This window comes from Triturus cristatus, chromosome 6, assembly GCF_964204655.1.
Source record: "Triturus cristatus chromosome 6, aTriCri1.1, whole genome shotgun sequence".
Taxonomy (NCBI): Eukaryota; Metazoa; Chordata; class Amphibia; order Caudata; family Salamandridae; genus Triturus; species Triturus cristatus.
Window position 1 is genome coordinate 536,059,129 of NC_140589.1, and position 72,089 is coordinate 536,131,217.

Consider the following 72,089-nt stretch of genomic DNA (forward strand, 5'->3'; position numbering starts at 1 on the left):
CTTCCCCCAAAAAATCGCTCCCCCTTTTTCCTACTAATGCAACTGTGAAATCACCAGAGAAAAACGCAATAAATCTCTGCCTGTAATTCCTATTTCCACACAGAGTCATGTTTTCACATTAGTCCCAAAACGAAATTTCTTTGCCAATTTGAAAGCACACTTACTGCTCTTTTTTTTTGGCAAGTGAAAATCACTTTTACAGACTGACACATTATGAATCCACTTTTTTGATTTTTTTAAATGCACATGTCCAAACTGCTTTTTCAGACCACCACCATGTGTAACCTGGGTGGCTGCCTACATTCCAGCAAGGGCAACCAGCCTTAGTGATGCTGAATGTATTTGCATTACAGACTGAAACCTGAAAACCCCACTCGCTTGTAAATACTGTGCATGATTATACATGGCAAGCAGCTGGGTGTGTGCTAAGAGTCTGCTTCTGCACCAAAAAATCGCTCCCCCTTTTTCCTACTAATGCAACTGTGAAATCACCAGAGCAAAACGCAATAAATCTCTGCCTGTAATTCCTATTTCCACACAGAGTCATGTTTTCACATTAGTCCCAAAACGAAATTTCTTTGCCAATTTGAATGCACACTTACTGCTCTTTTTTTTTGGCAAGTTAAAATCACTTTTACAGACTGACACATTATGAAACCACTTTTCAGTTTTTTTAAAAAGCCCATGTCCAAACTGCTTTTTCAGACCACCACCATGTGTAACCTGGGTGGCTGCCTACATTCCAGCAAGGGCAACCAGCCTTAGTGATGCTGAATGTATTTGCATTACAGACTGAAACCTGAAAACCCCACTCGCTTGTAAATACTGTGCATGATTATACATGGCAAGCAGCTGGGTGTGTGCTAAGAGTCTGCTTCTTCCCCCCAAAAATCGCTCCCCCTTTTTCCTACTAATGCAACTGTGAAATCACCAGAGAAAAACGCAATAAATCTCTGCCTGTAATTCCTATTTCCACACAGAGTCATGTTTTCACATTAGTCCCAAAACGAATTTTCTTTGCCAATTTGAAAGCACACTTACTGCTCTTTTTTTTTGGCAAGTGAAAATCACTTTTACAGACTGATACATTATGAATCCACTTTTTTGATTTTTTTAAATGCACATGTCCAAACTGCTTTTTCAGACCACCACCATGTGTAACCTGGGTGGCTGCCTACATTCCAGCAAGGGCAACCAGCCTTAGTGATGCTGAATGTATTTGCATTACAGACTGAAACCTGAAAACCCCACTCGCTTGTAAATACTGTGCATGATTATACATGGCAAGCAGCTGGGTGTGTGCTAAGAGTCTGCTTCTGCACCAAAAAATCGCTCCCCCTTTTTCCTACTAATGCAACTGTGAAATCGCCAGAGCAAAACGCAATAAATCTCTGCCTGTAATTCCTATTTCCACACAGAGTCATGTTTTCACATTAGTCCCAAAACGAAATTTCTTTGCCAATTTGAATGCACACTTACTGCTCTGTTTTTTTGGCAAGTTAAAATCACTTTTACAGACTGACACATTATGAAACCACTTTTCAGTTTTTTTAAAAAGCCCATGTCCAAACTGCTTTTTCAGACCACCACCATGTGTAACCTGGGTGGCTGCCTACATTCCAGCAAGGGCAACCAGCCTTAGTGATGCTGAATGTATTTGCATTACAGACTGAAACCTGAAAACCCCACTCGCTTGTAAATACTGTGCATGATTATACATGGCAAGCAGCTGGGTGTGTGCTAAGAGTCTGCTTCTTCCCCCAAAAAATCGCTCCCCCTTTTTCCTACTAATGCAACTGTGAAATCACCAGAGAAAAACGCAATAAATCTCTGCCTGTAATTCCTATTTCCACACAGAGTCATGTTTTCACATTAGTCCCAAAACGAAATTTCTTTGCCAATTTGAAAGCACACTTACTGCTCTTTTTTTTTGGCAAGTGAAAATCACTTTTACAGACTGACACATTATGAATCCACTTTTTTGATTTTTTTAAATGCACATGTCCAAACTGCTTTTTCAGACCACCACCATGTGTAACCTGGGTGGTTGCCTACATTCCAGCAAGGGCAACCAGCCTTAGTGATGCTGAATGTATTTGCATTACAGACTGAAACCTGAAAACCCCACTCGCTTGTAAATACTGTGCATGATTATACATTGCAAGCAGCTGGGTGTGTGCTAAGAGTCTGCTTCTGCACCAAAAAATCGCTCCCCCTTTTTCCTACTAATGCAACTGTGAAATCACCAGAGCAAAACGCAATAAATCTCTGCCTGTAATTCCTATTTCCACACAGAGTCATGTTTTCACATTAGTCCCAAAACAAAATTTCTTTGCCAATTTGAATGCACACTTACTGCTCTTTTTTTTTGGCAAGTTAAAATCACTTTTACAGACTGACACATTATGAAACCACTTTTCAGTTTTTTTAAAAAGCCCATGTCCAAACTGCTTTTTCAGACCACCACCATGTGTAACCTGGGTGGCTGCCTACATTCCAGCAAGGGCAACCAGCCTTAGTGATGCTGAATGTATTTGCATTACAGACTGAAACCTGAAAACCCCACTCGCTTGTAAATACTGTGCATGATTATACATGGCAAGCAGCTGGGTGTGTGCTAAGAGTCTGCTTCTTCCCCCAAAAAATCGCTCCCCCTTTTTCCTACTAATGCAACTGTGAAATCACCAGAGAAAAACGCAATACATCTCTGCCTGTAATTCCTATTTCCACACAGAGTCATGTTTTCACATTAGTCCCAAAACGAAATTTCTTTGCCAATTTGAAAGCACACTTACTGCTCTTTTTTTTTGGCAAGTGAAAATCACTTTTACAGACTGACACATTATGAATCCACTTTTTTGATTTTTTTAAATGCACATGTCCAAACTGCTTTTTCAGACCACCACCATGTGTAACCTGGGTGGCTGCCTACATTCCAGCAAGGGCAACCAGCCTTAGTGATGCTGAATGTATTTGCATTACAGACTGAAACCTGAAAACCCCACTCGCTTGTAAATACTGTGCATGATTATACATGGCAAGCAGCTGGGTGTGTGCTAAGAGTCTGCTTCTTCCCCCCAAAAATCGCTCCCCCTTTTTCCTACTAATGCAACTGTGAAATCACCAGAGAAAAACGCAATAAATCTCTGCCTGTAATTCCTATTTCCACACAGAGTCATGTTTTCACATTAGTCCCAAAACGAAATTTCTTTGCCAATTTGAAAGCACACTTACTGCTCTTTTTTTTGGCAAGTGAAAATCACTTTTACAGACTGACACATTATGAATCCACTTTTTTGATTTTTTTAAATGCACATGTCCAAACTGCTTTTTCAGACCACCACCATGTGTAACCTGGGTGGCTGCCTACATTCCAGCAAGGGCAACCAGCCTTAGTGATGCTGAATGTATTTGCATTACAGACTGAAACCTGAAAACCCCACTCGCTTGTAAATACTGTGCATGATTATACATGGCAAGCAGCTGGGTGTGTGCTAAGAGTCTGCTTCTGCACCAAAAAATCGCTCCCCCTTTTTCCTACTAATGCAACTGTGAAATCACCAGAGCAAAACGCAATAAATCTCTGCCTGTAATTCCTATTTCCACACAGAGTCATGTTTTCACATTAGTCCCAAAACGAAATTTCTTTGCCAATTTGAATGCACACTTACTGCTCTTTTTTTTTGGCAAGTTAAAATCACTTTTACAGACTGACACATTATGAAACCACTTTTCAGTTTTTTTAAAAAGCCCATGTCCAAACTGCTTTTTCAGACCACCACCATGTGTAACCTGGGTGGCTGCCTACATTCCAGCAAGGGCAACCAGCCTTAGTGATGCTGAATGTATTTGCATTACAGACTGAAACCTGAAAACCCCACTCGCTTGTAAATACTGTGCATGATTATACATGGCAAGCAGCTGGGTGTGTGCTAAGAGTCTGCTTCTTCCCCCAAAAAATCGCTCCCCCTTTTTCCTACTAATGCAACTGTGAAATCACCAGAGAAAAACGCAATAAATCTATGCCTGTAATTCCTATTTCCACACAGAGTCATGTTTTCACATTAGTCCCAAAACGAATTTTCTTTGCCAATTTGAAAGCACACTTACTGCTCTTTTTTTTTGGCAAGTGAAAATCACTTTTACAGACTGACACATTATGAATCCACTTTTTTGATTTTTTTAAATGCACATGTCCAAACTGCTTTTTCAGACCACCACCATGTGTAACCTGGGTGGCTGCCTACATTCCAGCAAGGGCAACCAGCCTTAGTGATGCTGAATGTATTTGCATTACAGACTGAAACCTGAAAACCCCACTCGCTTGTAAATACTGTGCATGATTATACATGGCAAGCAGCTGGGTGTGTGCTAAGAGTCTGCTTCTTCCCCCAAAAAATCGCTCCCCCTTTTTCCTACTAATGCAACTGTGAAATCACCAGAGAAAAACGCAATAAATCTCTGCCTGTAATTCCTATTTCCACACAGAGTCATGTTTTCACATTAGTCCCAAAACGAAATTTCTTTGCCAATTTGAAAGCACACTTACTGCTCTTTTTTTTTGGCAAGTGAAAATCACTTTTACAGACTGACACATTATGAATCCACTTTTTTGATTTTTTTAAATGCACATGTCCAAACTGCTTTTTCAGACCACCACCATGTGTAACCTGGGTGGCTGCCTACATTCCAGCAAGGGCAACCAGCCTTAGTGATGCTGAATGTATTTGCATTACAGACTGAAACCTGAAAACCCCACTCGCTTGTAAATACTGTGCATGATTATACATGGCAAGCAGCTGGGTGTGTGCTAAGAGTCTGCTTCTGCACCAAAAAATCGCTCCCCCTTTTTCCTACTAATGCAACTGTGAAATCACCAGAGCAAAACGCAATAAATCTCTGCCTGTAATTCCTATTTCCACACAGAGTCATGTTTTCACATTAGTCCCAAAACGAAATTTCTTTGCCAATTTGAATGCACACTTACTGCTCTTTTTTTTTGGCAAGTTAAAATCACTTTTACAGACTGACACATTATGAAACCACTTTCAGTTTTTTTAAAAAGCCCATGTCCAAACTGCTTTTTCAGACCACCACCATGTGTAACCTGGGTGGCTGCCTACATTCCAGCAAGGGCAACCAGCCTTAGTGATGCTGAATGTATTTGCATTACAGACTGAAACCTGAAAACCCCACTCGCTTGTAAATACTGTGCATGATTATACATGGCAAGCAGCTGGGTGTGTGCTAAGAGTCTGCTTCTTCCCCCAAAAAATCGCTCCCCCTTTTTCCTACTAATGCAACTGTGAAATCACCAGAGAAAAACGCAATAAATCTCTGCCTGTAATTCCTATTTCCACACAGAGTCATGTTTTCACATTAGTCCCAAAACGAAATTTCTTTGCCAATTTGAAAGCACACTTACTGCTCTTTTTTTTTGGCAAGTGAAAATCACTTTTACAGACTGACACATTATGAATCCACTTTTTTGATTTTTTTAAATGCACATGTCCAAACTGCTTTTTCAGACCACCACCATGTGTAACCTGGGTGGCTGCCTACATTCCAGCAAGGGCAACCAGCCTTAGTGATGCTGAATGTATTTGCATTACAGACTGAAACCTGAAAACCCCACTCGCTTGTAAATACTGTGCATGATTATACATGGCAAGCAGCTGGGTGTGTGCTAAGAGTCTGCTTCTGCACCAAAAAATCGCTCCCCCTTTTTCCTACTAATGCAACTGTGAAATCACCAGAGCAAAACGCAATAAATCTCTGCCTGTAATTCCTATTTCCACACAGAGTCATGTTTTCACATTAGTCCCAAAACGAAATTTCTTTGCCAATTTGAATGCACACTTACTGCTCTTTTTTTTTGGCAAGTTAAAATCACTTTTACAGACTGACACATTATGAAACCACTTTTCAGTTTTTTTAAAAAGCCCATGTCCAAACTGCTTTTTCAAACCACCACCATGTGTAACCTGGGTGGCTGCCTACATTCCAGCAAGGGCAACCAGCCTTAGTGATGCTGAATGTATTTGCATTACAGACTGAAACCTGAAAACCCCACTCGCTTGTAAATACTGTGCATGATTATACATGGCAAGCAGCTGGGTGTGTGCTAAGAGTCTGCTTCTTCCCCCAAAAAATCGCTCCCCCTTTTTCCTACTAATGCAACTGTGAAATCACCAGAGAAAAACGCAATACATCTCTGCCTGTAATTCCTATTTCCACACAGAGTCATGTTTTCACATTAGTCCCAAAACGAAATTTCTTTGCCAATTTGAAAGCACACTTACTGCTCTTTTTTTTGGCAAGTGAAAATCACTTTTACAGACTGACACATTATAAATCCACTTTTTTGATTTTTTTAAATGCACATGTCCAAACTGCTTTTTCAGACCACCACCATGTGTAACCTGGGTGGCTGCCTACATTCCAGCAAGGGCAACCAGCCTTAGTGATGCTGAATGTATTTGCATTACAGACTGAAACCTGAAAACCCCACTCGCTTGTAAATACTGTGCATGATTATACATGGCAAGCAGCTGGGTGTGTGCTAAGAGTCTGCTTCTTCCCCCAAAAAATCGCTCCCCCTTTTTCCTACTAATGCAACTGTGAAATCACCAGAGAAAAACGCAATAAATCTCTGCCTGTAATTCCTATTTCCACACAGAGTCATGTTTTCACATTAGTCCCAAAACGAAATTTCTTTGCCAATTTGAAAGCACACTTACTGCTCTTTTTTTTTGGCAAGTGAAAATCACTTTTACAGACTGACACATTATGAATCCACTTTTTTGATTTTTTTAAATGCACATGTCCAAACTGCTTTTTCAGACCACCACCATGTGTAACCTGGGTGGCTGCCTACATTCCAGCAAGGGCAACCAGCCTTAGTGATGCTGAATGTATTTGCATTACAGACTGAAACCTGAAAACCCCACTCGCTTGTAAATACTGTGCATGATTATACATGGCAAGCAGCTGGGTGTGTGCTAAGAGTCTGCTTCTGCACCAAAAAATCGCTCCCCCTTTTTCCTACTAATGCAACTGTGAAATCACCAGAGCAAAACGCAATAAATCTCTGCCTGTAATTCATATTTCCACACAGAGTCATGTTTTCACATTAGTCCCAAAACAAAATTTCTTTGCCAATTTGAATGCACACTTACTGCTCTTTTTTTTTGGCAAGTTAAAATCACTTTTACAGACTGACACATTATGAAACCACTTTTCAGTTTTTTTAAAAAGCCCATGTCCAAACTGCTTTTTCAGACCACCACCATGTGTAACCTGGGTGGCTGCCTACATTCCAGCAAGGGCAACCAGCCTTAGTGATGCTGAATGTATTTGCATTACAGACTGAAACCTGAAAACCCCACTCGCTTGTAAATACTGTGCATGATTATACATGGCAAGCAGCTGGGTGTGTGCTAAGAGTCTGCTTCTTCCCCCAAAAAATCGCTTCCCCTTTTTCCTACTAATGCAACTGTGAAATCACCAGAGAAAAACGCAATAAATCTCTGCCTGTAATTCCTATTTCCACACAGAGTCATGTTTTCACATTAGTCCCAAAACGAAATTTCTTTGCCAATTTGAAAGCACACTTACTGCTCTTTTTTTTTGGCAAGTGAAAATCACTTTTACAGACTGACACATTATGAATCCACTTTTTTGATTTTTTTAAATGCACATGTCCAAACTGCTTTTTCAGACCACCACCATGTGTAACCTGGGTGGCTGCCTACATTCCAGCAAGGGCAACCAGCCTTAGTGATGCTGAATGTATTTGCATTACAGACTGAAACCTGAAAACCCCACTCGCTTGTAAATACTGTGCATGATTATACATGGCAAGCAGCTGGGTGTGTGCTAAGAGTCTGCTTCTGCACCAAAAAATCGCTCCCCCTTTTTCCTACTAATGCAACTGTGAAATCACCAGAGCAAAACGCAATAAATCTCTGCCTGTAATTCCTATTTCCACACAGAGTCATGTTTTCACATTAGTCCCAAAACGAAATTTCTTTGCCAATTTGAATGCACACTTACTGCTCTTTTTTTTTGGCAAGTTAAAATCACTTTTACAGACTGACACATTATGAAACCACTTTTCAGTTTTTTTAAAAAGCCCATGTCCAAACTGCTTTTTCAAACCACCACCATGTGTAACCTGGGTGGCTGCCTACATTCCAGCAAGGGCAACCAGCCTTAGTGATGCTGAATGTATTTGCATTACAGACTGAAACCTGAAAACCCCACTCGCTTGTAAATACTGTGCATGATTATACATGGCAAGCAGCTGGGTGTGTGCTAAGAGTCTGCTTCTTCCCCCAAAAAATCGCTCCCCCTTTTTCCTACTAATGCAACTGTGAAATCACCAGAGAAAAACGCAATACATCTCTACCTGTAATTCCTATTTCCACACAGAGTCATGTTTTCACATTAGTCCCAAAACGAAATTTCTTTGCCAGTTTGAAAGCACACTTACTGCTCTTTTTTTTGGCAAGTGAAAATCACTTTTACAGACTGACACATTATGAATCCACTTTTTTGATTTTTTTAAATGCACATGTCCAAACTGCTTTTTCAGACCACCACCATGTGTAACCTGGGTGGCTGCCTACATTCCAGCAAGGGCAACCAGCCTTAGTGATGCTGAATGTATTTGCATTACAGACTGAAACCTGAAAACCCCACTCGCTTGTAAATACTGTGCATGATTATACATTGCAAGCAGCTGGGTGTTTGCTAAGAGTCTGCTTCTGCACCAAAAAATCGCTCCCCCTTTTTCCTACTAATGCAACTGTGAAATCACCAGAGCAAAACGCAATAAATCTCTGCCTGTAATTCCTATTTCCACACAGAGTCATGTTTTCACATTAGTCCCAAAACGAAATTTCTTTGCCAATTTGAATGCACACTTACTGCTCTTTTTTTTTGGCAAGTTAAAATCACTTTTACAGACTGACACATTATGAAACCACTTTTCAGTTTTTTTAAAAAGCCCATGTCCAAACTGCTTTTTCAAACCACCACCATGTGTAACCTGGGTGGCTGCCTACATTCCAGCAAGGGCAACCAGCCTTAGTGATGCTGAATGTATTTGCATTACAGACTGAAACCTGAAAACCCCACTCGCTTGTAAATACTGTGCATGATTATACATGGCAAGCAGCTGGGTGTGTGCTAAGAGTCTGCTTCTGCACCAAAAAATCGCTCCCCCTTTTTCCTACTAATGCAACTGTGAAATCACCAGAGCAAAACGCAATAAATCTCTGCCTGTAATTCCTATTTCCACACAGAGTCATGTTTTCACATTAGTCCCAAAACGAAATTTCTTTGCCAATTTGAATGCACACTTACTGCTCTTTTTTTTTGGCAAGTTAAAATCACTTTTACAGACTGACACATTATGAAACCACTTTTCAGTTTTTTTAAAAAGCCCATGTCCAAACTGCTTTTTCAGACCACCACCATGTGTAACCTGGGTGGCTGCCTACATTCCAGCAAGGGCAACCAGCCTTAGTGATGCTGAATGTATTTGCATTACAGACTGAAACCTGAAAACCCCACTCGCTTGTAAATACTGTGCATGATTATACATGGCAAGCAGCTGGGTGTGTGCTAAGAGTCTGCTTCTTCCCCCAAAAAATCGCTCCCCCTTTTTCCTACTAATGCAACTGTGAAATCACCAGAGAAAAACGCAATACATCTCTGCCTGTAATTCCTATTTCCACACAGAGTCATGTTTTCACATTAGTCCCAAAACGAAATTTCTTTGCCAATTTGAAAGCACACTTACTGCTCTTTTTTTTTGGCAAGTGAAAATCACTTTTACAGACTGACACATTATGAATCCACTTTTTTGATTTTTTTAAATGCACATGTCCAAACTGCTTTTTCAGACCACCACCATGTGTAACCTGGGTGGCTGCCTACATTCCAGCAAGGGCAACCAGCCTTAGTGATGCTGAATGTATTTGCATTACAGACTGAAACCTGAAAACCCCACTCGCTTGTAAATACTGTGCATGATTATACATGGCAAGCAGCTGGGTGTGTGCTAAGAGTCTGCTTCTGCACCAAAAAATCGCTCCCCCTTTTTCCTACTAATGCAACTGTGAAATCACCAGAGCAATACGCAATAAATCTCTGCCTGTAATTCCTATTTCCACACAGAGTCATGTTTTCACATTAGTCCCAAAACGAAATTTCTTTGCCAATTTGAAAGCACACTTACTGCTCTTTTTTTTTGGCAAGTGAAAATCACTTTTACAGACTGACACATTATGAATCCACTTTTCAGATTTTTTTAAATGCACATGTCCAAACTGCTTTTTCAGACCACCACCATGTGTAACCTGGGTGGCTGCCTACATTCCAGCAAGGGCAACCAGCCTTAGTGATGCTGAATGTATTTGCATTACAGACTGAAACCTGAAAACCCCACTCGCTTGTAAATACTGTGCATGATTATACATGGCAAGCAGCTGGGTGTGTGCTAAGAGTCTGCTTCTGCACCAAAAAATCGCTCCCCCTTTTTCCTACTAATGCAACTGTGAAATCACCAGAGCAAAACGCAATAAATCTCTGCCTGTAATTCCTATTTCCACACAGAGTCATGTTTTCACATTAGTCCCAAAACGAAATTTCTTTGCCAATTTGAATGCACACTTACTGCTCTTTTTTTTTGGCAAGTTAAAATCACTTTTACAGACTGACACATTATGAAACCACTTTTCATTTTTTTTAAAAAGCCCATGTCCAAACTGCTTTTTCAGACCACCACCATGTGTAACCTGGGTGGCTGCCTACATTCCAGCAAGGGCAACCAGCCTTAGTGATGCTGAATGTATTTGCATTACAGACTGAAACCTGAAAACCCCACTCGCTTGTAAATACTGTGCATGATTATACATGGCAAGCAGCTGGGTGTGTGCTAAGAGTCTGCTTCTTCCCCCAAAAAATCGCTCCCCCTTTTTCCTACTAATGCAACTGTGAAATCACCAGAGAAAAACGCAATAAATCTCTGCCTGTAATTCCTATTTCCACACAGAGTCATGTTTTCACATTAGTCCCAAAACGAAATTTCTTTGCCAATTTGAAAGCACACTTACTGCTCTTTTTTTTTGGCAAGTGAAAATCACTTTTACAGACTGACACATTATGAATCCACTTTTTTGATTTTTTTAAATGCACATGTCCAAACTGCTTTTTCAGACCACCACCATGTGTAACCTGGGTGGCTGCCTACATTCCAGCAAGGGCAACCAGCCTTAGTGATGCTGAATGTATTTGCATTACAGACTGAAACCTGAAAACCCCACTCGCTTGTAAATACTGTGCATGATTATACATGGCAAGCAGCTGGGTGTGTGCTAAGAGTCTGCTTCTGCACCAAAAAATCGCTCCCCCTTTTTCCTACTAATGCAACTGTGAAATCACCAGAGCAAAACGCAATAAATCTCTGCCTGTAATTCCTATTTCCACACAGAGTCATGTTTTCACATTAGTCCCAAAACGAAATTTCTTTGCCAATTTGAATGCACACTTACTGCTCTTTTTTTTTAGCAAGTTAAAATCACTTTTACAGACTGACACATTATGAAACCACTTTTCAGTTTTTTTAAAAAGCCCATGTCCAAACTGCTTTTTCAGACCACCACCATGTGTAACCTGGGTGGCTGCCTACATTCCAGCAAGGGCAACCAGCCTTAGTGATGCTGAATGTATTTGCATTACAGACTGAAACCTGAAAACCCCACTCGCTTGTAAATACTGTGCATGATTATACATGGCAAGCAGCTGGGTGTGTGCTAAGAGTCTGCTTCTTCCCCCAAAAAATCGCTCCCCCTTTTTCCTACTAATGCAACTGTGAAATCACCAGAGAAAAACGCAATAAATCTCTGCCTGTAATTCCTATTTCCACACAGAGTCATGTTTTCACATTAGTCCCAAAACGAAATTTCTTTGCCAATTTGAAAGCACACTTACTGCTCTTTTTTTTTGGCAAGTGGAAATCACTTTTACAGACTGACACATTATGAATCCACTTTTTTGATTTTTTTAAATGCACATGTCCAAACTGCTTTTTCAGACCACCACCATGTGTAACCTGGGTGGCTGCCTACATTCCAGCAAGGGCAACCAGCCTTAGTGATGCTGAATGTATTTGCATTACAGACTGAAACCTGAAAACCCCACTCGCTTGTAAATACTGTGCATGATTATACATGGCAAGCAGCTGGGTGTGTGCTAAGAGTCTGCTTCTGCACCAAAAAATCGCTCCCCCTTTTTCCTACTAATGCAACTGTGAAATCACCAGAGCAAAACGCAATAAATCTCTGCCTGTAATTCCTATTTCCACACAGAGTCATGTTTTCACATTAGTCCCAAAACAAAATTTCTTTGCCAATTTGAATGCACACTTACTGCTCTTTTTTTTTGGCAAGTTAAAATCACTTTTACAGACTGACACATTATGAAACCACTTTTCAGTTTTTTTAAAAAGCCCATGTCCAAACTGCTTTTTCAGACCACCACCATGTGTAACCTGGGTGGCTGCCTACATTCCAGCAAGGGCAACCAGCCTTAGTGATGCTGAATGTATTTGCATTACAGACTGAAACCTGAAAACCCCACTCGCTTGTAAATACTGTGCATGATTATACATGGCAAGCAGCTGGGTGTGTGCTAAGAGTCTGCTTCTTCCCCCAAAAAATCGCTCCCCCTTTTTCCTACTAATGCAACTGTGAAATCACCAGAGAAAAACGCAATAAATCTCTGCCTGTAATTCCTATTTCCACACAGAGTCATGTTTTCACATTAGTCCCAAAACGAAATTTCTTTGCCAATTTGAAAGCACACTTACTGCTCTTTTTTTTTGGCAAGTGAAAATCACTTTTACAGACTGACACATTATGAATCCACTTTTTTGATTTTTTTAAATGCACATGTCCAAACTGCTTTTTCAGACCACCACCATGTGTAACCTGGGTGGCTGCCTACATTCCAGCAAGGGCAACCAGCCTTAGTGATGCTGAATGTATTTGCATTACAGACTGAAACCTGAAAACCCCACTCGCTTGTAAATACTGTGCATGATTATACATGGCAAGCAGCTGGGTGTGTGCTAAGAGTCTGCTTCTGCACCAAAAAATCGCTCCCCCTTTTTCCTACTAATGCAACTGTGAAATCACCAGAGCAAAACGCAATAAATCTCTGCCTGTAATTCCTATTTCCACACAGAGTCATGTTTTCACATTAGTCCCAAAACGAAATTTCTTTGCCAATTTGAATGCACACTTACTGCTCTTTTTTTTTAGCAAGTTAAAATCACTTTTACAGACTGACACATTATGAAACCACTTTTCAGTTTTTTTAAAAAGCCCATGTCCAAACTGCTTTTTCAGACCACCACCATGTGTAACCTGGGTGGCTGCCTACATTCCAGCAAGGGCAACCAGCCTTAGTGATGCTGAATGTATTTGCATTACAGACTGAAACCTGAAAACCCCACTCGCTTGTAAATACTGTGCATGATTATACATGGCAAGCAGCTGGGTGTGTGCTAAGAGTCTGCTTCTTCCCCCAAAAAATCGCTCCCCCTTTTTCCTACTAATGCAACTGTGAAATCACCAGAGAAAAACGCAATAAATCTCTGCCTGTAATTCCTATTTCCACACAGAGTCATGTTTTCACATTAGTCCCAAAACGAAATTTCTTTGCCAATTTGAAAGCACACTTACTGCTCTTTTTTTTTGGCAAGTGGAAATCACTTTTACAGACTGACACATTATGAATCCACTTTTTTGATTTTTTTAAATGCACATGTCCAAACTGCTTTTTCAGACCACCACCATGTGTAACCTGGGTGGCTGCCTACATTCCAGCAAGGGCAACCAGCCTTAGTGATGCTGAATGTATTTGCATTACAGACTGAAACCTGAAAACCCCACTCGCTTGTAAATACTGTGCATGATTATACATGGCAAGCAGCTGGGTGTGTGCTAAGAGTCTGCTTCTGCACCAAAAAATCGCTCCCCCTTTTTCCTACTAATGCAACTGTGAAATCACCAGAGCAAAACGCAATAAATCTCTGCCTGTAATTCCTATTTCCACACAGAGTCATGTTTTCACATTAGTCCCAAAACAAAATTTCTTTGCCAATTTGAATGCACACTTACTGCTCTTTTTTTTTGGCAAGTTAAAATCACTTTTACAGACTGACACATTATGAAACCACTTTTCAGTTTTTTTAAAAAGCCCATGTCCAAACTGCTTTTTCAGACCACCACCATGTGTAACCTGGGTGGCTGCCTACATTCCAGCAAGGGCAACCAGCCTTAGTGATGCTGAATGTATTTGCATTACAGACTGAAACCTGAAAACCCCACTCGCTTGTAAATACTGTGCATGATTATACATGGCAAGCAGCTGGGTGTGTGCTAAGAGTCTGCTTCTTCCCCCAAAAAATCGCTCCCCCTTTTTCCTACTAATGCAACTGTGAAATCACCAGAGAAAAACGCAATAAATCTCTGCCTGTAATTCCTATTTCCACACAGAGTCATGTTTTCACATTAGTCCCAAAACGAAATTTCTTTGCCAATTTGAAAGCACACTTACTGCTCTTTTTTTTTGGCAAGTGAAAATCACTTTTACAGACTGACACATTATGAATCCACTTTTTTGATTTTTTTAAATGCACATGTCCAAACTGCTTTTTCAGACCACCACCATGTGTAACCTGGGTGGCTGCCTACATTCCAGCAAGGGCAACCAGCCTTAGTGATGCTGAATGTATTTGCATTACAGACTGAAACCTGAAAACCCCACTCGCTTGTAAATACTGTGCATGATTATACATGGCAAGCAGCTGGGTGTGTGCTAAGAGTCTGCTTCTGCACCAAAAAATCGCTCCCCCTTTTTCCTACTAATGCAACTGTGAAATCACCAGAGCAAAACGCAATAAATCTCTGCCTGTAATTCCTATTTCCACACAGAGTCATGTTTTCACATTAGTCCCAAAACGAAATTTCTTTGCCAATTTGAATGCACACTTACTGCTCTTTTTTTTTAGCAAGTTAAAATCACTTTTACAGACTGACACATTATGAAACCACTTTTCAGTTTTTTTAAAAAGCCCATGTCCAAACTGCTTTTTCAGACCACCACCATGTGTAACCTGGGTGGCTGCCTACATTCCAGCAAGGGCAACCAGCCTTAGTGATGCTGAATGTATTTGCATTACAGACTGAAACCTGAAAACCCCACTCGCTTGTAAATACTGTGCATGATTATACATGGCAAGCAGCTGGGTGTGTGCTAAGAGTCTGCTTCTTCCCCCAAAAAATCGCTCCCCCTTTTTCCTACTAATGCAACTGTGAAATCACCAGAGAAAAACGCAATAAATCTCTGCCTGTAATTCCTATTTCCACACAGAGTCATGTTTTCACATTAGTCCCAAAACGAAATTTCTTTGCCAATTTGAAAGCACACTTACTGCTCTTTTTTTTTGGCAAGTGGAAATCACTTTTACAGACTGACACATTATGAATCCACTTTTTTGATTTTTTTAAATGCACATGTCCAAACTGCTTTTTCAGACCACCACCATGTGTAACCTGGGTGGCTGCCTACATTCCAGCAAGGGCAACCAGCCTTAGTGATGCTGAATGTATTTGCATTACAGACTGAAACCTGAAAACCCCACTCGCTTGTAAATACTGTGCATGATTATACATGGCAAGCAGCTGGGTGTGTGCTAAGAGTCTGCTTCTGCACCAAAAAATCGCTCCCCCTTTTTCCTACTAATGCAACTGTGAAATCACCAGAGCAAAACGCAATAAATCTCTGCCTGTAATTCCTATTTCCACACAGAGTCATGTTTTCACATTAGTCCCAAAACAAAATTTCTTTGCCAATTTGAATGCACACTTACTGCTCTTTTTTTTTGGCAAGTTAAAATCACTTTTACAGACTGACACATTATGAAACCACTTTTCAGTTTTTTTAAAAAGCCCATGTCCAAACTGCTTTTTCAGACCACCACCATGTGTAACCTGGGTGGCTGCCTACATTCCAGCAAGGGCAACCAGCCTTAGTGATGCTGAATGTATTTGCATTACAGACTGAAACCTGAAAACCCCACTCGCTTGTAAATACTGTGCATGATTATACATGGCAAGCAGCTGGGTGTGTGCTAAGAGTCTGCTTCTTCCCCCAAAAAATCGCTCCCCCTTTTTCCTACTAATGCAACTGTGAAATCACCAGAGAAAAACGCAATAAATCTCTGCCTGTAATTCCTATTTCCACACAGAGTCATGTTTTCACATTAGTCCCAAAACGAAATTTCTTTGCCAATTTGAAAGCACACTTACTGCTCTTTTTTTTTGGCAAGTGAAAATCACTTTTACAGACTGACACATTATGAATCCACTTTTTTGATTTTTTTAAATGCACATGTCCAAACTGCTTTTTCAGACCACCACCATGTGTAACCTGGGTGGCTGCCTACATTCCAGCAAGGGCAACCAGCCTTAGTGATGCTGAATGTATTTGCATTACAGACTGAAACCTGAAAACCCCACTCGCTTGTAAATACTGTGCATGATTATACATGGCAAGCAGCTGGGTGTGTGCTAAGAGTCTGCTTCTGCACCAAAAAATCGCTCCCCCTTTTTCCTACTAATGCAACTGTGAAATCACCAGAGCAAAACGCAATAAATCTCTGCCTGTAATTCCTATTTCCACACAGAGTCATGTTTTCACATTAGTCCCAAAACGAAATTTCTTTGCCAATTTGAATGCACACTTACTGCTCTTTTTTTTTGGCAAGTTAAAATCACTTTTACAGACTGACACATTATGAAACCACTTTTCAGTTTTTTTAAAAAGCCCATGTCCAAACTGCTTTTTCAAACCACCACCATGTGTAACCTGGGTGGCTGCCTACATTCCAGCAAGGGCAACCAGCCTTAGTGATGCTGAATGTATTTGCATTACAGACTGAAACCTGAAAACCCCACTCGCTTGTAAATACTGTGCATGATTATACATGGCAAGCAGCTGGGTGTGTGCTAAGAGTCTGCTTCTTCCCCAAAAAAATCGCTCCCCCTTTTTCCTACTAATGCAACTGTGAAATCACCAGAGAAAAACGCAATACATCTCTGCCTGTAATTCCTATTTCCACACAGAGTCATGTTTTCACATTAGTCCCAAAACGAAATTTCTTTGCCAATTTGAAAGCACACTTACTGCTCTTTTTTTTTGGCAAGTGAAAATCACTTTTACAGACTGACACATTATGAATCCACTTTTTTGATTTTTTTAAATGCACATGTCCAAACTGCTTTTTCAGACCACCACCATGTGTAACCTGGGTGGCTGCCTACATTCCAGCAAGGGCAACCAGCCTTAGTGATGCTGAATGTATTTGCATTACAGACTGAAACCTGAAAACCCCACTCGCTTGTAAATACTGTGCATGATTATACATTGCAAGCAGCTGGGTGTGTGCTAAGAGTCTGCTTCTGCACCAAAAAATCGCTCCCCCTTTTTCCTACTAATGCAACTGTGAAATCACCAGAGCAAAACGCAATAAATCTCTGCCTGTAATTCCTATTTCCACACAGAGTCATGTTTTCACATAAGTCCCAAAACGAAATTTCTTTGCCAATTTGAATGCACACTTACTGCTCTTTTTTTTTGGCAAGTTAAAATCACTTTTACAGACTGACACATTATGAAACCACTTTTCAGTTTTTTTAAAAAGCCCATGTCCAAACTGCTTTTTCAGACCACCACCATGTGTAACCTGGGTGGCTGCCTACATTCCAGCAAGGGCAACCAGCCTTAGTGATGCTGAATGTATTTGCATTACAGACTGAAACCTGAAAACCCCACTCGCTTGTAAATACTGTGCATGATTATACATGGCAAGCAGCTGGGTGTGTGCTAAGAGTCTGCTTCTTCCCCCAAAAAATCGCTCCCCCTTTTTCCTACTAATGCAACTGTGAAATCACCAGAGAAAAACGCAATAAATCTCTGCCTGTAATTCCTATTTTCACACAGAGTCATGTTTTCACATTAGTCCCAAAACGAAATTTCTTTGCCAATTTGAAAGCACACTTACTGCTCTTTTTTTTTGGCAAGTGAAAATCACTTTTACAGACTGACACATTATGAATCCACTTTTTTGATTTTTTTAAATGCACATGTCCAAACTGCTTTTTCAGACCACCACCATGTGTAACCTGGGTGGCTGCCTACATTCCAGCAAGGGCAACCAGCCTTAGTGATGCTGAATGTATTTGCATTACAGACTGAAACCTGAAAACCCCACTCGCTTGTAAATACTGTGCATGATTATACATGGCAAGCAGCTGGGTGTGTGCTAAGAGTCTGCTTCTGCACCAAAAAATCGCTCCCCCTTTTTCCTACTAATGCAACTGTGAAATCACCAGAGCAAAACGCAATAAATCTCTGCCTGTAATTCCTATTTCCACACAGAGTCATGTTTTCACATTAGTCCCAAAACGAAATTTCTTTGCCAATTTGAATGCACACTTACTGCTCTTTTTTTTGGCAAGTTAAAATCACTTTTACAGACTGACACATTATGAAACCACTTTTCAGTTTTTTTAAAAAGCCCATGTCCAAACTGCTTTTTCAGACCACCACCATGTGTAACCTGGGTGGCTGCCTACATTCCAGCAAGGGCAACCAGCCTTAGTGATGCTGAATGTATTTGCATTACAGACTGAAACCTGAAAACCCCACTCGCTTGTAAATACTGTGCATGATTATACATGGCAAGCAGCTGGGTGTGTGCTAAGAGTCTGCTTCTGCACCAAAAAATCGCTCCCCCTTTTTCCTACTAATGCAACTGTGAAATCACCAGAGCAAAACGCAATAAATCTCTGCCTGTAATTCCTATTTCCACACAGAGTCATGTTTTCACATTAGTCCCAAAACGAAATTTCTTTGCCAATTTGAATGCACACTTACTGCTCTTTTTTTTTGGCAAGTTAAAATCACTTTTACAGACTGACACATTATGAAACCACTTTTCAGTTTTTTTAAAAAGCCCATGTCCAAACTGCTTTTTCAGACCACCACCATGTGTAACCTGGGTGGCTGCCTACATTCCAGCAAGGGCAACCAGCCTTAGTGATGCTGAATGTATTTGCATTACAGACTGAAACCTGAAAACCCCACTCGCTTGTAAATACTGTGCATGATTATACATGGCAAGCAGCTGGGTGTGTGCTAAGAGTCTGCTTCTTCCCCCAAAAAATCGCTCCCCCTTTTTCCTACTAATGCAACTGTGAAATCACCAGAGAAAAACGCAATAAATCTCTGCCTGTAATTCCTATTTCCACACAGAGTCATGTTTTCACATTAGTCCCAAAACGAAATTTCTTTGCCAATTTGAAAGCACACTTACTGCTCTTTTTTTTTGGCAAGTGAAAATCACTTTTACAGACTGACACATTATGAATCCACTTTTTTGATTTTTTTAAATGCACATGTCCAAACTGCTTTTTCAGACCACCACCATGTGTAACCTGGGTGGCTGCCTACATTCCAGCAAGGGCAACCAGCCTTAGTGATGCTGAATGTATTTGCATTACAGACTGAAACCTGAAAACCCCACTCGCTTGTAAATACTGTGCATGATTATACATGGCAAGCAGCTGGGTGTGTGCTAAGAGTCTGCTTCTGCACCAAAAAATCGCTCCCCCTTTTTCCTACTAATGCAACTGTGAAATCACCAGAGCAAAACGCAATAAATCTCTGCCTGTAATTCCTATTTCCACACAGAGTCATGTTTTCACATTAGTCCCAAAACGAAATTTCTTTGCCAATTTGAATGCACACTTACTGCTCTTTTTTTTTGGCAAGTTAAAATCACTTTTACAGACTGACACATTATGAAACCACTTTTCAGTTTTTTTAAAAAGCCCATGTCCAAACTGCTTTTTCAAACCACCACCATGTGTAACCTGGGTGGCTGCCTACATTCCAGCAAGGGCAACCAGCCTTAGTGATGCTGAATGTATTTGCATTACAGACTGAAACCTGAAAACCCCACTCGCTTGTAAATACTGTGCATGATTATACATGGCAAGCAGCTGGGTGTGTGCTAAGAGTCTGCTTCTTCCCCAAAAAAATCGCTCCCCCTTTTTCCTACTAATGCAACTGTGAAATCACCAGAGAAAAACGCAATACATCTCTGCCTGTAATTCCTATTTCCACACAGAGTCATGTTTTCACATTAGTCCCAAAACGAAATTTCTTTGCCAATTTGAAAGCACACTTACTGCTCTTTTTTTTTGGCAAGTGAAAATCACTTTTACAGACTGACACATTATGAATCCACTTTTTTGATTTTTTTAAATGCACATGTCCAAACTGCTTTTTCAGACCACCACCATGTGTAACCTGGGTGGCTGCCTACATTCCAGCAAGGGCAACCAGCCTTAGGGATGCTGAATGTATTTGCATTACAGACTGAAACCTGAAAACCCCACTCGCTTGTAAATACTGTGCATGATTATACATTGCAAGCAGCTGGGTGTGTGCTAAGAGTCTGCTTCTGCACCAAAAAATCGCTCCCCCTTTTTCCTACTAATGCAACTGTGAAATCACCAGAGCAAAACGCAATAAATCTCTGCCTGTAATTCCTATTTCCACACAGAGTCATGTTTTCACATTAGTCCCAAAACGAAATTTCTTTGCCAATTTGAATGCACACTTACTGCTCTTTTTTTTGGCAAGTTAAAATCACTTTTACAGACTGACACATTATGAAACCACTTTTCAGTTTTTTTAAAAAGCCCATGTCCAAACTGCTTTTTCAAACCACCACCATGTGTAACCTGGGTGGCTGCCTACATTCCAGCAAGGGCAACCAGCCTTAGTGATGCGGAATGTATTTGCATTACAGACTGAAACCTGAAAACCCCACTCGCTTGTAAATACTGTGCATGATTATACATGGCAAGCAGCTGGGTGTGTGCTAAGAGTCTGCTTCTTCCCCCAAAAAATCGCTCCCCCTTTTTCCTACTAATGCAACTGTGAAATCACCAGAGAAAAACGCAATAAATCTCTGCCTGTAATTCCTATTTCCACACAGAGTCATGTTTTCACATTAGTCCCAAAACGAAATTTCTTTGCCAATTTGAAAGCACACTTACTGCTCTTTTTTTTTGGCAAGTGAAAATCACTTTTACAGACTGACACATTATGAATCCACTTTTTTGATTTTTTTAAATGCACATGTCCAAACTGCTTTTTCAGACCACCACCATGTGTAACCTGGGTGGTTGCCTACATTCCAGCAAGGGCAACCAGCCTTAGTGATGCTGAATGTATTTGCATTACAGACTGAAACCTGAAAACCCCACTCGCTTGTAAATACTGTGCATGATTATACATGGCAAGCAGCTGGGTGTGTGCTAAGAGTCTGCTTCTGCACCAAAAAATCGCTCCCCCTTTTTCCTACTAATGCAACTGTGAAATCACCAGAGCAAAACGCAATAAATCTCTGCCTGTAATTCCTATTTCCACACAGAGTCATGTTTTCACATTAGTCCCAAAACGAAATTTCTTTGCCAATTTGAATGCACACTTACTGCTCTTTTTTTTTGGCAAGTTAAAATCACTTTTACAGACTGACACATTATGAAACCACTTTTCAGTTTTTTTAAAAAGCCCATGTCCAAACTGCTTTTTCAGACCACCACCATGTGTAACCTGGGTGGCTGCCTACATTCCAGCAAGGGCAACCAGCCTTAGTGATGCTGAATGTATTTGCATTACAGACTGAAACCTGAAAACCCCACTCGCTTGTAAATACTGTGCATGATTATACATGGCAAGCAGCTGGGTGTGTGCTAAGAGTCTGCTTCTTCCCCCAAAAAATCGCTCCCCCTTTTTCCTACTAATGCAACTGTGAAATCACCAGAGAAAAACGCAATAAATCTCTGCCTGTAATTCCTATTTCCACACAGAGTCATGTTTTCACATTAGTCCCAAAACGAAATTTCTTTGCCAATTTGAAAGCACACTTACTGCTCTTTTTTTTTGGCAAGTGAAAATCACTTTTACAGACTGACACATTATGAATCCACTTTTTTGATTTTTTTAAATGCACATGTCCAAACTGCTTTTTCAGACCACCACCATGTGTAACCTGGGTGGCTGCCTACATTCCAGCAAGGGCAACCAGCCTTAGTGATGCTGAATGTATTTGCATTACTGAGTCCAACCTCAAACCCTTAAACTATTCTTTTTTTTTCCAGTACACCTTAATTTATCATGAAAACATAGTCCATATTATTTTACATGTTCCTCACATTTAAATTTCTCCCAAAACAGAAAATGATAAACGCAACTTCAACAAAAGGATTTCCATTTCTATTATTCATTTCTTAATTTACCATATACATCTCCTCTCAAACTCTAACCTCACCTTTAAAATTAGTTAGTTGTGAAAGAAATGTGGCACTCAAACAGCAGATTAGCAGAGCCAGGATCTCAGAGCTGTACACCTCTCTCCTCTCAGCAGAACCAGATAATGGCAAACTTTCCCTCTATTTTTCCACACATATACATGTAAGTTTCAAATCTCAGTGCTTCCCCCTTTTTTTCAAATGTAATAACACATTTCTATTGGTTGAAAACCAACCCTTTTCCAAAAGTACCCTGCCCCCAACTTGACTTCTGCCTAGTACCCTTCCCCCAACTTGACTTCTGCCTGCTACCATAGCAACAGCTCATGGAACACTGCTGTGTGGAGTTAGGTCAGAAGTTCGCCACACAATGTTTCAATTCCACAGAGCAAGAGTGCTTGACTTTTCAAACCTAACAGCAAATCCATAGTACTGTTCTTTGGTAACACATTTTTTTGTACCAATACAAAACATGCTTCTATTAATTTACACATACAGCCTAGTTTTTATTCTAGAATGGTATGAAACAGCCAATCAGTTCTTTTTGTTTTGAAAAAAATATGTATGCCTCCATTTCCAAACTGTCTTTCTTTTCATATTGCCATTCTACTGAAAGACACCTCCTGAGTGCATCCAGTTCTCCTTTGAAGATGTTCACAGTGTGGATTGTAGGGCACAGCTATGTCTTCTGGAGTGAAAAGTTTGCAGAGAAAACAGGTATGGTGAGAGACCTTGCTTTGCCAAATGTAGACATTAAATGGATTGGTCAGAGAGGGTTAAAGTGGCACCAATTGATGCCATTGGTGAAATCCTTCATGCAAATCCAACACCCTGACCTCATAATAGTGCACTGTGGTGGCAATGACCTAGGCACTTTGACTGGGGTAGGTCTGGAAATGCTTATGAAGGACACCTTTGCACAACTGTTTTCACTTTTCCCTAAAACTGCCTTTGTGTTTTCCAACATATGCCAAAAGCAAAAATGGAACTGGTCCAATCATTTCTGTCCGCAGATTGACAAAGCAAGAAAGCACGTCAACAAATCTGTTTCTGCTTTCCTCCGTGACTATGGTATGGGTGCCATTTACCACAACAACTTGCGTTATGACATGCAAGACATTTATAGAGGAGATGGTGTGCACTTCAATGATGAAGGGAACAGAGTCTTCCTCTTGAACCTTAGACTCTGCATCGGTACTTACTTATAGGTACCACTAAAAAAATGACTTCATAAACACAACGGCTCTTTTTAGAGCTCCCTAATATCTAAACTCTTAAATCTGCATTTCATTTCTTTTTTAATTTCTTTTTTCTTCCGTACGCTTACCGTAAGCTTACCGTACGCGTACCCCGTGATTTTTTTAAAAATCAATAAATGTTTTCTTTGACCCCCTCACAAATGTAAGGGGGTCTGTAACTCTCCTCCTTGCCCCCTTTTCTTGTTTTCACTCTTTTTTTTTCTGAGTGAAACACACAAAATGGCGGCCGCCGCTTCCTGGTTTCGGCCGATTCGAATGTTTACTAAGATCTAACAGCCAATCAGAATTGCGCTCGCGCACGCCACCGTACGCGTACGGTAAGCTTACGGTACGCGTACCGTAAGCTGGCTCAGATATATATATTGATTTAAAGGCTATTTTCTCAGAATCTACTGAACAGATTTACACCAAACCTACAAAAGGCACTTCCTTGACCTAGGGACTACCTCTCTACCAAATTTCTAGTAATTCTGTTCAGCCGTTCGGGCTGTAGCCCTGTCTAAAAGTCCTATGGAAAAATGCATGGGAAAAACGCGTTTTGGGACCCCCCTTTTATCTCAGCCCCCGCTTGACGAATCCCCCCGAGACTTTCAGGGTAGGAGCGGAGCGTAGCGCCCCACCTATTTTGAGAAATTCGCGAGGATTCATCGACAGGCGCCAAAGTTATTCAAAATAGAATGTTGCGGATTTCCTATGGAAAAGGGTTCCTAACTATAACTACCTACTGGCGACCGCCAGTAGGTAATATATATATATATATATGAAACAATCCCAGAGGCCCGTTTCTGGAGACAAGCTGCTTTATTCCAGGGCTGTGCCCACCTGTGAGAGGCCGCCCTGAAGGGTCGTGGGTTCCTTGCTCGGAGGTTGTGTTATGGGCTTTAATTAAGGAGCATGACCCACTCGCTGTAGTTCCTGACCTATTCAAGGTCATGCTAATCAGCAAGCAGTTGCAGCGGCTGTGGAAGGGATTTGGTGAGGATGACTTCCTGCACCAATCGTTCTGGGGACCTGAGCTTTTGACCGGGAGAACTGAACATTTAGCATCATGCTGACATAAAAATATCCGTGACTGTTTTCCATTTGGGTTTATTGTAATATGAAATGCATAGGAAACTGCAGTGAGCAACTTACAACTGTTGCCAAAACAATGTGAACTCTCCTTGAATACCAGCACTTACTTGTATTCCCTGGTGCATTTTGGGAATTGTATGCCTATCAGTCACGTGACTTAAGATACACCTATAAAATGTATGCACATATGCACTTGGCTTTTCAGCTTCCTTTCTGTGATCAAGGCAAATGGCGAAACATGTAGGAGTTAAGGAAGCTTTTGTGCAGCACAGACCTGGAATAAAGCAACTTGTCTCCAGAAACGGGCATCTGGGGTTGTTTTGTATTGAAGTAACGGGCTACTCTGTGCCCGCCTGTGAGAGGCTGCCCTGAAGGGTTGGGGGCTCCTTGCTCGGAGGTGTGTTATGGAATATATCTATCTATCTATCTATCTATCTATCTATCTATCTATCTATCTATCTATCTATCTATCTATCTATCTATCTATCTATCTATCTATCTATCTATATATATATATATATATATATATTATGAAATATTACGTTAACTGGATTCGTCTGGCTCGTGCTTGCAGGAGAAAAGGAGTTTGCGAGCTGTCGAAGGATATATATATATATATATATATATATATATATATATATATATATATATCTATATCACCACCAAACTCCTCCTCACGAAAGATCAGAGGCCACACAGGGGACAACCATGGAAGCACTTTATTAACAAGTAATGGCGAATGCATTTCAGCACAGGTTTGCCTTCATCAGCGCCCAAATGTTCAGGAGGCTTCCATCATCGCGTTGTTTGAGTCCTGCTGCCTTCCTATTGATATAAGCCGGCTCCGCCTCCGAAGATGTTAGCTCACCTGTTCCAGTTCACGGAGTTCTTGTGAACTGCAACTCCCAGAACGCAAGGTTCAGCTTCCAGATAGGTAATGCATGGGGTGTTTGTTAAACCAGATGGTTATGCGGGGTGCAGGATTGCGATATTTGAAAGACCAATTTTCCTGCTTGTATTGAAAACGAAGCGCCTCCTCGGGTCCCTGCACCGCTTCAGCCACAAAGTTCAGGACACAAATCAGCGGTGGCAGTAATGACAGTGTATACCGCTCAGCATGAGGTTGATAACCTCACAACCGCCCTATCTCTTCCCAAACGCAGTGGCGGGCCCTGGCCAATCCAATCCCTTGGAACACGAAGAAACTGCTGAAACAGAGCCAGTGAAGTCGGGTCCAACTTTCGAAGCGGGGACTATATTCACAGACAAAACCATAGGTTTCAGGGGTGTTATAGTTAGCTGGACATTTCACTTGTACAAAACCGTAGAAATTCCTCCGTTATAGTTAGTTCTGCTCACTATAACGTGGGCGCCCGCAATGCACTGCTGATGACACATATTACATCATTTATGACATGGTCAGTGACATCACTGAGGACATCACTGATGACATCTCAAATGACATCACTGATGACATCACTGATGACATCATCCAGTGAATGTGGTTTAGTTTGAAATTTAAATATGTATTATATATATACCAATCTGTATTGAAGATTGAGTGGATATATAACTGTCAGGATGGAGGATTTAGTAGCTGTCTGACAGTCTGTTTAAGTGGGTAATTAAAAGTGTCTCACTTAATACATGGATTAGGAACTAAACTATGTGAATGTGTGCATCACTGTCTCTGTTGTTGTATAACATGCTGCATCAGTTGGTAACTAACTACATGAGTGTGTATATTAGTTATTGATTAGTTGGGTGAGTATTTGTATGGGACACTGAGTTTGTGTGTGGTTGGATGTGGTGTGTGTAACTCTATGCATAGATGTGTGAATGGTTGATTGACTAGGTGTATAGGTTTAAGAGTTCATGTGGAAACAGTTGTTTGGGTGACTGAGTGTATTTATTTGTGTGTTGGTGAGCGAATATATGTTTTAGTTGTACATCTTCAACAAAGTAAAAAAATAAAAGGCATTGTATGTGAGAGTTGGTGTATATAAATAAGTATATATAAGAGTCAGTGATTGTGAGAGTAACTTATGAATGAGTGCATAATTGTAATGGGGATTTTTTAACATATTAACTATGAGTTACTATGTGTTTGAATAAATGAGGTGTTGTGTGTATAATTGTGTAAGTCAGTAAATGTAAGTGTGATTCATTTTTTTCATGAGTGAGTAGGATGACTGCATAACCGACTAAGATGACTGCTGATGTGTCAATGTCTATATATGTGTATAAGTGCATTTGATAGTGTTCTATTAATTAGTTACTGAATGTATAAGTGATTCTGTTGTTGAATGGGTAATTGTGTGTGTAGACTTAGGAATCAGTGAGTGGGTATATAGTAACTGGTATTGGTGTGTCAATGGTTTCAAATATGGTACTCTGTATTTTACAGTGAGTGATGAAAGGTTATACTAGTGTATGATGAGGTGTATCAGATTGTCATGTGGATGATGTCATCAGTGATGTCATCAGTAATGTCATTTGAGATGTCATCAGTGACGTCATCAGTGATGTCACTGACCATGTCATGAATGATGTAATATGTGACATCATCATTAGTGCATTGCGGGAGCGCGAGTTATAGTTAGCAGAACTGACTATAACAGAGGAATGGTTTTGTATGAGTGAAATGTCCAGCTAACCATAACACCCCTGAAACCTATGTTTTTTTCTGTGAATTTCTAAGGTTTTTTAAATGCTAATTTCTAACTATAACATCTCTGAAACCTATGTTCCAGAGATGGCAGTCGCCAGTAGGTAGTTATAGTTAGAACCTATTTTCCATAAGAAATCCGCAACATTCTATTCGGAATAACGCTGGCGTCGATTGACGAATCTTCGTGAACTTTTCCAAACTTTTAGCCAGCTCCGGTACGCTCCTATCCTGAAAATTTCATGGTGATTCGTCAAGCGAGGGCTGAGAAAAAAGGGGGGTCCCAAAACGTGTTTTCCCCATGCATTTTCCAATAGGACCTGTTGACGCAGCTACAGCCCGAACTGCTGAACGGAATTACACCAAATTTGGCAAAGAGGTAGTCCTCAGGTCAGACTCGTGCCTTTTGCTTAAATGGTGTAAATCCGTTCAGTAGTTCCTGAGAAAATTTGAGTTAAAAAGATAGATATATATGGGCGGAGCCTAACCACACATCTCATCGTGAGATCTGATTGGCTGTCAGAACTTCATCCAAGAAGTGTTGGCAGCCATCTTGGGACCAATATACATGATAGCACCTCATTAAAAAGCATTGCAGTTAATAGAAGGTTTTAAGACTTTAGTTACATTATAAATCATTTGTTGGTTGTACCATACTCATTTTAGGAATTGTGGTGTGTTCTAAGGTGATTTTACCATGTGAAAAAGCCTTCTGCTGTGATATTATGAATCATGTTTGAGAGAAAACTATTTCCTCATGCTTTTCCCACAGAGGTGTAGAAGGTGATCTATAAGCTAAACTGAGAGCATATTTTCTGAAAATTCACATTATCTTTCTCAGTCATGTGAGAATGAAGTCTGACATTCTCAGTAAAACATGCACATCCAACAAGGGCAGAGACTGTCAGTTGATTCCTTTGTGTTCTACTGCAGCTTCCCAGAGTGTTCTAAAGAACAACTAGAGCGCTAACAGTCCTACTTATGACAAACGTATTGCACACCCGAAGCCATCTTGATTGGAATAAAGTGGTAACTCTTAAAACATTTAATTTAAAAAGGAACAAAATGAGGGGGTTCATTTTGCCATAGAAAGTATGATTAGTGCTGCAGAAAGAAAAATTAGGGCACATTTTGAGTGACTTCTCAAATCCTCTTCAATTTCATTTAAAAATTCTGACATGCAGACTGAAACATGCACTTTCAATATCAGCAGCAGACTTCCCTGGTGAGCAGTAGCTTTACTCGAGTGATCTAATAAGCAACTAGAGTGCTAACAGTCTGAATTTATGGCAAATGTGTGACACATCTGAATACCTTCTTGATGGAATCAAAGTAAAAAACTGAAAGTATTTCCTACTGAGAAGACTGTAGTAAATGAGGAAATTAGGAAACTTCATAACAAATAAGTCTCCCAAAATGGCCACCAGAGACAAAAGAGCCCAAATGTAGCACAAATATCACCCAGATGTAGCCCAAGTATAGCCCAATGACAGAATGTCCCAGAGTGTTCTAACGAACAACTAGAGCGCTAACAGTCTTACTTATGACAAAAGTATGGCACACCTGAAGCCATCTTGATTGGAATAAAGTGGTAACACTTAAAACATTTAATTTACAAAGGAACAAATTGAGGGGGATAATTTTGTGATTGAGATTATAATTAGTGCTGCAGAAAGAAAAATTAGGGCACATTTTGACTGCTCAAATCCTCTTCTATTTCATAAAAAAATTCTGACATGCAGACTGAAACATGCACTTTGAATACCAGCAGCAGGCTTCCCTAGTGAGCAGTAGCTTTACTACAGTGATCTAATAAGCAGCTAGAGTGCTAACATTCTGAATTTATGGCAAATGTGTGACACATCTGAATGCCTTCTTGATGGAATCAAAGTAAAAAACTGAAAGTATTTCCTACTGAGGAGACTGCATTAAAAGAGGAAATTAGGAAACCATAACAAATAAATCTCCCAAAATGGCCACCAGAGACAAAAGAGCCCAAATGTAGCCCAAATATCACCCAGATGTAGCCCAAGTATAGCCCAATGACAGAATGTCCTAGAGTGTTCTAACGAACAACTAGAGCGCTAACAGTCTTACTTATGACAAAATTATGGCACACCTGAAGCCATCTTGATTGGAATAAAGTGGTAACATATAAAACATTTAATTTACAAAGGAACAAAATCAGGGGGATTATTTTGCCATAGACATTATGATTAGTGCTGAAGAAAGAAAAATTAGGGCACATTTTGAGTGACTTCTCAAATTCTCTTCTATTTCATTAAAACATTCTGATATGCAGACTGAAACATGCACTTTTAATACCAGCAGCAGACTTCTGTCGTGAGCAGTAGCTTTACTACAGTGATCTAATGAGCAACTAGAGTGCTAACATTCAGAATTTATGGCAAATGTGTGACATATCTGAATACCTTCTTGATGGAATCAAAGTAAAAAACTGAAAGTATTTCCTACTGAGGAGACTGCAGTAAATCAGGAAATATGGAAACTTCATAAAAAATAAATCTCCCAAGATGGCCACCAGAGACAAAAGAGCCCAAATGCAGCACAAATATCACCCAGATGTAGCCCACATGTAGCCCAATGACAGAAGTGTGCAAAACACATATTTTTGTGTATTTGCTGTATTATATAGTGCAGACTTGTCAGGTATTGGAGTGCTTTACATGAGCATTGGTTACATCACACAAGATCAAATTCATTTTGGTTGTTGACATGGGGAAATTAAGTGATTTGACCAGAATCACAGAATGTTGAGCTGAAACAGAAACTCCAAACTGGTTCCCCAGTTGCAAAGTCTGCAGCTCTGGAAGTAACACCACATCCTCTCCCCTAAGTGCAACATTTAATCAAGTGGTCAACTGGATAAAAAAACATAAAGATTACAAATAATTTAAAAGTTCTTTGTCGCTATTTGAAAACTCAGAAAATATGTCCTCATTTTAGTTTTTTAGAGCACTAACCATAATTTTGATGCAAATAAGACCCTCTCATTTATGTAATTTCTAAAGGAAATGCTCTAGGTATTACAGTTTTGATTACATCAAGATGACGTCAGGCATTCCACACTTTTGTAATAAATATAGAATATTAGCAATCTAGTTGTTCATTGGGATACTGTTGAGAGGCAGAGGCCAGGGGCACGGACTCTGAAAATTGAAGGCAGGTAGGAGAGTGCAGAGGCAAAAATTTGACCACACTGGGCAGGCAGGAAGGGCAGTGGCAGAACAACAGACTATGGAGGGCAGTGGAAAGGGGGGCAGGGGCAACAAACCAACAATACAGGACTGGCAAGAGAGGCTGTTGCAATATAATAGACCATTGTGGGCAGAAGGAAGAGGCAGTGGTAGGACAACCATACATGCCAACAGACCGTTTCAGCCAGGAAACGTCCAATATTTTTAAGCTCAAATGGGCTTTATTTGATCTGTCTCCTGTCTACAATCTCCTCTTTTTCAATGTAACTCAAAGGGTAAAATCAATACCCCAGTTTTTTTTCAAAATCTCCCTCTTACCAAGTTCAAAATGTTCGCAAGTATGGTACATTGGATCATGGTAGGCAGGAGGAATTGGGGTAGGGACATGGACTCGGATAACAGAGGACAGGAGGGAAATGGAGAGGTGCACCAAACTGACCCTACCGGGCAGGCATCAGGGTTTGCAGCAGCACAATACACCACACAGGGCATGCGGGACGGGAGTGCAGCACAACAATCCATAGAAAGCAATAGGGAGGGGACAGGACCATGCACATGGACAACAGAGAACAGAGGGGAAAGAGGCAATGGTAGCTTGCTGACCATAATGGACAGACGGAAGAGAAAGCTGTAGCATAACAGACCATAAAGCGGCTTTACAATAGAACAGACAAGCTAGGAGGGAGGGAATAGGGGCCTGCACATGGAAACAGAGGGCTGGGGTCAAGGGGGCAGGGCAGGAGCAGCAAGATGACCATGGAGGTAAGGCAGGATGGGCACTAGAAACAAAACATGATGGAGAGCAACAGTGAGACTATGATGGCATACACACAGACCATGGAGGGAAGGTGGGAGGGGGTCAAGGGCAGCTAGCTGACCACACAGGGAAGGTGGAAGGGGCAATGGCAGCACAGAAGACCATGCATGGCAAGTGGGAGGGTTAGTGGCAACACAATGGCTATGATGGGCAAGAAGGAGGGTGCAGGGGCATGCACAAGGGACCCTGGAGGATAGAAGGGAGGTTCAGGACCTGGGCACGGACAAGAGAGTTCAGGGAAAGGGGCCTCGCAACAGACCGCGCGGGGCAGGCAGGAGGAGCAGTTGCAGCACAACAGACCAGGGAGGGCAGAAGGGTGTGGCAGTAAAATGGACCATGGAGGAAAGGAGGAAGGGGATAGGGGCATGGCATGTGGACAAGCAGGGTGGAGGTGGCAGGGACAGGTTACAGTCATCTGGCAATGCTAGGCAGGTGGGAGGGGAGTTGCAGCTCAACAGAACACTCAGAGTAGATAGGAGTGGCAGGTCCATGGAACATGGTGGGCAAACAGGATGGAGCAGGGGCATGCACAAAGACATCAGAGGGCAAGGGAAGGAGAATAGGGGCAGCAAGCTAAGCACAGAGGCTAAGCGGGAGGTCAATCATGGGCCATAGAATTGGGCAATGGAGGGCAGGAGGAGTGGACTGGTACATCATGCTAAATGCCGGCCGTGGCAGCACATCAGACCATGCATGGCAGGAGGGAGGAGGATAGTCCATGGATTCAGACAACAGAGGATAGGGAGGAGGTGGATGGGGCAGCAAGCTAACTGTTCAGAGAAGGTGGGTATTAGGAACTTTATTGTTTTTAAAATGTCTGTCTGTGCGAACTACTTAAAATATGAACAAGTATGCAGCATAATCTCACTTTTATTCAGGAAGAAGAGGACGTTTGTGACTGTGACTCCGGGCTCACTTGGCAGAAACACCCCCTGACCCTTTACCCCCAATCGCAAAATGTAATGCCTGTGAAAAGGGTAGGTGGACGCAGTGTTATATAGAACATAGTCCTGAGAGCACGATTGAAAATGAAAACTAGATATAGTATATGGTATAAACTATGCACCAAAAAGTGTGATATAAGATGAACCGGGGCGTGAAATATAATATGCAATACATTGTGCAAAATGACAGATACATTGGAGAGCGCGAGATAGCACAGGCACTAGTGCGTGCTATGCGATATGCACCTTGGAGTGTAATATGCACTGGGCAGTGTTTTGTAACCTAACTATTGTCTAACGTTGTAATATAAAATATGAGCTTGGGAGTGTAATGTTGCATATGCACTGTGACAAAGATATGGATCCCAGATTGTAATATGTATGGCATAGCACTGTGCATTATAACATAGGCATCGAGAAAGGCACGTTAGATGGGGCAATATAACCCGTGCGAAGGCAAGTGTGGCATGACATATTCATGGGGTAGTGTTACAGTGCACATGGGCTAGAGAGTGTCATAGCATACGCACTAGCTGGTGGAATACAACACAGAGGTGTGTGGCACTCGGCGGGCACTGGTGGGTGTAACACAGCATTGGGCTCAGCCAGGAGCACGCTGTGACTCTCGAGTGAGGTTTGTCTCCTTTCCAGAGAGTAAAATAAAAAGTATTACACATCCGGCGGTGGATGTGTGTTTTATTAACCGTGAGGGGGGTTTCTTGCATAGTTTGGTCGAATTTTTGTCGAATCCCCTTTGAATGGATTGGTGTGCGTGTGTATTAAATGTGCCCGTCACTAGCTACCCATGTTTGTATAAATAAACGACAAGGGTGTCTACTTGGAGAGTACCCACCAGCGGGGGTGCCGGGATTAGGCACGGTGGGGAGTCAGACACGTCAGAGCTGCACTAGCGGTGTAAATATATTCCACGTGGATTCATTTTATGCATAGTCGCCTTTTAATGAATATCACGCAAATTGTCATGGTGATAGGTACATACGGTTTGTCCAGCATGTCCTAGGTTTTTCTATAAATATATTTAAAAAAGAAATAATAAAAAACAAAGGCCGGCCCAGGGGGATGGGGTCCCCGGGGCCATAAGATGCCTGAGGAGGTGGGAAACGCAGCCCCCCCTCCTAAAGAATAAAAAAAAAAAGGCCATGACCCGGGGGTTGGGGTCCCCGGGGCCGATTAAGGCCTTGGGAGGGGGGCCACGCGGCCCCCTTCCAAATTTATTTTTTGTCAACAAAAAATATTAGGGTGCAGGCCCTGGGGGATGGGGTCCCCAGAGCCAACAAATTAGAAAAAGATGGGGGGCCACACAGCCCTTCTTCTTAAAAAAATAAAATAAATAAAAGACCAGCATCGCGCCGGAGGCCACGCCCCCTCCTTGCAGCACTCTGCAAACGCGCCCCCTGGCCAGTTGTAAGTTGGGGAATTGATTCCCCTTCAACACTGAGGGTCCCTGAGGGCCAACTAGCCCACAAGGTATCTCCAGTATGCGCCATGGAGCTGTGTTGCAGACAGGTGCTCTGAGGCCACGCCCCTTTTTACACCTCTATGCAACGCAGCTCTGTGGCGCTTACTGGAGGTACCTAGTGGGCTAGTTTGACCCTAGGCCCCCTTAGGATTCAAGGGGACTTAATCTCTCAACTTAGAACGGCCACAGGGCGCGTTTACACAGTGGTGAAAGTAGGGGATGGGGCCTGAGGTGACGTGTGCAAACACGCCCTGTGGCGCATTTTAAGTTGGGGAAATAATTCCCTTTCAATCCAGAGGGACCCTAGAGGCCAACTAGCCCACTAGGTGCTTCCAGTAAGCGCCACTGCTCTTCGTTGCAGAGAGGTGGTGCAGGCTGTGCCCTTTTTTACAACTCTGCAATGGCGCTTACTGGACGTACCTAGTGGGCTATTTTGCCCCCAGGACCCTCAGGATTCAAGGGGACTTAATCTCCCAACTTAAAACGGCCACAGGGCGTGTTTACACAGTGGGGAAGGGAGGGGACGGGGCCTGAGGTGACGTGTGCAAACACGCCCTGTGGCGCGATTTAAGTTGGGGAAATAATTCCCCTTCAATCCTGAGGGCCCCTGGGGGATAACTAGCCCACCAGGTGCTTCCAGTAAGTGCCACTGAGCTGCGTTGCAGAGAGGTGGTCCAGGCCGTGCCACTTTTTACACCTCTCTGCAACGCAGCTCTGTGGCGCTTACTGGAGGTACCAATTGGGCTAGTTGGATCCTAGGGACCCTCAGGATTAAAATGAGCTTAATCTCCCAACTAAAAACGGCCACAGGGTGTGTTTACACAATGGTGAAGGGAGGGGACGGGGCCTGAGTTGACGTGTGCAAACACGCCCTGTGGCGCGTTTTAAGTTGGGGAAATAATTCCCCTTCAATCCTGAGGGACCCTGGGGGCCAACTAGCCCACCAGGTGCTTCCAGTAAGCGCCACTGCGCTGCATTGCAGAGAGGTGGTCTAGGCCGTGGCCCTTTTTACCTCTCTCTGCAACGCAGCTCTGTGGCGCTTTCTGGAGGTACCTAGTGGTCCAGTTGGACCCTAGGGACCCTCAGGATTCAAGGGGACTTAATCTCCCAACTTAAAACGGCCACAGGGCGTGTTTACACAGTGGGGAAAGGAGGGGACGGGCCTGAGGTGATGTGTGCAAACACGCCCTGTGGCGCGTTTTAAGAGGTAGTTTTAATCCCCTGCCCTAATATATACTAGGGGCTTACAGAGGAGGTCATGCTAATCACAGGGGGACCGCAACGCATGGTGTTCCCTAGTGTATGTAGGTGTTTTCACTGTATTCTGAGTGTCTTTTAACATAGCACTGGCTCTAGGACTGGTTAGTCAGACTCAGTTACCACCAGTATCCTTCTGAAAAAGTTGAGGGTACAGGATGATTTTGCGACAAGGCTTCTATCTGCTTTTCTGTTTGTTCTTTCTGCACTTTATCCTTCTTCCTGCACTTTTCTTCGTCTCTTTCTGCATTTCTTGTTTTTCTTTCTGTGCGTTTTTTCTTCTTTCTTCACATGTCCTCTCTCTGTAGGCATAGTTAGAAATTAGCATTTTAAAAACCTTTGAAATTCACTGAAAAAACCATAGGTTTCAGGCACGTTATAGTTAGAAATTAGCATTTAAAAAACCTTAGAAATTCACTGAAAAAAACATATTTTTCAGGGACTTTATAGTTAGCTGGACTTTTCACTCGTACAAAACCATTGAAATTCCCCCGTTATAGTTAGTTCAGCTAACTATAACTCGCGCGCCCGCAATGCACTGCTGATGACGTCACATATTACATCACTCATGACATGGTCAGTGACATCACTCATGAGATCACTGATGACATCTCAAATGACATCACTGATGACATCACTGATGACATCATCCTTGTGATAGAGTGGCAGACCTCCTCTCCCCCTAATATAACCTTTGATACACACATTCAAAAATAGAAACTAAAATTTTCAAAACAATGGACATACCAATACCAGTTACAGCAACCTATTCAGTAATTCTAAGATCCACATACACATCCACTCATTGGCAGCACCCACAGGGGTTTCATCTATTGGTTTGGACTGCATTAACCAGAGAGCCTAGCGGCACAGAGAATCTGCAATGAAAGGCGGGACTCTGTTTCAATAAATAGCAGGTGTTCCAAATCACGCTGTCTCTGCTTTCTTTGTGAACGGCTCCAAGAAGAAGGATTCACCTCCGAAACGCGTTGAGCTTGCTACAGTGTTTGTTTGGAAAGCTGTTGACTGCTGCGTGGCCAGGCTGTATGGGGATACGTGATCGTGAGGGCTTTCCCACCGAGGGCAACTTTGAATGTGTTGGATTTTTTGCGGCTTGGCCCAAGTCGCGGGATTGCCCCGCCGCATCAGTGCGGACCTGCGATGTTGGGAGGACCCGGCTCGCACAAGGGACGAGAACGCTCAACAGTTGGCCCATTGTCTGATAGCAGCAGGCACGGCGCTCCCATAGACACTGACCCACTTGGGATTTCATTTTTTCACATTTTGTCATTGGCAGCACCCACTGGGGTTTCATCTATTGGTTTGGACTGCATTAACCAGAGAGCCTAGCGGCACAGAGAATCTGCAATGAAAGGCGGGACTCTGTTTCAATAAATAGCAGGTGTTCCAAATCACGCTGTCTCTGCTTTCTTTGTGAACGGCTCCAAGAAGAAGGATTCACCTCCGAAACGCGTTGAGCTTGCTACAGTGTTTGTTTGGAAAGCTGTTGACTGCTGCGTGGCCAGGCTGTATGGGGATACGTGATCGTGAGGGCTTTCCCACCGAGGGCAACTTTGAATGTGTTGGATTTTTTGCGGCTTGGCCCAAGTCGCGGGATTGCCCCGCCGCATCAGTGCGGACCTGCGATGTTGGGAGGACCCGGCTCGCACAAGGGACGAGAACGCTCAACAGTTGGCCCATTGTCTGATAGCAGCAGGCACGGCGCTCCCATAGACACTGACCCACTTGGGATTTCATTTTTTCACATTTTGTCATTGGCAGCACCCACTGGGGTTTCATCTATTGGTTTGGACTGCATTAACCAGAGAGCCTAGCGGCACAGAGAATCTGCAATGAAAGGCGGGACTCTGTTTCAATAAATAGCAGGTGTTCCAAATCACGCTGTCTCTGCTTTCTTTGTGAACGGCTCCAAGAAGAAGGATTCACCTCCGAAACGCGTTGAGCTTGCTACAGTGTTTGTTTGGAAAGCTGTTGACTGCTGCGTGGCCAGGCTGTATGGGGATACGTGATCGTGAGGGCTTTCCCACCGAGGGCAACTTTGAATGTGTTGGATTTTTTGCGGCTTGGCCCAAGTCGCGGGATTGCCCCGCCGCATCAGTGCGGACCTGCGATGTTGGGAGGACCCGGCTCGCACAAGGGACGAGAACGCTCAACAGTTGGCCCATTGTCTGATAGCAGCAGGCACGGCGCTCCCATAGACACTGACCCACTTGGGATTTCATTTTTTCACATTTTGTCATTGGCAGCACCCACTGGGGTTTCATCTATTGGTTTGGACTGCATTAACCAGAGAGCCTAGCGGCACAGAGAATCTGCAATGAAAGGCGGGACTCTGTTTCAATAAATAGCAGGTGTTCCAAATCACGCTGTCTCTGCTTTCTTTGTGAACGGCTCCAAGAAGAAGGATTAACCTCCGAAACGCGTTGAGCTTGCTACAGTGTTTATTTGGAAAGCTGTTGACTGCTGCGTGGCCAGGCTGTATGGGGATACGTGATCGTGAGGGCTTTCCCACCGAGGGCAACTTTGAATGTGTTGGATATATATATATATATATATATATATATAAATATATATATATATATATATATATATATATATATATATATATAAATATATACATATATATAAATATATATATATATATACCAAAAAAAACAGTCATCAGCGGGGGGCGCGCAATCCTTCTGGTGTACACGGCAAAAACAGGACCAGTTTTTGCACTAATATTCTTATCAATTGAAAAAATACCTGGCACTCTCTTTGTATGCTTGATCACAGCAGTAAACCACTGCCGTGATAAAGACCTAGAAGGTTGAAACGTGTAGGGAAAGAGGAAAGAGATGATTTGAATAAATCACTGAAACATACAAGGAGAGTGCCACGTATTTTTTCAATTAATGAGAATATATATATATATATATTACCTACTGGCGGTCGCCAGTAGGTAGTTATAGTTATAGTTAGGACCTAGTTTCCATAGGAAACTCGTTTTTTGTTTTCCTAATAACTTTGGCGCCAGTTGACGAATCTTCGTGAAATTTATAGAACCTGTGGCCCGCTCCGGTCAACTCCTATCCTGAAAGTTTCAGGGGGATTTGCCAAGCGGGAGCCGAGAAAAAAGGGGGGTCCCAAAACATGTTTTCTCCATGTTATTTCCCATAGGAAGCTTTAGACACGACTACAGCCCGAACTGCTGAATGGAATTACACCAAATTTAGCAAAAAGGTAGTCCTTGATTCAGAAAGAGACCTTTTTGTTAACTGGTGTAAATCCGTTCAGTAGTTCCTGAGAAATAAAAAAAAAGTTCGAAAAATGCATTTCCCATAGGAAAATTTAGACACGGCTACAGCTCGAACTGCTGAACGGAATTACACCAAATTTAGCAGAAAGGTAGTGCTTGGTTTAGAAAGCGCCCTCTTTTTTTAAAATGGTGTAAATCCGTTCAGTAGTTGCTGAGAAATCAAAAAATAAAAGTTTCGATATATAGAGGAACGGAGGATCCGCACACCCTCCCGACCATGAGCTTTATTCTAATTGGCTGTCAACACTTCAAACCAGGAAGTGTTGGCAGCCATCTTGTGCCTCGGTAACCAGTGTAGTATCATCATAAGCAACTGGGAAAAAAAAGCAATCAACTAGATTGAGAAAAAAAACCAAATGATTCATTCTTTCAAGCACAATACGAAATCAACACAAATAACACATCCAATACTATTTCCAATTTTTAAATCTAACCTTTACTCTAAATAATGTGTCAACATTTTTATTTTTTAAATTATCCAGTACGAATTCCTTAAAGCATCTTCCCATTTTCCCTCTATGCCGAATAATGTATCTAAACTTTTTGTTTGAGAAATATTAAATAAGAGTTGGGTAATTCATAAGCCAATCTCGGTTTTATTTCCAAGTGTGTATCGTTACAGTGACTCCAACCAATATTGCATTTTAAATATACATTATAAGTCCACAAGTGGTGGTAGCGCTAGCATGGAAAACAATAGCCAGTGTTGCAAAAGTTCTTCCAGAAATAGATACTTGACTAGCAACAACATTGTTAATTTTCATTTCCACTTTTCTTCAATTTGGTCTACAGTATTGTAGCATTAAAATTAGATATTTCCCATATCTTTGTAGGCATAATGTAGATAACATTTCTGATTGACAACGAGAACATTTCATATCATGATTTGCTTCTTTTACTAATTTCGGAAAAGGTACAGATTTGCAGTCAGGTATTGTTAAATATAGAAATCGTTCTCTGTCAACTATAGTGCTGGAAGTTAGTGAACACTGTTCTCATTTGTGATCCCAATTGTAACTGAGTCCAAATAAACTCTCAATCTGGATTCCTTCATCTTCCAATACTCCAAGCATAATCATCAGAAACTTGTGTGCATCTTATTGAATATTAGGGCTGAACGTTAAAGATCCAGGACATGTATCTAAGAGTTGGCGAATACCAGAAGCAGTATCGATCTTATATCTGTCAGTTCTCAATTGTTCAAATAAAGTTTAAAGTGCAAAACATAATCTTTTTTCCTGACTTTCCATAATTTCACTATCAAGATCTTCTAGATAAATATAATGTTTAGAATAACAGTACCATAGCAGTTAACACCAGAAGCATTTTCTAATTGGTATCCCACAACAACATTTGTTTGTATTTTCTGTTTCTTTGCATCTTTCCTTTTCTCTTGAATTTTTTTCTGCTTTTCAACCACACTTGATTCATCAACATGTTTCCGTTTTGAACACACAACACGTTTTTCATAAGTAGGATAGTCACCTAAATTTGGTGCATAAAGTCTTCTTAAACAATTATATTCTCTTACACAATTAAAATCAGCACTAACCTTGTTTTCATCGAAATCAATTAAATGCAAACCAGACAATGTTCTAACTCGAGATAATGCAACATATGCCACTCCCTCTTTAAACACAGTTCTTCCATAATTACTAAAGCATTATCTACACTTAAACCTTGAGATTTATGAATGGTTATTGCATATGCTAAACAGAAAGGAATCTGTTTCCTACGAACATACAAGTCATTTACCAGCAAAAATCGTACAGCACAACATCCAATCTGTCTTACCTCTGTAATCTTATCAAATTTAATTTTCAAGAATTCAATTGCATATCTGTTTTGATATTTTACAAATTCAACAACTTTCCCCATTGCTCCATTCACTAAACCTACTTCTATATTCAAATTACGCCTCAAAATTACCTGACAGTTTATACATACATCTAAATTTTGTATTTAAGCCAGCAGTTTTTGATACAGACTTTTCCAAAGAATCCAATTTAGTCTGTAGTTTATTTGAAAGAAGAATTGTTATTCCTTGATGCTAGATTTTATCAATAGCTTCAATATGAACTATTTCTTGATTTTCCAATTTCAGAAGCTCTTGATTAAATGTATAACACTCTCACACTGTAGGCATTAAGCAAAGTATAGACTCTTTTTCTGCAATGTTCTTGTACAGTACTGCTGCTGGTGTGTTTTCATTTGTAAACAAGTTATTTAGTAGACAACTTTGTAAAGCTTGTTTACCATGTTTGCTTAGAACACCAATTCTTCAGAATATATCCATACTCTTCATCACTTGCTTGTAGCATATTCTGAGTGAGTTCTTTATATTCATAATTTAACCAGAGATTCACATTTCCAATACTTCCCAAAGATTTCCTAGTGTCTTCATGTAGAAGAGTTTTAAAGACGGGTTCTCCTTTTACAGGAGATAGCTGTAGCAGATCTCCAAATACGATTAAAGGTTTTCCTCCAAAGAGAACATTGTAATCTGTTTTTAATACCTGTTGCATTCTTAAATGCATGAAAGCAAGCATTAAGTTTGAGACCATGCTCACCCAATCAATAATTAAAAGTGTAATCTTCTTCAGCACTCTTGACACTTCATAAGAAGCTTCTCCAGACACATTCTGATATTCTAATTTGTTATCATGCTCAACTGGTAACATCAGTAATCTATGCAAAGTTATTTCTTTAACATTGTGCGCAGCTAATCCAGTTGGAGCTGTTACCATACAAGATACATTTTAACCAGTAGTTTTTTGAAGATAACTGGTCAAAACTTTAATTACAATTTTCTCACCCATTCCAGCTTGACCACTAATGTACATCAGAATCGGTTTAATTCTTTTTTTCATGTAACAAACCATGTTCTATCTGTTCTCTCACTTGTACATATATTTCTTTCTGTTCAATATTTACTTGTTCTTCTAACTTTTCCAATGTAATATTCTCCTCTTGTGCTTGTTGCATTGCAATTTTGACTTCATGCACAACAATCGCTGCTTCATTTTCCACTATTGGTTGCCCAAGTGGACCTTGACTACATGGACCAGAACTTTGACTATCTTGAGAACATTCATTAGCAACTTCAGCTGTAATTGTCTTTTCCTGTTCAACTTCATCATTCAACATTTTTAAATATGTAGGGAAAATTGAACATGCAAATCTATCTTTGCATGCATTAAAAGAATCTTCGTAGCACTCAAAATCTCCATGCAATTAACTTTCGCGAAGCCATGGTTCGAACAGTTGAAAATTCTCGCTTATCTGGAGTTTCACAGCTGGGTTTCTTGTGGTTGATAAGGTTCCCTTTTGTGTGTTTTACTAAACATCCATGACATCCAACTACTGCATATTTTTCTTCTTTTAAATTCTGTTTAACATTTCTTTTGAAGCTGTAATGTTGAAGTACTTCATACTAACCTAGCTGTTCCAGATGTTGACTCCTTTTTGGATAGTATGTATCCAACATATTAGTTTTAAGACTGTCTGTACTGTCTGGTTCGTTTGCTGCTAATTCCGTGAGCAGGCAAGACCTAATCTTATTTATAAACATTTTTAAAATAACCGGATTGTAGTCATTGATATACTTTGACAGTTCCGTTCTTTTTAAGTTGTAGGTATTCTTTGGAGATTTGCGAGTTATTGTGTGCCTTACAGAAGAAAAAAAAAATGTACTCTTCCTTTAGAAATTACTGGACGTGGAAATCCAAACCGACACTTGGTATAACATTTTCCTTTAGACTTGTATTTTCGTCTGCAGTACTTTCCACAACGGTGACTTTGGAAACGTAAAACTTGCTGTCTTAAGCTTCTATCTCCTTCTTCTCTTGGAACCTCACATACTGTACAACGAAAAACAATACTATTTCATCTGAATCCTTTCCAAATGTAGGTGCATCCTTGATCCACAATAACATATGTATTTGAGGAGCACCTCTTGTTTGGTACTCCTTTCTCCAAAAGAAATAGGTAACTTCTCCAAGAGGTGGATTCTTTTTATTGCAGATGAAAGACATCACAGCTTGAAACCTATGATTAAAATATCTGCACACATTTACAGGATCCAAAGAACACAGTTCTCCAGGTATCTTCATTTCAACATTCTTTATATTGGAATTTGCTACTCGTAGAAATTCAAGCAAATCTTCCCATGCATACTCTGCACAGCTAAGTGTCACAAACCATGTTGGTGTACCTAAGTTCCGTAACATACACTTCAGTTCTCCATGACGACGATACCAATACTCATTTGTTCCTCGTTGACGGGCCATCAAATTAATTACCTGTGCTTCTAAATTTTCATCTGTTTCTTGAACTTTCTCCACAAATTCTTTCACTGAAAGAAGTGATTGATGAACTCCAGTTTTCAGTATGTGGTTCACTGCATAGGACAGAGAAGACAGATCACTTTCAAACAAAAGGTGAAATATATATGGAATACACTGCCGGAAACTAGCATCTTCAGAGTATAATCTTGTTGAGCGATATTCTGAAGCTGGAATCCGTACAGGTCGGTCATCATATTGACCACCTTCTCCAGTAGGAAACAGCTGTGGAAAACAACGAGCTTCTAAGATTTTCTCCCATACACTCATTGGAGTTCCCTTTTCTTTTTTCATTTGAAATAACTCAATGCTGTTTACTATTACTTCTTTTGAATGTAGAGGACATATTGTGTAATGTTCATAAATCTTTTCACTCCTTGACTTGTCCACTTTCTCTATTTGACCACTTGAAATTTCAAATTCATCTTCCAAACGTATTACCTGTTCTTCCACATTTACATTTTTATAAAAATATTATTCTCCACAAGATATAAAGTAGCCTTTTGACATTTTTTAACATCAACAAATTCTTGCCATATTTTCCGATTCTTTGTTGGTACTCCATTTACTAGAATGACTACTGCTTCATTTTCATCTTTGTCTCCACCAATAATTTCAATATTTTTCTTATACTCCAAAGGTAAGTACACCACTCTTCCTTTCAGCCCTCTTTATAAGTCTGTTGGTGGCAGTTTACCTGTTTTTGGCTCCATGCGAATTATAGTTTGAAATGGATGAACAGATTGAATTAGAACTGACTCATATGTATTCAAGTCTGCCAGTTCCTCTGGAATAGCTACTAATTCTAACTTATTATGTACTGCTCCAGCGGGCATTTTGTTCTCTTCTAATTTGTTATAACAATACTTACAAACACGTTGATCACTGCCTAATTCAAATTGACCTTCCACTAACAAGTTAGTTGCAAATTCCTTCCCTTTATCATTATTCTTCTTTTCAGATTTGAAATACAAATCAACATTCCTAGTTTGAATTTTATAATTTAATTAGTATGTCGACAACAAACACAAACATAGTTTGGAATTTCAGAGCACACTATGTTAAACTTTATAATTTCTTCTTCAAACTGATCAATGCTAATCACTTTCCCATCTTCTTCAGCATCTGTTATTGCCAATCTTTCACTTTCTATGCACTGCTCTTCTGAACCAAAATATCGGAACTGAATATCATCACCCATTTTTTGTACATCTGATAAGGAGCCGTATAAAAGAGCTGTATTTAGTTCACTTAAACATAATGCAGGACTTTTCACATAGTACAGTTTCCTTACAAACTTCTGCATTTCTGAATGGTGTACTGCTAACATCCTCGAGTGATGAAAAACACTTTTACACACTTTTCTTGAAAGACGAGCAAGAGAATGCCCATGTTTCTCAGTATATTTTCTTACATTACATGGATCTAGTCCTTGTAACAACCTAATCTTCTGTTTTACACTTTTCTGTGCATATTCTCATAACAAATTTTGTATTATATCAATAGATTCCTGTTGACTACTACAAATACTACTACAACCCCACTTATACAAAGCAGCTTGTGTGCGTTTCCCTTGAACTTCTTCAGCTATTAACTAATCTGAACTAACTGTAAACATTTCATCTTTTGGAACAGGGCAACGATTCTTCATTAAAAAAAGGTTCACTATTAGATGTATGTTTCCATTGTCCACTGAATATTTTACAAAAGTTGTTTCTGTTTACACGTCTTTATTTTTTAGTTTTGTCTTTCAGAATCTTCACTGTTTTATCTAACACTTTCATCATCTTCAAAATCAAAATGAATATTTTTTGTTTTAACTTAAAAGCAGTATCCACTATGCTTTCAACACGCTGTTTCTCTTTCAATTGCATCACTTTCTTTTTATATTTGCGGCATCCTTTTATTAAATTCTGAATTTGACTAATTTCTTGAAATAGTTTTTATCTACAGGTAACAATTACTCTTTCTTTATCATGAGTTTTTTTGTTTGCAATTTGAAGTTGAAGTTTGCTTCTCCTTACTTGACAAACACTTCTTTTTTCTTTTTGTGATGTTATTTTCATTAAATGTTCGTAATACTTTAAAAAAAAATTGTCTAGTGTTTTTACCAGAAGAAACTCTTTTTGTAGTACTCTCATTTACTAGTAATCCACATTTTTCACTTTTCTTTAAGTAGATTGACTTTTTTTTAATTCTTTTCTTCTCAGTTCTTCTAGGCATTTTTAATTTTGAATCCAATCAAAATAATTTTCTGTGAAAGAAATAAAAGTTTCAATTGTTTGTTATATCTGTTCAATATGTCAAAATAATCACATACAATTGCATAAGTTCCACTGGCGGCTTGCAGAGGAAATGCTGCATGGTACTAGAGCAAGATAAGGGAACAGTAGGGTGGCAGGTAGTGTCACCGGACATGCAGCACGTATTTATTGAATTATTTAGATTCACCTTCCCATTTTATATGTGACTCCACTACATCCTACTTTTCCCCTCATCCCCCTGCCCGACCTGACCATCCCACGCACCCCACCTTCCCACAGCACTTCCTCTGCAACCCACTACAGATGACTTTGTAGATACTATTTTTATAAAATTGTAATCAGTATCCTTAGAGTCATATTGTCAACTAAATGGCACATGTAAATGTTACCCTTATTAGTTTAAGACTTCTATCGGCAACTTAGTAAGCATAACACTGCACCAGATTAGCAAAGATATCGTACAGACTTATATTTCATTGTGGATGTACATAAACAAATACAGATCAACTGTTAGAGAGCAACAAAAATGACCGACATGGAGATGGAGAGGGGGTAAATATTAAGGGGTCTATTACGATGGGGTGGACTTCGTAACGGTAGAAGGGACCGCCTGCCATATGTGCGGTGGTCCTGCGATTGGTATTATGATGCGCCCGCCACACTGGCAGGTGCATCCCGCATTTTTTACATTGCGACGGCGGTACTGTCAGCAGCACCCACCATGATGCAAAAAAGGCATGTTGTGCATTTGCATGCACAACGTGAGAGGCACTGCACGGTGCCTGCCATGTTGTGCATGCAAATGCAGTGGAGTACCATAGGTACCCCCCATTTGCACCTACCACCCCCGAACACCCAGGGGGCCCGCAACGGGCCCCAAAGAAAAAACTGCATGCCTTTCCATGACGGAGTCTCCACCATGGAAAGGCAATTCACCGCCATGATACTAATATGGATGGTGGTGCCTTACAGGCACCACCACCATATTGCTGGGCTTGTCTGCCCTACCGGCAGAAAAACGGTGGACGGTCTTTCCGTCTGCCGGGGTCCCCCTGCCATCATAATGCGGCAGGGGGAAAAGTTATGCGGGCGGTGACTTTTGGCAGGTGGATCGCCACCGAAATACGGGCCCGCCCGCTATAATAATAGACCCCTAAGTAAGGTGTTATTCCCATTTTGATAATGTGCCAGCCCAGTCGTGTACGGAGCTGTAACACCAGCAGAAAACCTCATAAGTACGTTAATTTACATTTATATGTGCTTTACCACTGCAACCAACACTTTGTACTCCTGAGACTACTGTCTTTAAAAATAAACAAACAGAGCTTTATCTAGTATAAAAATAGCACACAATGGAGTGAGTCATCCCCTCCCCCCCACATGACCTGGCTCATAGAGGGAGACCTAGGGGCCACTGGCTCCTAGAGGGACAGCTGCCTTCCCGCTCACAGACCGATAGCTGAGGGCCGCCTCGCAGAGGGACAGCTATGGACTGAGTCGCATAGGGAGAGCTTCAGGCCGTCGGCTTGCAAAAGAATACCTGCGACCGCTAAAGTGGAGTGAGGGAGGGTGAAGGGAGTATCTGGAAGAGGGACAGCTGCGGAATATTTCCAGTATTGACTTGCAGGGATACACCTGCAGGCCCGACAGCTTTTAGAGGGTGAACTGTGAGCCGTTGGCTTGCAGAAGAACAGTTGTGTTCCAATTCACAGAGGGAGAGCTGTGGGCCGGCTCACACAGCAGCAGCTGTGGACCGCTTCAGGCTGGTGATGTGGGGCGAACGAGGGTGAAGGGGGTATCTGGCAGAGGGACAGCTGCGGTATATTTTCAGTGTTGGCTTGCAGAGTTACAGCTGTGGACCCAACTGCTCGCAGAGCAAGAGCTGTGAGCCAACGGGCTGCCTCGTAGAGGCAGAGCTGCGAGCCGACGGCCTGGCTCGCATAGGGAGAGCTGCGGGCCCGACCACTCACAGACGAACACCTGTGAGCCGACAGGCTGGCAGGCAGAGGGACAGCAACGGTATATTTTCAGTGTTGCCTTACAGAGGTAGAGCTGCGGGCCCGAGGACACGCAGAGAAAGAACTCCGAGCCAACGGGCTGGCTTGCAGAGGGACAGCTACGGTATATTTTCAGTGTTGGCTTACAGAGATAGAGCTGCGGGCCCAAGGACTCGCAGAGGAAGAGCTCCGAGCCGAAGGGCTGGCTCGCAGAGAGAGAGCTGCGGGCCGGCTCGCATAGGGACAGCTGCAGGCCGACTCACATATGAAGAGCTGAGAGCCCTCAGCTTGCAAAAGGATACCTGCGATCGCTGATGTGGGTTGAGGAAGAGTGAAGGAGTATCTGGCAGAGGGAAACCTGCGGTATATTTTCAGTGTTGGCTTGGAGAGTTACAGCTGTGGGCCCGATGACTCACAGAGGGAGAGCTGCGAGCAAACTGGCTGACTCGCAGAGGGAAAGCTATGAGCTGACCGGCTGGCTCGTAGAGGGAGAACTGTAGTATTTCCAGTGTTTACTTGCAGAGGCAGCCCTCCCTCTATGAGCCAGCCAGTCGGCTCACAGCTCTTCCTCTGCGAACCACCGGTTGGCTCGCAGCTCTTCGTCTGTGAGCTATTGGGCCCGCAAGTTTATCTGTAGAATCTGTCCAGTCCGTAACTCTACCTCTTCTATCCAACACTGCGAATATAACGCAGCTCTCCCTCTACCAGATACCCCCTTCACCCTCCATCGGCCCGGATTAACAGCCCGCAGCTATCTCTCTGCAAACTAATAGTGAGAATATACCACAGCTGTCTCTCTCCGAAATACCTCCTTCACCCTCTCTTGTGCCGCATCACCGTGCATTCCATATTATATTTAACACTATGATCACATTTTTCAAACCAAAATGGGGGTGACACAAGTGGAGAGTAAACGGAGGTATAATTTCTAAGCTTTTATTCTACCGTTCCTTCAATATACGTATATTGAGGGTTTTAAGTGGGATGGAAAAAACTGTGGGTGTCTAAAAGGGATACCAGTGTTCAGCACCGGTAAGACCCGGCCCTCTTAAAGATCTGTGTACATTCAGCACAGAGACACACACCGTAACAATTTTCATCACTTCTAATCACAGTTAGTTTACTAGTGTGAAGAAATCGCACAGAAAATTTACTAAGAACATTTTTATTTCTTTTTTATCAACATTTATAAAATATCTCTTGTAAAGAAAAGCCCCTCTCCACCTTTATTTTGTAAGAACGACCAATAAATAACCACCACTTTACCAGCATTTAGTCACTAACTACTAACACTGTGCACTGTTTCCAATTGTAAAGCAGAAACAGTGTTTAGATTATATCTCAAAGTATCATCAAATGATTCAAACCATGTATACATACACAAAGCAACGTGCACGTTTACTTTGTCCATTTACTGCCCATATAATCTGTGCACATTCTGAACGGGTGTGCAGTATATCACCTGTCTTCACTCATACTCACATGTACCTCAAAGTGAAAAAATGTACATCCCAACCGATGCATATGTAATATTTCCAACATAATACAGTGACGTTTTATACCATTAAACTGATTGCAACATTTTCTATATAGTACAAATCCCAAGAATATGCCAATAAATCTATAAGTTCTATTTTTATAATACCAAACGCTGTATTAGATTATATTTATAAACAGTACTGCTAGGGGTACAAAATGGTGGTGGAAGGTGGACACAGTAAATGAAGGTGAAATTCCAAACTTTTTATGAATCGTCCCTTTACTATACATATATTAACAGCTTTAATTGGAATAAAAAAATTGGCGGTTCTCTTAAAGGGGTGGCGGAGGTCAGTACCACTTAAAGGCCTGCGTATTTTCAACAGAGGAACACACCCTGACAATTACTATCACTAATAATCACATTTACTTTAGCACTGTGAACAAAATAGTACAGAAAATATACAAAGAACATTTTCATTCCTTTATATCTCTCACATATTTAAAAAAATGTCTTCTGAAGAAACGCTCCCCAACAACTTAGATTTCTTAAGAACACCCAAATCCAAAGCCTCGCAGTACCACACTAGCCTTGACTAATATTGAAATCTACCTCTCAGTGTAAAAAATGAGACCACAAACTGTGCACATAACATGTCTGGTTGTTGTTCCATCTCTGTTAAGTTAATAACATGTAATTTTCTACTCTCACCCCTTCCCCACTATTTCCAGACTAAGCATGATTTGCAAACATATGAAATTCTGTTTATCTCTCCAGAATAGATATCCAAATCCAAATTAACACTACAGCAAATTTTCAAAACCATACAGTCTTTTACAGGTGACAACTAACACCTTTCCTTTGAGAAACATTCCTAAACATATCTAAAGTACTTGTTTAACAACTAGTCACACCTTTTACATATTTTTGAACCAATAAAACACCAGACTTTACTAACACTATAATATTTAGAAATATAAAATACTTTAAAAGTTAAAAATATTGCCTCAAATACTGAACCACTACTACAGAACACATAACACACCTTCTTAGTTTCTAACTGACCTTCGTAGTTGGTAGGCAGATTTCAAATGTCACAAACAGATGCAATTCTTTCTTTGGCACACAGTACATGTACTGCACCATTTTCATCAAGGATGGAACCAGTAATGGCACAATTTCCCTGTTAATCCACACTTAACTACATGTAAAGGACAAATCAGAATGGTTCCTTGATTTTTTTGCATTGCAAAACTTCTCTCTATTGGTTATTTTTGAACTTTCCATATAAAGAGTTTTTTTAAGGACACATACAGGTGAAAAGTTCAACATATTGTATCAACACTTTCTAGAACATCCTACGACATGTGTAGGTTAAAAGTTCATCATTTTTTAAACCTAACGATATTTTTTTTGCAACATTTTCTCCAACATTTAACGGCACCTGCAGGTCAAAAGTTCACCATTCTTTCAAATTCGAACTGCACCTTCCAAATACAATTAGCAGGTGGTGTTGAGCTGAGCAAATTTTATCCTATAATATGTACTCTACGTATAAACTGCTTTTTTATTAACCAATGACAAAAATGCATTTCCTCAAAATTAATATGCACCCTACTTTTTAGGAAACAAAGAATTTAATCTCCCAATCGGTTAACGTTTTATATGTAAAAAAAAGTAGTTCCCCATCTTTAAACATATCTCTCATTCTACAAATGGACTACATGAGCTACAGACATCTATCCATATCTTCCAGCCATACCTTCAAAATGCTAGTGTGGATTATAGGACATAGCTATGTTTTTTGGTACAAGAGGTGTGCAGAACAGATACGTATTGACTTAGACCTAGGTTTACAAAATGTGCACATTAAATGGTTTGCACAGAGAGGATTGAAGTGGCCCCAATTGCTGTCTTTGGTTAAAACCTGCATCTCCAACACCCTGACCTCATGATTGTGCACTGTGGTGGTAACGACCTAGGCACATTGAATGGGGTTGGTTTGAAAATGCTTATGAAGGACACCTTTGGACAACTGATGTTACTTTTGCCTCAAACTGTCTTTGTATATTCCAATATATGCCAAAGACAGAAGTGGAAATGATAAAAACAATTTTGTCTTAAGATTGAAAAATCTAGGAAGAATGTCAACAAAGCTGTGTCTGCATACCTCAGAGACCATAGAATGGGGTTCATCTACAACAACAACATACATTTTGATATGGCTGATATCTACAGAAGTGATGGAGTACACTTCACAGATGAGGGAAACCGAGTTTTTCTGATTAACCCGAAGCTGTGAATCCGCACTTACATGTAGCTCCAACTAATAAACACAAGGGCTCTTTTTAGAGCCGCCTTATATTCCCAATATTGGCTCACAGAGTGACAGCTGTGGTCCGGCTAGCAGAGGGACACCTATGGCCCATCGGGCAGGCTTGCAGAGGAAGAGCTGCGGCCCGTGGGCTCAGCTCACAGAGGGAGAGCTACGGGCCCTCGGCTCGCAAAAGCACAGCAGTGTACTGGTTTGCAGAGGGAGACCTGTGGTCTCACTCGCACAGGGAGAACAACGAGCCAACAGGCCTGCTAGCAGAGACACAGCTATGAGGTAACGGGCTGGATCGCAGACGTACAGCTGCGAGCCCGAGTTGTGACCCGACGGGCTGACTCACAGAGGGAGAGTAACGGGCCGACGGGCCTGCTAGCACATACACACCTACAAGCTAACGGGGTGGCTCGCAGAGGTAGAGCTGTGAGCCAACGCACTGGCTTCTAAAGGCATAGCCGCAAGCCGGTGATGTGGGGAGGGAGCCGCGAGCCTGTGATGTGGGCAGAGAGACCGTGAAAGGGGTATCTCTCACAGACAGAGCTGCCGTGTATTTTCAGTGTTGCCTTGCAGAAATAGAACTACGGACCCGATGGCTTGTAGAGGGAGCGATGCGAGATGGCTCACTGAGGCACAAAATGTCTGACAGCTCGCAGACCCAGACCTACGAGCTGATGGACTGACTTATAAAAGCATAACCGCGAGCTGGTAATGTGGCGAGAAGGACCATGAAAGGGGTATCTCACGGAGACAGAGCTGCGGTATATTTTCATTGTTGCCTCACAGAGGTAGAACTACGGACCTGATGGCTTGTAGACAGAGAGATGCGAGCTGACGGACTGAGTCACAAAATGGCTGCCAACACTTCCTAGTTTCAACCATTCACAGCCAATCAGCCGCAAGCTCATGCTCCTAACCCCTCAGCCAATCAGATGTCAGAATTCCCAAATATCGATATCTGTAAAAATATTTCTTAAAAACTACTGAACAGATTTACACCATTTCAACAAAAGCGTGCTTTCTGGACCAAGACCTTTCTCCCTGCGAAATTTGGCGTAATTCTGTTCAGTTGTTTGACCTGTAGCCTTGTCTTAAGTTTCCTATGGAAAATGCATTGAGAAAACACATTTTGGGACCCCCCTTTTTTCTCAGCCCCCCCTTGACCAATCACCCCAGACTTTAAAGATAGAAGCTGATCAAAAAAGAGAAACTGTTTGAAAAATTTCGTAAAAATATATATATAGTTTAAGAGCTCTTTGTACACTTAGAACCCCAAATTTATTTTTAATGTAGTTGTCGGTTTTGAAGACTGTTTGATAAATTGTAGCTTAGGATTTAACATTATTGAATGTACAAGTTGAGTTGTGGCAAAAATAGAGACTACTTATATTGGATAGTCGCAGCAACAGAGCTGGTTTGATCATTTTAGTTGAAATCAATGTAATTAATTGATTTGTAAAATGCTAAGAAAATATATTAATCATTATGAAATATGTTATTATACTCTTATTACTGAAGGAAGACATAGCCTACTAGGGGGTAATATGCAAAAGCAATAAGATTATGAAAATAGCCCACATGGGCAGTAAAAAAGGTAAAATTGTACGTTAAAATATGGTGTTCAAAAAGCGTGCATTCAGGTAACATATTTTACCTTGCATGCAATATAAGAGCAAATATATGAATGAACTATTGATGCCAAATGAAATAATGTGATGTCACCAAAGGAAAATGCAAAATGAGAAATAATGATCAAAATACTGCTGTTGTTGTGCAATATATAATGCATAAAAAGCCACCACAAAATAGTGGGAGTTTTTAAATGCATGGTACTTGCCCTTTTACACTGTTTATGCACCTATAGGGTTAAATGCGATGATTGGTGTAACAGTCAGCATCATGACTAAGGTGCTCGTAAGCACCGAAAGGTGTTGATGCAACCTGTGTTCTGCCTAATGGCTGGTGAATAAATCTGTGATTTAAACTTGCACCGGAGGGCCAGAGATTCCTTTGTTTGGGAAAGGAAGCCGTTCTTCATTGAAAATAATTCAGGGCGCAGCATAGCGCTGATCACGTGCACCACTGAAGGTCAGGTTGCCTGGGGCAATATGCCGAAAGCGGAATATTTTAGTTTTAATTATCTGCGATGTATGATGTACTTACATTTTCAGTGTAAAGGTATGCATGGGAAAGGCATATGCATGTTAATGGATGCTTGATAAAGGTATTGTGCGGTACTGACAGTGTTGGAAAGGTTGTTTCCTTTCCTATATCTAGAGTTAAACCAATTCTGCCTTCATAGTCTCACCATTGCATCTCTCCCAAAGTGTGTTGGGCCACAGAAATGTCGTGCCATCGGAAATAATAAACTGTCTGGCAACACTGATCTTCCATCTGCTGACATCCAAATATCATTTGCAATTGCTCTCATCCAACCCTGCTGTTATTCTTCTGAAACATCTTCCTGAAATCTCTTGAGCTCTTCCCATGTCTCAGCTACTGACAACAACATTCACAAAATAGTGTCTTCCTCAGATTCATTGGTCTGTTGTAAGCACCGTTAAATGTGCAGGCCACAAGTGCACAACACCATGCAACTTTGTCCATAAATCTGTACGCAGCTGTGGAAAATCTATTGCCCCCTCTGTGAGGTGCACATTTAACAACAGGAACTTCTGTAGGCATTTTCAGTGCCCTGAGAACTTTTCTTACATGTTCTCATTTCTAATGGAGGTACTTTATGAGGTCCTGAAACCTCTTTGTGACCATAAAATCCAAAAGCATGAACTACACCAAAGCCATGCTGACTATCTGTAAATATAGTCTCTCTTAATTGGACTGGTAGACTACAAGATCTTGTAAGGGAAACTAATTCTACAACTTTTGCTGAGGTAATGCTTCGAAGTCAGGAAGCTTCTACAGCTTCTTGAATTGTACAGACAGTATAACCTGCACTAATAGTACCTTCATTATTTCTCAGACATGAGACATCCACAAAGATGACAAAATCAGGCTCAATCAAAGCTTCATCTTTTATATCTGGACTCAACTTGGTGCCTAATTCTGTGAAATCCAGAAAACCATGTTCAACTCCATCTCCACTGGAGTCCTCATTTACAGACAGAAAATTTCACAGGTCCAAAATCTGACATATTTTCTAAAATGATTTCATTCAGCTGCATCGTACTGCTGTTTGTCATGTAATGAGTTTTTGTGCTAGTGAGCAATATTTCAACAGAGTGTGAGACCATATCAGTTAAAGGATGTCTGATCACTATCTTCTCACATCTCTTTATACTGACACTGACTGCAGCTACTGATTTACGGTAGCCAGGCAGTCCTGTGGCTGCAGTGTAAAGGGTAGTCAAAAAATAAGTCACAGGTCTTCATGCATCTCCATGTATCACTTTCAAGCACTCATCCCATGGAAGCGGATTAGGCACATCCTTGTTTGTCAGCCTCAGTAAAGGCTTAGCCACTGGGGAAAAGTTTGGTATCTACTGTCAACAGTAGCCAACCATCCCCAGGAACATTCTGACTTCTCGCTGTGTTCTGGGTGGGTTCATTTGGAGGATAGTCTCCACTCTTTCTGGTGACACCGTTCTCGCTCCTTTCTCAGTGATAAGTCTCAAGTTTTGGACTTCTTTTTGACAGTACTACAGTTTACCTTGAGGCACTTTATGTCCATTATCGGGTGATTTATCAATACAATTGTATCCCGTCTGCAAGGTTTTTGTGTCTCTGATGCCACAAGCAGGTCATCAATATATTCATGAGAACTGATCTTTAGGGCATCTGCAAAGATTCAAGATTGTTTATGAAGATCTGATTAAGAATGGATGGGCTTTCTCTGTACCCTTGTACAACCCAGCACCATGCCTAAAATCTCTCTCCGAACACAAAAGAGAACAGAAACTGGCTGTCCTCATGTAATGGAACAGAGAAAAAGGCCTGCCACAAGTCAATAACAGTAAACCATTCTGCAGTGCACGGAATTAGTAAAAGGATGGTGACTGGATTCTGTACCACTGGTCAAAATGGAACAACAATACTTGTAATCTTTTGAGGATTGTGCACAATCTGATATTTGCCATTGGTTTTCTGTAAACTAATGATAAGAGAGAATGTATTTTAGAATCCGTTTCCTCAGCATGTCTTCAATTACTGGTGTAATCCCTGCCACTGTCTCTAGTGTGAAATTAAATGGTGGTGGTTAAAAGTTGGGTTGTAGGTAGACCGGGTATGAGCACTAGTCAACCCGCAACCACAATCCTAGCCAGGGTAAGGAGCAGGCAAGCTTGTGCTCACCCTCTGGTAGCTTGGCACAGATCAGTCAGGCTTAACTTAGAGGCAATGTGTAAGGTATTTGTGAACACTTCAAACAGTAAAACAGTAAAAACACCTCGCTAACAAATCCATACCTGGCTAGTAAAATAGATCTCAATTAGAAATAAAGCAAGACCAAAAGGCCAAAAATCCAAAAGTAGAACTTGAGATATGAATTTGTAAAGAATAAATGTAATATAGCATTTCCAACAGTGGTGTTCTTGCATACACAGCAATCAGGTTTCACTGTAATTCAGACTGGGTCTACACCTTTAATTAGTCCAATATCTTTCCCGGTAAGGTCCCATACTTATAGGTTCATAGTCTCTTTTAAAGTAGGAGGTACATCATCTACAATCCTCACTGGCTACAATTCTACAACTGTTTCCTTTTCTGCCAATTTTAAATGTAACATCTTCCTCACAAGTCTGAAACTCGTCCACATCTGGTGTACAGTTAAAAGGTGCTCAACAGTTCTCTTCCTAATAGGTTTACAGTACTAGAATCAGACAATTTGATGGTTTCCTCAAATTAACCAATTTTTACTACATCCTTTCCTGAAATTGTGTATGTTATCTGTTTATTTGCAGCTCCTACAACTAGGAACTGAGGGTTAGGTCTGGGACTTCCGCTGTTCTAACAGTGGAACGGGTAGCTTCTGTGTCAATCAAAAAGGACGCTTGTTGGCCATTACTTTCTCTTTCTACAAATTGTCCATTCTGGCTTACCTCTAGGACTGAGCCAAGCGCACAGTCTTCCTCCCCCCTCAGGTACCATCACTGGGAATTATCGGGGCCAAAACTGTCATTTTCTGGCATAGGGTACGGTTGAAATATATTTTGATTTTGGTTCTGAAATGGGTTTGGATTTGTCTTGGGCATTGAGTTTATATTACATCTAAGATTTCCCATATTCTGTGGGACTATCAGGGCTTGTGGAACCTTCATTATTGTTAGCGCCAGGATGTAGGGTGATAGTGCGCTTTGTAAGTGATGAAAATAAATAAATGTCTTTGCATTGACACTTGTATCTGATGAACGTACACGCTCTGCATTTGACTTCCTCCTTGCATTTGACCATTTTTAATCATTCTGTCTGGATTCAATTTGCCCTTCCTCTTCCAATGCCCAATTTTATTACAGAAATGACATGGGGACATTTATTTTTTTCAGTGTTGTAAAATCTACACCTGCATTTGGATCAATCGGAACACCTCTTTCTCTACTCAATGAAACACCAACTCCTCCTTGAACACCTGGTGTCTGCAAACCAACATCCTGCATCCCTACAAAGGACTGTTTCTGAAAACCTTTCTGAGCCGATATTGTCTGGGCAAGCATAGATTTTTCCTTTAGCTTTTTCTGTTTCATCTCTTGTTCACCCCTACAATATTTTGCATGTCTCTGAATCTCAGCTAATGTTCTTAACCCAAAAACAAATTGAGACACAAAGAATCCCATGTCACTCCGTTCAGGATATTCCTGTCCACTGTGTCATTGAAACACCTGAAACAGTTACTTATAGTAATACACTAACTCTTTCGACTCTTGTGAAGCTCTTTTTATCTTTACCCAGTCAGTATCTTTTGGCGTGACCTTCCCTTTTATTCATAACCACAGGATATGGTACATTAATGCAGGCATCTTTCATAGGTTCTGCACATGGCCATTGTACAGCAATGTTACACTCCACCCATAAATCATTTGGCACTACAATATCAACGAATGTGTTCCAATCAGTCGACAGTACTTTTGAAATCTTTACAAACCCTTCAACTTGTGTATGCCACTGTACAGGCTTCTCTCACACTTTTGGAAAATTAATTGTAAATACCGCAAGATTGTCTCTGCTTCATGGTAAACGAACATACCCTCCACCAGGTATCTCTTTCAATGGAAAAGCAGAGGCTTTTCTATCATCTGTGGAACCTGTCAATAGCGTAATTTATGCGTTTACTGCCTCTAATTGTTTCTTTTCCTTCTCATGGTTCTTTGCACACTTGTTACCTCATTTTATAAAATTACTCCATTTACGAATACATTTTACTAATTCAGTAATGTGTAATCGCATTCCTGAAGAGTGCATTCTCTCAATGGCTTCATCATCCAATTGTGTCTTGAAACTTCTCTGCAATGGGGCACTTTTTGAAGAATCAACCTCATGTTATTGAGATAATTCAGCTAATTTATCATGAGTAGTTGCTGCACGTCTAGTGATTTCTTTCTCAAATATATCAGCTCTTTTTCTTGAAACTGATTTATAAGCTCGAGATCTAAAATCCTCGAATTATTTCCTCTAATTCTATCTTTGATCTGGGGACATTTAGCGGTCTCTTCTTTGCTGTCTCTTGTTCAGTTGAAACCTGATCACCTGCTTCTCCTTCCTTATCATTCTCTGACGTTTCTACAGACCATGGGGGAAAAATCCCATCTTCAAACAGGTTAGTCTCACCCTGTGCTTTTGGTGTCATAAAAACAATCCTTCTCCCAATGACTCTATTGTTTGTGGTGATGTCCAGGCAACAATTTGTGAATTCTGCTATGTTTTTGTAAACCGTGTTACTGGTGTTTGTTCCAACAGCATTTGGAACAACATTATTTGGGGCAGCTGTTGTACGAATCTCCAATGGCTGTGCTATTATGATCCTAGCAACAGGTGCTGGTACAGTTATAATGAGAGCAGTAATACCTGGATGTCTCACTGTATAAAAATTATCAACTTGGACAGGCACACCATTAGTTAGAACAGATTGTACACTAAGCGTTCCCCTCAGCCTCCCAATAAAAATTATACCTCACTTGTGTAGGTGCACCAAGTGCCTGTGACAGGGAAGGGCCAAAAAGGTGTAGATATTAAGGGGAATCTAAAGCAGGCAAAAAAGGGCAGTTTATGAGTTTTTAGGCTGATGCTGGTTTTGGCACTGTTAGATCTGGGGGTCTCTAGTTTGCAGGGTAGGTACCACTGCCCAAGTAGGGACCCTTGCTTCTAGTCAGGGAAAGGGGGATACACTGTTAAGATAACCCCTGCTCACGCTCTAGGTAGCTTGGCCTGAGCAGTCTAGGCTATCAAAGGCAATGTGTAAAGTATTTGTACCAACACTCACAGTAACACAGTGAAAACACCACAGATTTACTCCACACCAGTTTTAGAAAAATGAGGTATCTTTACTAAAAACTTCACAAGACCAAATACTACAGAAAAACCAACATACAATTAAAAAGGTTACTTTAAAGATAGTACAAGAGTTTGCAGAAAGTACTCCAGGATGTAAAAATCAGTGTCCTGCACAATACGACTCTCAATGCACAAAATGCGACACTCTCGTGCCCAACAGTACCTGTAGTTACGTTAAGGTTCCCAAAAGCTATAACAAGGAAGATGGCAAAGGCGATGCGATACTCCTGAGATCTTGGGGAGGCTTTGCAGCAGCCCGGCTTCACGCAGCAGAGGTGGATGCGCCGGCTCCGATCTGTAGGGGGAGGATGCGATGACTTTGGCTTTCGTTGTGTAGGTTTCTTAGGGGGAAGCTTCACGCACAGGTACAATGCGAAGATCTTCGATGCGGCGCGATGCGCGGCGCAGCGCTGACTTCTGGCACTGCAACTCTCGATGCGTCGCGGTGCACGGCGCGGCGTTGACTTCTGGCGCCGCAACCCTCGATGCGTCACGGGACGGGACTCTGCATCGACACACGCAGCAACTGGATACTTTCATGCACCGGCAGTGGTGCGGCCCGCAAACTGGTTCTGCGACGACCCTTGCAGCGTCAGGAATCTTCACGCACCGGGACGATGCTCGACGCACTCGGCGATGCGGGGACTCCGGGTGCTGCGATGACGCCGCAATGAAATTCTCCTTGCACTCGCACTCTCGCTCTTGCGACTCGCAATCAGATGATGCGTTGGGTACCAGTTACTCTTGTTCACGCTTCTGTTTTTCAGCTCCCAAACACAGCAAAACAACCTCCTGAGGCCCCAAGACTAGGCAAGCACTCCAAGGCAGGTCAGAACTCCCTCAGCAGAGTTCCAGGGGAGCTGGTGGTGAAGTCCTTTTGTTCCTGGGACTTCTTAACAGGGAGCCAGCTCTCCTCAGGCCCTTGGAGATCAGAATCAAAAGAAGGGGACACAGCAAAGTCCTTCCCCTCTCCTTGGCAGCAAAGCAAAACAGCAAGCAGGCAGTCTTCTCCTCTTCAGTTCCTTCCAGCTTTCTCCTTGGCAGAGGTTCCTTCTTAGTTCCACAGTGATCTAAAGTTTAGGTGTCTGGGGTCCTCTTCTTTTACCCCTCCAAGTCTTTGTCTCTCTTTGTTTCAGTGGGGGGATTCCCCTGCTCAAACCGGTTCCTGGGTGTGCTCTGCCCTGGAGCACCTGGTTCCTTTCAGAGTGAGGGGCAGGGTCGTTAGACGCTCAGCAGGAGGTGGAGCCTTCTTTGTGCTGGCAGAGGCAGAGTCCTCAGCCTGGCCAGCAGGGGGTGGAGCCAGCATTGTGCTGGCAGAAGCAGCCCTACTCAAACCCAGGGGCTACTCCTCCCACCCATCTAGAGCAGATCTCCCTATTCACCCTGCTGCTGACTCATCCAGACTCCTGGAGCCACCTAGCCCATCACATGACACCAGTCAGCCAATCTGCACACAGGCACACAGGAAGGTTAAACAGGAGAATAGCTACTTTCTAAAAAGTGCTATTCTCACACAGTGAATTTAAAAACCATCTTGCTAAAAAGATGTATAATTAAATTCTGAACACAAAGATACCAAACTTGGATGTTCTATCTTGCCTTTAGGGGAAGATAGGCATGTAAACAGCCTCCCCCATTCTGTCCTATGGGCAAGTTAGCCTCTCAGCAGTGAAAAACGAAAATGGCTGTAATTCACTACCAGGGCATGTTACACACCTCAGTACATGCCCTACCTTTCAGATACACTGCACCCAGCCCAGGGGGGTACCTAGGGCCACCATAGGGATGCCTGACATGTACAGAAAGGGAAGGATAAGGCCTGGTCAGTGGTTGCATTGGCCAGGTCGACATGGCAGTCCTGGATTGCACATAGATACTGCAAGCAGGCCTAAAAAATCCTTTTAGCGCCACTCCTGTGGGTGGCACAATCAGTGCTGCAGGCCCACTAGTAGCATTTGAATCACCAGCCCTGGCACATTCAGTGCACTTTACTAGGGGCTGACAGGTGAAACAAATATACCAATCATGGATAACCAATCAATATAACAATTTATACAGAGAGCATATGCACTTTAGCACTGATCAGCAGTGGTAAAGTGCCCAGAGTCCTATTGCCAACAACCACAGGTCAGAAAAAATAAAGGAGGAAGAAGCAAAAAGTTTGGAGATAACCCTGCAAAAAGGGCCATTTCCAACAGGCACCCACACAAATGGGGTATTATTTTTATCGGCATACCAAAGGGAATGCTGGGTGGTAGGAAATTTGTGCTGGTGCGTTGATCCTACAACGTTTCCACACAGAAATGTGAGGAAAATGTTGCTTTTTAGGTAAATTTGAGGTTTGCATGGGATTCTGAAAAAGAAAATCCTAGGGAATCTGTGCAAGCCACACCACTAGCCAAGGGCAGTCCACGCACACCACCATCCATGCACACCACCAGCCAAGTGCCATCCACACACACTGCCAGCCAAGCACCATCCACGTACACAGCCATGGACACCGTCATCCAAGCACCACACATGCCCTCCACCAGCCAAGGGCCACCCACACACACCACCAGCCAAGCACCATCTATGCACACTATCAGCCAAGTGCCAGCCCACATACACCGACAGCCAAAGACCACTCCACGCACACCACCAGGCAAGGGCCAAACTACACACACTGTCGTCAAGCGCAAGTCCACACACACCATCAGCCAAGTCCAAGTCCACACACACCACCATCAAAATGCCAGCCAAAGGCCAGTACACACAAATGGTCAGCCAAACTCCAGTTCACACACACACACACCAAACTTTCCCTTGTTTCTAGTGTTTTCTGCCCCTGCTTTGGGGCAGATGAACCTAAAAATATCACTGATTCTGCCAAAATGCGTGCCTTAAAAAAAAGGGAGAGACCCTTGCCTATGGGGTTTCTCTCTGACATGCCCATAATGATATCCATGGTGCCTAGTGGGCTTTCTGCCCCCTCTTGGGGGTCGGAGTCAGATCAGGTGTAACAACCAACATCTGCCCCCCTGGCGGGCAGAAACACTGTGCCCATTGTTTTTGTGAGGGGGGCTTCAACATGCCATTCTGGGCAGCCCCCAACCCTACACAATAAAAAACTTAGTCCCGGGGGCAGATCTGGGGCTTCTGCATCACTTGCTCTCAAGGGGAGGCAGAAAGACATCAGTTCCCATTTATGTGGGGTGGAGGCATGGCCATGCCCATTGTAGGTGACCACAACCTCAACCACAACCTCCTGTTGCAATTCCCAAGCAGGGATCCACTAAGGAGGGGTACCATTGGAAAGGGGAAATTCTCCCCTTTCCAATGATACCTCTCCCATTTGCCTTGGTGTTCAGGGGCGCTGAGATAGCCTTGCAAGTAATGAAGCATTGAAAGTGAAATGAGCTGATTGGCTCATTTCACTTTAGCTTTCAGTGAAATGACTTGAGCGCGCCATGCACACTGATCTTCATTTCACCGAAATCACAGAACAGCCTGGGGAGCTGAGGAAGCTATTCACCAGCTCCTGAGGCTGTTTTGGAAGAAATGAAATCCCTCTGGGAGCCGTCCAATCCACATGACTACCGTGGCTTCCGACACACATGAGCACCGTGGCGTCGGACAGCTCCTGGCCATCCAACGCATGGAACTGGTTAAAGGTTGAATGGGTGTCCAGGATGAATTCAAGTGAGTTGGTATTTGGTGATGAAAGTTGGGGTTTTAATCTGTCAAGTTTCATGTAATTAAGCTAGTACTGTATTGTCTGTTGTTCATTGTTCTTGTCAAAAAGCAAGTTGGATTGATGGATTGATGGACGTGACATACAGGCCACTATGATTTGCAAGCAGTGTTTGAAGCATTGGATGTCTGCAGCTTGTAGCATCCTCCCCAGTCTGAGTACCCGCCAAGGAAAACACCACACATGGAGCTTGGTATCAGATGTCTATATTCGTCTGTTTGTAACCACACACTCAACATTCTTACCCTAGATTACCTTCCCTACTCTCTAACACTTACATCACAGTTCTAGAGTCCATGAGGAAGCAATAGGGTTCTGGCATTGCTGACTCACACAACACTACACAGCTGAGGGGTCTTTCAAGTAAAGAGTCATATCAATGGCATATTGGTGAATCTTGATGCTGTTATCTGTGAGCACCATGCGACTCTATGTATAGGTTGAATATGACAGGAGAAAGCATGGCCCCTGCAGACTACATAAGTAATGGGGTCTTTTTTGACACCCATGAGACCAAACTGGTATTGGTTAGAAAGGGAGGAGGAGAACTAGTGAAGGATTTTGCTGGTGAATCCCATTCAAGACTCCAGGCTGCATATGAGGGGTGGGATGGTCAACTGTGTTGCAAGCAGCTAAGAGATCCAGCAACGTCAGGAGGCAGATGTCATCTTCATCTTTTGTAAAGAGGGTATTGTCTACGATCTGCAGGTTTCAGGTCTCTCTGCTGCATTGTGATTTCAAGCTGATGTGGCCTTGGAGTTGAACATCAACTCCTTTTTCAATGATCTTGCAGATTAATGGTAAGTGAGAGATGGGCCTATATTAGCCAGGGTAGTCAGGGTCTAATGTAGGCTTCTTTAGGGAGCAGAGGACCTGCCCTGACTTGAAAGCTTCTAGTAAGATGCCTTAAGTGAGGTAAGCATTGCCAATGGTTAAGTTGAAATAAGGGAGCATCTCCACATAGAGCTTTGATGAAGGAAAATGGTAAGACATCATCTTTGTAAGAAGTAGCTATAGGGAGGTGAGTATGTCAGTGAGATCTGGTATAGATAAGGCTTTGAAGGTTGCCCACTACAGGATTCTACGGAAAGGAGTGGGTGTAAAATCTGAAACAGGTTTGGTGTTGGTGATGAGCTGTTGGATCTTCTTATGTTTTCACTGAAGAAAAGATTGATGGAATTGCACTTTTCTGTGGATGGAGAGATTGGTGGGTCTGGGTGGGGTTTAATGCAGTGCTTGATTGTCTTGAATAGTGTTTTACTTCTGCTGGTGGTGTCATTGATGTTGTTGGTATGGAACTTTGATTTTGCCAGCTGTGTGTTGAATGGAAGGACTTTAGTATCAAGAGGTCCTCAGGAGTTCAGTTTTTCTTCCATTGTCTTTCTGGTCTACAAACTAATTGTTTGTAGGCAAGATTTTTAGAGTTCTAGTCTTCTTACGGCTCTGACCTGCACTTGTGTGTTGTAGATGGAGCATGGATGTTGACATAGCTTTTGGAAAATGGTTGTTTAGATGGGAGCTGGCATTGGATGTGGAGTTGATAGGTTGAGAGATGAGTTTGATAATTGGGTTGTCTATGGAGAAGTCTTTAAAGGACCTGAAGGTTTGATCTTCTCTATTGTGTTGACCTTGGTTTGTTGGTTGGACGATAAGCATGGAAATAGGTATTGCTAAGTGGTTAGTCCAGTCAAGGGGTATGGAAGGATTGCATTGGGTTGTTGGTGATGTTGAGAAGACAAGGTCAAGGATGTGACCTTTGGAGTGTTTTGGTTGTGTGACATGTTGCACCACACTGAGTGTATTGATGAGATTTAAAAGGGTGTATTTAGTATTGTTTTGGAGATTGTGTTTTCCAGGTGGTTCAAATCACCCAAGAGCATGTTGTAGGCATGTTAGATGGACAAAGTGGTGAGAAAATATGAGATCATCAATGAAGTCCTTATTCGGCCCTGGAGGCCTGTAGATTAGATGAAAGATGGCCGTCTGAGTTACAGAGAGTGCGAAATGGCATGTCAGCATGTCCACAGAGTTTAGTACCGCTTTCCTAGAGTGCAGGACCGGGAGGGCTTTGGGATGACAGCGAGGCCTCCTTCCTTCTTATGTGCACAGTCCATGTGATGGATGCTGTAATCTGTGCAAAGAAGAATGCTTTGGATGTGTGAATATGTGGGCATGAACAATGTTTCTATGATGAAAAGGGCATTACGTTTGTAATGGGTGATGAGATCTGTGATGTCTGTTGTGTGGAGTACTGCAGAGTGAGAGTTAATGAGCATGAGTTGGAATATGTCTTCTGTATTTTGAAGGTGTGTTGTAGCTAGTGGTATGTGTACAAGGTTGCGTGAAGGCTATGTGAGTTTCTGGGTCATGTAGACCTGGTAGTTATTGTCAGGATTGGCAGTATGGAGTGTTGGGCGATGCACATTATATTTTGTTACCTTTTAAGTTTCAGTGGAAAAGAGGTTCTGAACCAAGGCCCTTTTTTGCCCTAACATGCCTAAACAGATAGTGCCCTTGAGTGTGTTGGCACTTTGATAGGAATGCTCGGGCCATAGAATGTCTAAAGAGTTGATTGAAGTAGGGAGAAGGCAGGAAGGGATGTCACTTTCTGTAATGATGAATGATGGGAAATGCAGTGGTGTTTCTTCCTGTACAGACGGATGATGGGATATTCATTCCTCTTACTTAACTTCTTCCTCTGCAGAGGTTTTCAGAGTGGACCAGTGATGTGACATCCTGTACGGATGAATGGTGGGAAATGCAGTTTGTTAGTTCCTGTGCAGACAGTTGTTGGGAAATCCTGTGATATCACTGCCTGTATAGAGTGATGATGTGAAATCCAGAGATGTATAGAGTGATGATGTGAAATCCAGAGATGTATCTTTCTGTGCCGATGGAAGATGCCCCCATTCCTTTTGTTGCCCTGCTCTCACTATTCTTCCCACTGCTCAGCACTATCTGGTAAGCTTTAGAGGTGGATGTATTTTGGTTGCATACTTGAAACAGACAAAAACTGTTTTAAAATTGAAACACAGTTGAACTGTGTCAAGCGGCAATGGTTTCCGCTGAGCAACTTGTTAATAAAAACAGATTAAGACTTTGGGTAATTGATATGCCCCCGCTTGGAAATAGTGAAATACTTGTATAAATTGTTTTAAAGAAATGTATTTTGTATTTTTCAGTGTTTTAAGATTCTAGGAGACATTTTTGTATGTGTAAGCATGTACTAAATTAGTATACTCTTTCCCAATCGTAAGGGTAGGTGATGGATTGCCTATTTACCAAAGTATATTATAAAATGTCAATTTCCAATCTGGTATTTAAATGCTGCAGAATTAAATAGTGATTAACACTAACCATGCTGCAGTTTTATTAGTAGAAGTTAAGTGTGAGACAGTACTGTCAATAGATCTGTATGCTCCTAAAACGAAATATATTTTCAGACTCAGCAATCCAATTCATCTGTAGCAGGTCAAACATTATCCACCGTTGTATTTTGTTGAATATTAGATCAGAATTCTGTGCATTTGTAGTATAATGCCACTTCCAGACATTTCCCTAAAAGTTTACAGCTGATAATATTTTCTAAGAATAAAATCATGACATTGCAATTGCTCTACAGCCACAGGTATAATCTCTGAACTATAAAATTATCAAATAACACTACTACTATGACATTACACAGATTTTCTTGTTTATATGGCCTTGCTTTCATAGCTCTTGAAAGCCAATCCGATTTGGAAGTCAATACGTGCCGTATTTTCTCTTTTATCGCACGTTTGACTCCCTAGGACTCCCTAGGAAGACCGGAGCTCACCTGAGTGTCTCTTTTGTCCAGCCGGGTTGGAATTATCACCGGCTGAGCGACGTCCAAAGCTATCAATCTAAAATATATACAGCCCTGAGGAAGTCACAGAAATATTGTTCCACATGCCACAAAACACGTGTCAGCTGGTTTTTCTCTGGTCTTTTGGCACTCAAATGAAAATTAAAGGACTGAATATTTCCCGACGCTTCAGAAGATATTTTTCTCATCTGTTGGCTTCTATATTGTAGTTCATGTTTATATTGACATACTGCTTACTTACTATTATGTGCGCCTAGGCTAGTGTCAAATACCCTTAAGGTAGGCCCTATGTAGCCCTATGGGCAGGGTGATGTGTCAGTAAATACTAGAACATGCAATTTTAAGTTCTTCATGACGTGGTAGTAACAAACAGCTAAATTCATTTTTCACTACTGTGAGGCCTACTCCCCTCATAGGCTTAGCATTGTGAATTCCTTAAAACACTTTTCAGCTGTAATTCCTGATTAGAAAGGAGCAGCTAAATCATGTTTCATATCTTTGGAATGGCAATGATAAATCCTCTTTATTGGTAAAGTTGGATTTAACAATACTATTTTTGATATGACATTTTAGAAAGTAGACATTTCTCTGCTCTCAACTGAGCTCTGTGTTCCTGTAGCCTATCACCAAAACACGCCTGTGCTGGATGAACACTATACTTTTGCATTCCCTTTAGACAGCCACAAACACACAGAGAGTAGGTGTTACAAAGGACTCATCTGCATTCATCTGCATTCTGATAGCCTTCCTGGGCAGAAAGGGGGAGTGGGAGCTGACACTTACATCTGAAAAGGCAGTATCCTGTGTCCCACTCAAAACAGCTGATTACCCTCCACAGATAGCCTGGCAGACAGGGCTGGGATGAAAGGGGACTTGTGCACTTCAAGGAGCTTCTTTGAAGTCACCCCCACTTCAAAGAAGGTACAGGGGCTCTGAAACTAACAAGACAATACATTACTGGACCTCTGAATAACTCTGCCAGGAGTAAGGACTACAGTGCTACAAGGATTATCACTCTGCTTAACTGACTGTTCCAGGGAACTGCTTCACTGATGTGCTGAGCTGCCCCTGCTGCCTACTGAAATCTGTCCTGCTGAGAACAAGGACTGTACTCATCTCATTTGTACTCCAAGAGCTTGCTGGCTTGCCTCCTGATTTATGAAGTCTCAGGAACATAAAAGACTTCTTGCAACTCTACTGGTGCTGCTGGACTCTGCTATCTCTGATTCCTACCCTTCCCTAAGGTGCTACCTCCAGTCCTGGGCCTCAGAAGTCGGTTCTGCAGCTGTTTTGCTACAAAACCGACACAGCGTCACCACTGCACCAATTGGAACCAATTGACTACCCTCTGATGAAGTACCAATCTGTAGACATTCCTGCAAAGCTCAAAGATGATCCAGCGCCGATCCGAGGTCCTGACAGTGAGGTTTGACTCTGACTCAGTGCTGACCCTTGGTCGTGACTGCAATGCTTGACTTTGCCGCATTGACCTGACTGTGTGAATCGGAACCAACACATTGTACTCTTGATGACTATGTTTTACTCTATCCAATATACTTTCTCAGTGGGACCTGTTTGAGTCCTGCAGCCGGCCAGCCGTCCATCGCAGTCAGTCTGAACTTTGGATTTACCCCGGTATAGCGCAACCTCAAGTAACCTTTTAGCACCCTTGACTCCTATGCACTGTATTTGGTTTATTCTTTAAAAAATCATAATTCATATTCATTTAGGTCTTGATTTACTCCTAAAATTATTGCCTGCTTTTCTAAGCCAGTGTAGATGCTTTTTGTGTTGTTTTCATTCTCTTACTGTGTGTGTGTGTGTTTCACAAATACTTTAGATAAGCCTGTGCCAAGCTACCAGAGGGTGGGTATAGGTTATCTTTTAGTATGCATCTAACTTCCCGTGACTAGAGTGGTGGTTCCTGCTTGGACAGGGTGCATATCTCTGCCAAACGGAAGTCGCAGTTCAAACACTGGTGATCAACGGTGAGGATATTACTTGTGGTTGTGAAATGTCATATAGTAATTCAGTGTTCACTACAACTCTACACTTAAGACCAATTCAAACCTTTTTCAATTCACCCAGATTGACATCTTTGATTTATCCAAAAGTCTTTTTGCCCCATACTAATTTTCTCGACAATGATTGTGGTCCTATCTGGTAACACACAGCGGCCCAGCTCAAAGGGTGTTCTATAAAGGAAGTGCCAAGAAGGCACAGCTTCCGAAAGCATTAAGAGCATGGACAGCCGCCAACCCAGAAGGAGAAGTGGATGAGATGGAGGGGTCAGAGTCTGAGGAGGAGGAATTAGAGCAAGACCAAGATGGTGGTCTTGTCATGTAGTCCGTTGAGGGGGGGTAACATCCTCCCGGGACTGGAGGTCAACAGCAGACCAGGAGGTAGTGTATCTTCCAGGAACTTGTCCCCAGAGGAGCTGGAGGAGAGGAGGCCTTGGTATTTGCTGTGCCAACATTAAAATGCACTGGCTGTGGGCTTGTAATCAGAGCCCTAGGCATGGCACTCATTAAAAAAAAAATGTAAGTTCTGAAAGGCACAAAGGAAAGGACGCAAATAGAGGAACTGCGTAGTACCCAGAGCGTTGTGATAATTATACCATGTCTCAACATTCTACTTTATCCACAAGTGGCGTCTTAATCACCATCCCGTACATAGATTACAATCAAGATGCTAGGGGACAGAAGCCTTACAAGAAGGTGCGATCTATACACAATTGGTGTTTGAAACAGCAATTCATGAGCCTGCACCTAGGGATATATAGAAAGCAGGTCAACCCTCTGAAGATGGGTGGCATTCCACATTCTAGCCTCATTTCAAATACAGTTTAAGCAGGATACAATGATGGAGACTTGACAGCTGCAGAATATCCTTCTTTCCATTGCCTACTCTTTTAATTTGTGAAGGATTAACCTAAAGTATGTTTTACCAAATACATTATCTGGCACACAGACTGATCCCACTTATGGTCAAATCAATTGCATTTCTTCATTGTTGCCTACACATGACCACACTCAAACAGCACTAACCCTGTCACCATCAAACAAACAGCATTGCTGCAAGCCATATAGCTAAGGTTTTGCCACCTCAGCAGCAAATCACATTCACTTAACCTTATTGTATAATTCAGCTACATCGAGCCTACACCTAACTGGCACATTTATTTGACCTATCACTCCCTTGTACAATGGTACTACGTGTACACAGAGTGTGACAATTACATGCTACTATTGACCCTGCAGCACTTGCTAAGCCACCAACCTAAGTACCCCTTCAAAACCTGCCTCAGGCCTGCCATTAAAGCCTGTGTGCAGTTTTGAACTACCATTTTCACCTTGCAAAATACACCTTTTTGAAAGCCTAGACCTTCCTTTTTAATACACAAAAGTCACCCTTTGGAGAGACCCTAAACAACTCATAGTTCAGAGTGCAGTGAATTTAGAAAGCTGGACATGTACTTTTAACCCCTTCGCTGGCAGGCCTTTCCCCCTCCTGTGCCAAGCCTTTTTTTGGCTATTTGGGTTAGTGCACGATGAGGCCCCTGTAACTTTTTGACCACATAAGGTATCCACGCCAAATTTGCGTCCTTTTCTTCCAACATCATGGGGATTCTAAAGGTACTCAGGGTTTGTGGATTCCCCTGGAGGGGTCACAGAAATGAGCCAAAATACAGCAAAATTTTGTTTTTTTTCGGAAATATGGGAAAAACGGGCTGCAAATGAAAGCATCTGGGTTTTTCCCTGCAAATGTAATCAAAAAAGGGTGTGTGGGGTTAAAATCACCATTTTACCAGCTTTTAGGGGATACCAGATTTTGGCAGAAACCCAACATTTTTTACACAGTTTTGGCATTTTTCTGGGACATAGCCTATTTTTGCTATTTTTTGTGCTTTCGACCTCCTTCCAGTTAATGGTAGAAATGAGTACAAAAGCAATAATGGATCCTGGAGCGCTATACATTTTAGAGAAGTAGACAAAATTCTGAATTCAGCAAGGGGTCATTTCTGTAGATCCATCAAGATTTCTTTATAGAAACTAACAGTTAAATATAGGATAAATTGAAAATTAGTTGAAAAAAACAGCCTTTGGGGTGTCAAAGTTTTCACCTGTAAATTCTTCTAATTATGACAGCTCTTTGAAAGCAATATGCCGTTACATCCACTGGATATTACTGGTTGTTGGGATATATAGGACTTGTAGGTTTACCAAGAACCCGACGAACCCAGAGCCAAAAACTGATCAGCAACTTGCAATGGTTTTTTATTATGTACCGGGTATATAGTAATTATTCTGTAAAAATGTGTACATGGAAAAATCGGTATGAAAGACACCTATGTATTTCTGAAATGGGAACAAAATATAGAGTTTAGAAACAGTAGATATTTGCACATTTCCAAATTTGGGAATACTCATACTAGCATGAGAATTGTCAGTCATTTTTTAGAATTACTTCTTTTTTACACAATGTCTTTCATTTGGAAGGCAGAAATGCATCGAAAGTCAATAGGTAATAACAGTTCCTTTACAAATATGAATTACCCTAAGTCTCCCGATAAAAATGGTACCTCACTTGTGTGGGTAGGCATAGTGCCCACGACAGGAAATGGCTCAAAAGAACCCAACGTGAACACACCACATTTTCACAATGAAAATGTACCCTTTTTTTGAGAAGTGTCTACCTGTAGTTTTTGAGCACTAGCTCTGCCGGCACCTAGGGAAATGTTGCAAACCTATACATTTTTGAAAACTAGACTCCCAGGGAAATCCAGGATGGGGTGACTTGACTGCCTCCCACCAGGTTCTGTTACCCAAAATCCCTTGCAAACCTAAAAAATTGTCAAAAAAACCACATTTTTCCCACATTTCTGTGGTGGAAAGTTCCGAAATCTGCATGGATGCACAAATTTCCACCCACCCCGCATTCCCCAAAGTCTTATGAGAAAAATGGTACCTCACTTGTGCGGGTCGGCCTAGTGCCCGCGTCAGGAAACGGCTCAAAACGCAATGTGGTCAAACCTCAATTTCGCAGTGAAAAATGACCCTTTTTTGGCAAAGTGCCTAGCTGTAGTTTATGAACCCTAGCTCTGCGGGCACCCTGGGAAACCTAGCAAACTTATACATTTCTGAAAACTAGACACCCGTTTGCTTCCAGGGAGGTAGGGCTTGCGTGGATCCCCCAACGTTTCCTTACCCAGAATCCCCTGCAAACCTAAATTTTAGCTGCAAAAGTCACATTTTTCACTCATTTTTTTGTGGGAAAGTTGTGGCATCACCAGGCTCACTCAAATTTCCCACCACCCACCCAGAGCCCGGTGATGCCACAACTTTCCCACACAAAAATGTGTGAAAAATGTGATTTTTTCAGCTAAAATTGAGGTTTTCAGGGGATTCTGGGTAAGGAAACGTTGGAGGATCCACGGAAGCCATAACTCCCTGGAAGCCCCCGGGTGTCTAGTTTTCAGAAATGTATGGGTTTGGTAGGTTTCCCTAGATGGCCGCTGAGCACCGGGCCAAAAACCCAAGTGACCCCCCTTGCAAAACCAGGTGGTTTTGAGATAGACAATTTTGATGTCGCCTCACTACGTTTTGGGCCCTTGCCTGTCGCGGGTACTTGGACCTCCCACACAAGTGAGGCACCGTTTTTACCGGGAAACCCGGGGGAACGCTGGGTGGTGGGAAATTTGAGTGAGCCCGGTGATGCCACAACTTTCCCACACAAAAATATGTGAAAAATGTTATATTTTCAGCTAAAATTGAGGTTTGCAGGGGATTCTGGGTAAGGAAACGTTGGGGGATCCATGCAAGCCATACCTCCCTGGAAGTCCCCGGGTGTCTAGTTTTTAGAAATGTATGGGTTTGGTAGGTTTCCCTAGATGGCCGCCAAGCACGGGCCAAAAAGACAGTTGACCCCCTTGCAAAACCAGATCGTTTTGACATAATTAGTTGTTTGTTTCTACAGCGTGAGAATTTCGGTACAATATTGCAAGGAAAATGTGACAGACATTTTGAGGTTTTGCGGACATTGTGGATAAAATAACTTTTGGGAATTCACAAGAGAGACATCACCATGAACCCCCATG